We start from the raw sequence: 72089 nt of genomic DNA, 5'->3' as shown, positions 1-72089 counted from the left end.
AAATGAGTGTGGACTATTTTTTCATGAAATATTGCAATGCCATAAAAGCCACAGGAATACAGGTTCTACAACAGAAATAAAAAAAGTTGAAGAGGAAAAATCTGAATTTGACAAAACTTAACTTTAAAATATACTATATTCTCAGTGAATGACTTTGGAAGTAAAATTTCTGGGGATTTAAAAGTTCCCTTCTGTCAAGCAAAATGGGAGCTCAATATAAAGATCAAGCTTGGCTTTCAGAAAAATTTAAAGAGAAATATTTTCTGCATTACTAAGTTTTTGAGCTGTAAAATTATTAAAATACTTTTAAATGTTGTATTTTTATTTAACAAAGTTCTGGGAAGATATATAACCATTAAAAATATGTATTTAGTGTGATACACACTTAGCATATTGACCAGTGACTAGTGATATGAAAAATAATAAACATTTATTACTTTCTAGTTCTTGATTTCTATAATGTTATTCACAGAGTCAATACTATTAAATATAATTGGAGGAGAATATTACAGTCAACCCAACTCCTGTCTTTTAATTTATCATCCCGGTAGTTTTAATGTCTCTCATCTTCTCTACTTGTAGTATGAAGAGAAGGAAATAAAAAAAGTGTAAAGGAAAGAAATTTAAATAAAATGGAAGCTCCAATCACAGGTGAATAAAAGAGGTTAGAGAAATTAAAGGGCTTTAATCATAAGATAAAAAGGGTTGTATGTTTCACTACAAGTATAAGAAGACCTGAATCAAAACATTTTAAAGCAATAATGTAATTATTATTTAATATAACATTAAGCACTAAGGGAGAACAGTTCAAGGGATGTGGCAATTGCATCATCAAGGATGCTAGTTATTTCTCTCTGTTACCCTCAACATTTTGGCTTAGTTTATCTCAGAACTGGAAAATGGCCATTGCAGTCCAGAGCATTACCTACAGAAATGATCATGTCCTGTGGAAGTAAAACCATTAAACCATTTTCTCTCTCCCTTTCCTTTCACCCATGGCAATTCTTCAGTAGACTGTCATATGCTTCTGCCTAACCCTCCCAAAAAAAAGAATGAAAAGAAATGAATGAACTCCCTACCACTATCCTACAATTGGTCGAAAAATGTTGAGATGAGGAGGCACAAGAGTGAACAATGGTTAGCAATAGGAAACTAAGAGTGTTCCTTTCTTGGAACTTGAGAGGAATAAAGGCTGATTTAAGTACATTTTACATTCTCTCTGGTAAATGTAACAAAAGCAACTATTTCATCTGGTTCTCGGAAAATGGAGGGCAGAGTGATTTTCAACTGCTACTCTTATAACAATTCAACAAAATTGGAGTTACAAGAAAAAGTTAACTATCAACCTGTCATATAAAAGATAAAAACAGATAGAGGTTAACATATTGCTGTGAACTTGTCAACATACTTTTTAAAGTGGATGATTAGAACTCACTAAATCATAAAGTAACAAACAAAACAAAACTCACTAAAAGACTCATGAACTTACTAAAATTTTAGTTTATATCCATTGTGCATTATGAAAAGAAACAATAATTTTGCATTAATTCTCTTAGTTTAAGGCAAGGTAAATCAAGTACTTTGAATATTAAAGCATTTAAAGATCATATCTATAGATGAGAAGCTAATAAACAAATAAGTGATATGTTAAATATTATCTTAGAAGTAACCGCATTCTAAAAATGATATCTCTAGGCTTTTCATTGGTTATACCACATGTCAAGAAAAAGTGGTGAGGAAAAACAAAAAGAATTAGGTTATCAAAATAAAAAGCCAGTTATCATTCTAGTAAGATGTCTCCTACATATTATTAGAGGAGTAGGAGACATCACCCCAAAAACAATATATTTGATAAAAAAAAAAGAAAACTTAGAAAACTCTGCTGCACCATGGAAATAACATACTGCATATATAACTTAAAAAACTCTTTATTTACTTGATTTTTAAATTTTTATTATTATTTATTTATTCAGACGGAGTCTCGCTCTGTCGCCCAGGCTGGAGTGCAGTGGCGCGATCTCGTCTCACTGCAAGCTCCGCCTCCTGAGTTCATGCCATTCTCCTGCCTCAGCCTCCCCCGAGTAGCTGGGACTACAGGCGCCCGCCACCACGCCCGGCTATTTTTTTTATTATTTTTTTTTTTGTATTTTTTTAGTAGAGACAGGGTTTCACCCTGTTAGCTAGGATGGTCTCCATCTCCTGACTTTGTGATCTGCCCACCTCAGCCTCCCAAAGTGCTGGGATTACAGGCATGAGCCACCGTACCCGGCCTTTATTTGATATTTTTACCATGATTTTTGGGTAGAAAATAATTGCATTCAAAGCTTATTAGCAAAGGTTATTTTACATCTTGCAATGTAGCATTCCTGAGTAACCAGCCATGAGATACAATTTCAGTGGCTCTTTAAAAGGCAGGAAAATAAATTAAGTACAGTGTGTTGGAGAATCAAAGCTAAATTGGGTCATAATTATAAAATACATGTTACAATATTTTTATTTTCCTACAAGTAGGCAAAATGTTTTCGTTGGAAATTGTTGTTTAGGCTAGTAAATTCTGTATGAACACAGAAGCAAATCCCTTTATATGAGGGGCAACAGGAGCAGCCATGTAAGCAGATAAATGTTACACGCCTCAACTGTCGGAAGACACATTCCTTTAAAAAGTTCCTAAGTCTGCTTCCATTGTAGGTGACTAAAAGAAAAACAAAAATAATGAATTCTAAATACAAAATGACCATTTACACCAAGAAGAAATAAAAAGAAGTGGAAACTGTAGAAATATATATAGTAGATAGCGCTGCCCAGAGATTTCCAGGAGACACTGATTTAAAAAAAAAAAAAAAAAAGACAAATTTTAAAAATACATGCATGTAATCAGGGACCACTAAAAAAGAGTAGCATGGATTTACAAAAATGATAAGTATTAAGACATCTAAACATTAAAGCTTTGTGAACAAAACAACAAAAATACCAGAAAGAAAAATTGATTTTTATTACATGATTATCAAAAGAGCAAGGATGTTAGGGCTACTTTTTGGGAGATGATAATATCACACTACTAAAAGGAAAAGGCACAACTCTTCACTGTAGTTAGAGAGAAAATGCCAATAGCTGAGAGTGTAAGGTCCAACAACTAGAGACATGTAAAAACAGAATTGGAGGTCCTAAAGATTAATGAGTTTGCTGTCAACAAAAGTACTCAATAATAGATAGTATCAAGCAAAATACGGATTTTTAAGCTACTTGAATTTCTTATGTTCTTCTGATATTGAGAATCTATTACTCTAGCATGATTGTTGATTTGGTTTTCCGAATTAATAGGAGTGCTGTAATCAGCAAAAACAAAACAAAACAAAACAAAACAAAAAACCATGTTTTACAGACTTCACAGGTAAACATGCATAATTGAAAAAAAAAGTCTCCTATTTTTAAGTTCAGCAGCTACTTAGAGAATCTGTAGATTACACTTGGTTATACTCTTCTTTTTTGTTGTTTTCAGCTTCATAATGCCAATTGTGTTCTCTTAAATTATAGAATTATCAAAATTAAAGATGCTTCCTATATAATTTGAGGTTTTTTAAACCTTGCTTACTAAACAATAGCCAGATATATACCTATCACTAAGAATCACATTTCACAGGAATAACAGATACTATAAAACAAAAATATCCCTGAAAATGCAAGATAGAGAATCTAAAGTTGCATATTCCTTCTGAAAAATTAGAAACACACAAATTCATATTGTTTTATAACCTGAACATGTTAATCCAGGAATGCCGTTCACCGTAAGTAGAAGAAGAATTATTCATGAAATTTTCAAGAGCTTGTCATGTAACACCATCAGTCTATATTGAAAGAGTAGTGTGATAATACCACCAACCGTGGTATGGACATGGTTATTAGACATTCTGTTCTTATTACCAGGTGTATGGATAGGCTTTTAAAAACAGATAGACTTAAAAACTGATATAGGAATAAGTGTACATTGGATTGACAAAATGTTTCTGAAATAATAAAGTTTTCCCAGTAGTTCACAGCAGGTTTATCAAATAAGTAAACCAAGAGCGCCTACATCCTGCAGAGCACAAAATCACACCAGTCTCTTTTTCTACAGACTTCTAGGACTCCAGATCCTAAAAAAAGCACTGGCATATCAGATCTACTTTAACCTATATTCAAAAACAGAACACTATTGGATTTTTGAGACACATAACTACTGCCAGCTGTTATTTACACTTTTCTCCATTTACACTTTTCCCTACACAGAGTAGCTGTTCTATTTAAATTACAATCCTCTGCAAACTTTCCATTTCTGTTCTATAGATAATTCTGCCAAGCACTATCAGCAGGGCCACACCTGGCTAATTATTGCAAACACACAGCATCTTTGCAGTCATAATTTTATTTCACATGTTCATGCTTTTCAGAAGCACATCATTTTCTGGCCGGCCATCATCTGCACTTCCTCATCTAATCTCATTCTCCATACTCAAATAGTTTCTTCAGGATATTCATGGTTTCCAGCAGTGTAATTGAAAAAAAAAAATCTGTCTCCTATTTTCAAGTTTGGTAGCAAGTTAGAGAATCTACAGCTTGCACTTGGTCATACTCATTTTCTTTGTTTGTGGTTGTTTTCAGCTTAACTGTAATGTTGATGAGAGCAAGAATTAAGTTTTGAGTATCATTGCATCCCAGAAATGATCACAGTGGCTAGAATAATGGATCATCAATACATATATGCTGATTGAAAGGAAAAATATGTGGATGACCACATGAATGAATGAAATACTAGCTAATGTATAAATTGCAGAAAATGGAAGTGAATAACTTCTAATACTTTTTAAAGTTTCTCATTTGTTAAATGATGTGAGTTTAATACTGTATAAAACTGACTGCATCATAAAAAACTGTACATATATATACACGTATATATACAAGATGAAATATGTATATAATGCCCAATGTGTGTGTGTGTATATATATATAAAAATATATATATAGCCCAGTATTCTCAAGAAATAACAAAATTGCAGTGTCTAAACTTTTTCTTTTTTTAAAAAAATCAAATGTTATCAAAACATTTATACAGAAGTATCTATACTCAACACAGTTTTCTCTTTTTTATATGTTTACACTATATCACTTAAAAATTATAAGAACAGGAGATGGCCAGATAGGAACAGCTCTGGTCTGCAGCTCCCAGCGAGACCAATGCAGAAGGCGGGTGATTTCTGCATTTCCAACTGAGGTACCCAGTTCATCTCATTGGGACTGGTTAGCCAGGGGGTGCAGACTACGGAGGGCAAGCAGAAGCAGGGTGGGGCATTGCCTTACTCTGGAAATGCAAGGAGCGGACCTCCCTCCAGAAGCCAAGGGAAGCCGTAAGGGACTGTGCTATCTGGCCCAGACACTATGCTCTTCCCATGGTTTTTGCAATCTGCAGACCAGGGATTCCCTCGTGTGCCTACACCACCAGGGCCCCTGGGTTTCAAGCACAAATTGGGTGGCGGGTTGGGCAGACACCGAGCTAGTTGCAGGAGTATTTTTTCATACCCCAGTGGTGCCTGGAACCCCAGCAAGACAGAATTGTTTGCTCCCCTGGAAAGGGGGATGAAGCCAGGGAGCCAAGTGGTCTCCTTCAGCGGGTCCCAATTCCACGGAGCTCAGCAAGCCAAAAACCACTCACTTGAAATTCCTGCTGCCAGCACAGCAGTCTGAAGTCGACCTGGGATGATCAAGCTTGGTGCAAGAAAGGGTGTCCACTATTACTGAGGCTTGCGTAGGCGGTTTTCCCCTGATAGTGCTAAGGAGACCAAAGTTTGGACTGGGCGGAACTCACCACAGCGCGGCAAAGTGGCTGTGGCCAGAGTGCCTCTCTAGATTCCTCTTCACTGGGCAGGGCACCTCTTAAAGAAAGGCAGCAGCCCTAGTCAGGGGCTTATAGATAAAACTCTCATCTTCCTGGGACAGAGCCCCTGGGGGAAGGGGCGGCTGTGGGTATAGCTTCAGCAGACTTAAACTTTCCTGCCTGCTGACTCTGAAGAGAGCAGTGAATCCTGACAAGGAAGATTCTCCCAGCAGAGTGCTCAAGCTCTGCTAAGGGACAGACTGCCTCCTCAAGTGGGTCCCTGACTCCTGCACCTCCTGCCTGGGAGACACCTCCCGGCAAGGGTCAACAGACACCTCATACAGGAGAGCTCCAGTAGGCATCAGGTTGGTGCCCCTCTGGGACGAAGCTTCCAGAGGAAGAGGCAGGCAGCAATCTTTGATATTCTGCAGCCTCAGCTGGTAATACCCAGACAAACAGGGTCTAGAGTGAACTTCCAGCAAAGCGCAGCAGACCTGCAGAAGAGGGGCCTGACTGTTAGAAGAAACACTAACAAACAGAAAGCAATAACATCAACATCAACAACACCCACACAAAATCTCCATCCAAAGGTCACCAGTCTCAAAGATCAAAGGTAGATAAATCCATGAGGATGAGAAAAAAACAGCGCAAAAATGCTGAAAATTCAAAAAACCAGAATACCTCCCCTGCTGCAAATGATCACAACTCCTCCCCAGCAAGAGCACATAACTGGACCAAGAATGAGTTTGATGCATTGACAGAAGTAGACTTCAAAAGGTGGGTAATAACAAACTCCTCTGAGCTAAAGGGGCATGTTCTAACGCAGTGCAAGGAAGCTAAGAACTTTGAGAAGATGTTACAGGAACTGCTAACTAGAATAATCAGTTTAGGGAAGAACATAAATGACCTGATGGAGCTGAAAAACACAGCACAAGAACTTTGTGAAGCATACACAAGTATCAATAGCTGAATCGATCAAGTGGAAGAAAGGATACCAGAGACTGAAGATCAACTTACTGAAATCAAGCTTGGTGCTGAAATAAGGCATGAAGATAGGATAGAGAAAAAATAATGAAAAGTTATGAACAAAGCCTCCAAGAAATATGGGACTATGTGAAAAGACCAAACCTAAAATGGATTGGGGACCCTGAACGTGACAGGGAGAATGGAATCAAGTTGGAAAACACACATCAGGATATTATCCAGGAGAGCTTACCCAACCTAATAAGACAGGCCAACGTTCAAATTCAGGAAATACAGAGGGCACCACTAAGATATTTCTCGAGAAGAGCAACCCCAAAACACAATCATCAGATTCTCTAAGGTTGAAATGAAGGAAAAAATGTTAAGGGCACCCAGAGAGAAAGGTCAGGTTACCTACAAAGGGAAACCTATCAGACTATAGTGAATCTCTCTGCAGAAACCCTTCAAGCCAGAAGAGAGTGGGGGCCAATATTCAACATTCTTAAAGAAAAGAATTTTCAACCAAGAATTTCATATCCAGCCAAACTAAGCTTCATAAGCGAAGGAGAAATAAAATCCTTTCCAGACAAGCAAATACTGAGGGATTTGTCACCACCAGGGCTGCCTTACAAGAGCTCCTGAAGGAAGCACTAAACATGGAAAGGAAAAAGCAGTAGCCACCACTGCAAAAACACACCAAAATATAAAGACCAACGACACTATGAAGAAACTGCATCAACTAATTTGAAAAATAACCAGGTAGCATCATGATGATAGGATCCAATTCACACATAACAATATTAACCTTAAATGCAAATGGGCTAAATGCCCCAATTAAAAGGCACAGACTGGCAAATTGGATAGAGTCAAGACCTATCAGTGTGCTATATTAAGGAGACTCATCTCATGTGCAAAGACACACATAGGCTCAAAATAAAGGGATGGAGGGAAATTTACCAAGCAAATGGAAAGTAAAACAAACAAACAAACAAAAAAAAAAACCAGGGGTTTCAATCCTAGTCTCTGATAAAACAGACTTTAAACCAACAAAGATCAAAAAAGACAAAGAAGGGCATTACATAATGGTAAAGGGATCAATGCAACAAGAAGAACTAACTATCCTAAATATATATGCACCCAGTACAGGAGCACCCAGATTCATAAAGCAAATTAATAGAGACCAACAGAGAGACTTAGACTCCCACACAATAATAGTGGGAGATTTTAACACCCCACTGTCAATATTAGACAGATCAAGGAGACAGAAATGTAAAAATGATACTCCAGACTTGAACCCAGCTCTGGACCAAGTGGACCTAATAGACATCTATAGAACTCTCCACCCCAAAACAACAGAATATACATTATTCTCAGCACCACATAGCACTTATTCTAAAACACTCCTCAGCAAATGCAAAAGAATGAAAATCATAACAAACAGTGTCTCAGACCACAGTGTGATCAAATTAGAACTCAGGATTAAGAAACTCACTCAAAACTGCACAACTACATGGAAACTGAACAACCTGCTCCTGAATGACTACTCGGTAAATAACAAAATTAAGGCAAAATAAAGAAGTTCTTTGAAACCAATGAGAACAAAGACACAACGCACCAGAATTTCTAGGACACAGCTAAAGCAGTGTTTAGAGGAAATTTAATGGCACTAAATGCCCACATCAGCCAGTGGGAAAGATCTAAAATTAACACCTTAACATCATAATTAAAAGAACTAGAGAAGCAAGAGCAAAATCCAAAAGCTAGCAGAGGACAAGAAATAACTAATATCAGAGCAGAACCGAAGGAGACAGAGACACAAAAAAACCCTTCAAAAAATCAGTGAATCCAGGAACAAGTGTTTTGAACAGATTAACCAAATAGATTGACCTCTAGCCAGACTAATAAAGAAGAAAAGAAAGAATTATCAAATAGACACAACAAAAAATGATAAAGGGGATATCACCACTGATCCCACAGTAATACAAGCTACCATCAGAGAATACTATAAACAACTCTATGAAAATAAAATTTAAAAATCTAGAAGAAATGGACAAATTCCTAGACACATACACCATCCTAAGACTAAACCAGGAAGTCAAATCCTTGAATAGACAAATAACAAGTTCTAAGATTGAGGCACTTATTAATAGCCTATCAAACAAAAACAGTCCAGCACAAGATGGATTCACAGCCGAATTCTTCTAGAGGTACAAAGAGGAGCTGGTACCATTTCTTCTGAAACTATCACACACAATAGAAAAAGAGGGACTCCTTCCTAACTCATTTTATGAGGCCAGCATCGTCCTGATTCCAAAACCTGGCAGAGACACAACAAAAAAAGAAAATTTCAGGCCAATATCCCTGGTGAATGCTGTAGCAAAAATCTTCAATAAAATACTGGCAAACTGAATCCAGCAGCACATCAAAAAGCTTATCCACCATGACCAAGTTGGCTTTTTTCCTGGGATGCAAGGCTTGTTCAACATACACAAATCAATAAATGTAATCCATCACATAAACAGAACCAATGACCAAAAACACACGATTTTCTCAATAGATGCAGAAAATGTCTTTGATAAAATTCAACACCCCTTCATGCTAAAAATTCTCAGTAAACTAGGTGTTGATGCAACATATCTCAAAATAATAAGAGCTGTCTATGAAAAACCCACAGCCAATATCATACCGAATGGGCAAAAGTTGGAAGCATTCCCTTTGAAAACTGGCACAAGACAAGGATGACGTCTCTCACCACTCCTATTCAACATAGTATTGTAAGTTCTGGCCAGGGAAATCAGGCAAGAGAGAAATAAAGAGTATTCAAATAGGAAGAGAGAAAGTCAAATTGTCCCAATTTGCAGGTGACATGATTGTATATTTAGAAAACCCCATTGCCTCAGCCCAAAAACTTCTTAAGCTGATAAGCAACTTCAGCGAAGTCTCAGGATACAAAATCAATGTGCAAAAATCACAAACTTTCCTGTACACCCATAATAGACAAGCAGAGAGCCAAATCATGAGTGAACTCCCATTCACAATTGTTACAAAGAGAATAAAATACCTAGGACTACAACTTACAAGGGATGTGAAGGACCTCTTCAAAGAGAACTACAAACCACTGCTCAAGGAAAGAAGAGAGGACACAAACAAATCGAAAAAAATTTAATGCTCGTGGGTAGGAAGAATCAATATCATGAAAATGGCCATACTGACCAAAGAAATTTATAAATTCAATGCTATTCCTATCAAGGTACTATTGACTTTCTTCACAGAATTAGAAAAAACTACTTTAAATTTCATTTCGAACCAAACAAAAGCCCGTATAGCCAAGACAATCCTAACCAAAAAGAACAAAGCTGGAGGTATCATGCTACCTGACTTCGAACTGTACTACAAGCCTACAGTAACCAAAACAGCATAGTACTGGTACTCAAACAGATATATAAGCCAATAGAAAAGAACAGAGGCCTCACAAATAACACCACACATCTACAACCGTCTGATTGGCAAACCTGATAAAAACAAGCAATGGAGGAAGGATCCTCTATTTAATTAATGGTGCTGGGAAAACTGGCTAGCCATATGCAGAAAACAGAAACTGGGCCTCTTCCTGACACCTTATACAAAAATGAACTCAAGATGGATTAAAGACTTAAATGTAAAACCAAAAATGATTAAAACCCTAGAAGAAACCCTAGGCAATACCATTCAGGACATAGGCATGGGCAAAGACTTCATGACTAAAACACCAAAAGCAATGGCAACAAAAGCCAAAATTGACAAATGGGATCTAATTAAACTAAAGGGCTTCTGCACAGCAAAATAAACTATCATCAGAGTGAACAGGCAAATTACAGAATGGAAGAAAATTTTTGCAATCTATCCATCTGACAAAGGTGTAATATCAAGAATCTACAAGGAACTTAAACAAATTTACGAGAAAAAAACAACCCCATCAAAAAGTACGTGAAGAATATGAACAGACACTTCTCAAAAGAAGACATTTATGCAGCCAAGAAACATGCAAATAAAAGCTCATTATCACTGGTCATTAGAGAAATGCAAATCAAAACCACAATGAGATACCATCTCACTCCAGTTAGAATGGCAATCATTAAAAAGTCAGGAAACAATAGATGCTGGTGAGGATGTGGAGAAATATGAATGCTTTACCCTGTTGGTGGGGTTGTAAATTAGTTCAAGCATTGTGGAAGACAGTGTGGTGATTCCTTAAGGATCTAGAACCAGAAATGCCACTTGACCCAGCAATCCCATTACTGGGTATATACCCAAAGGATTATAAATCATTCTACTATAAAGACACATGCACACGTATGTTTATTGCAGCACTATTTACAATAGCAAAGACTTGGAACCATCCCAAATGCTCATCAATGATAGACTGGATAAAGAAAATGTGCCACATATACAGCATGGAATACTATGCTGCCATCAAAAAGGATGAGTTCATGTCCTTTGCAGGGATATGGATGAAGCTGGAAACCATCATTCTCAGCAAACTAACACAGGAACAGAAAACCAAGCACTGCATGTTCACACTAGTAAGTGGGAGCTGAACAATAAGAACACATGGACACAGGGAGGGGAACATCACACACCAGGGCCTGTCAGTGGGTGGGAGGCAAGGGGAGAGAGAGCATTAGGACAAATACCTAATTTATGCAGGGCTTAAAACCTAGATGACTGATAGGTGCAGCAAACTACTATGGCACATATATGCTTATGTAGCAGACCTGCACGTTCAGCACATGTATCTCAGAACTTAAAAGTAAAATTAAAAAATTATAAGAACAGGAAATGCAGCAATAATAACATTATTTTGTTCAATCCAGCAATCCTCTTATGGATATATACCCTAGAGAAAATAAATAATTCTACCAAAAATACGCATGCACGTGTATGTTCATCACAGCACTATTCACAATAGCAAAGACATGGAATTAATCCAGGTGCCCATCAACGGTGGACTGCATAAAGAAAATATGGTACATACATATGATGGCATACTATGCATCCATAAAAAAGAATTAAATCATGTCCTTTGCAGTAACATGGATGCAGCTGGAGGCCATTATCCTAAGCAAACAAGCAGGAAAGGAAAACCAAATACCACATGTTCTCACTTATAAGTAGGAGCTAAACATTTGGTACTAATGGACATAAAGATGGCAATGATAGTCCCCAGTGTCTATACTCAACACTATGCTCACTGCCTGGGTGATGGGATTCTTCATATCCCAAATCTCAGTATCACTCAATATACCCAGGTAACAAACCTGGACTTGTACCCACTGATTCTAAAGTAAAAGTTGAAATCATAAAATAAATAAATAATAAAAAGAACAGAAGCTAAACATACAGTTATGTCTCATCTTACCAGAGTCAATGTAATTCTTTACATGTCTATTGAATACCTATTTTGTACAGCATTATTCTAGGAGACATCTCATTTAATCCTTAGAACAAACAGCAGTTCTCAAAACCCCTCAAACAGCGTCTCAAGATCTTTGCACTCTTAGTAATTATTGGAAACCATAAAGAACTTTTGTTTATGACAATTATATCCATCAGTATTTGCCATATTAGAAATTAAAACAGAGAAATGCCTTAAATATCTATTAATTCATTCAAAATAACAATACTAATTTTATTGCAGTTTAACGTCATATAGTTTAATAAAAATAACTATATTTTTTAGAAGTAGAACAATGACAATGCTTTACCTTTTTTGAAATATCTTTAATTTCTGGCTAAATAGAAGACAGATGGGCTCTTGGAGCTGTTTCTACATTCAGTCTGTTGTGATATTATGTGTCAGATAGCCACTGAAAAAATTTACAGCACATTTGCGAAATAATAGGAGTGAAAGGGGCAAATAATGTCTTAGTATTAATATGAAAATAGTTTTGACCTCATAGACCCCTTGAAAGTGTCTCTGAGATCTGCAAGAGATTCCCAGACTATGCTTTAAGGATCTTTGTCCTAGAATAACCTTTTGAGTAGATGTTATTATCATATTTAATCTATGAGGAACCTGAACCTCAGTGAGATTAAATGACTTACCAAAGGATACAGACAGAGGAAATTAAGGGACAGCCACAGAATTAAACCCCAATCTCTTGATTCCAGGGTCACAGTTAATCCCAGTTACCACACACAGCCTCCTGATACTTTTAACCACAACTTTCATCTCTAGTTGTGATAGAGTATCCATTGGCCACAAAGTAGAATTCCAATCATTAAATCTCAAACAACTCTAGTTAACACTTTAGTACCGACAAAATTATACATATAGAGAAAACTGAAAACTCACAAGCAAGTTCTGTCCGAGGTGCCACAGGAAAAGGATCCTAACATAGAGCTAAGCTCTTCAGGTGGGATGATGAGAGTGATGATGACAGTAAAGGGATAGAGCCCAGGAATAAACAGGAAAACATGGCCAATCTTTGAAAAAAAAATTGTTCCTTTTCCAGGGGAAAATGAAAACATTTTATTCACCTGAATCTTGGACTTCAGAATAGCAAGCTAAGGCTACTTTGAAGTCAAAGATTGATTCCAGGAGGGTAAGAAAGACTTGCACTATGTTTAGTCATTGATAAGAAATAGAGACCCCAGGAGATGAGAAACTTGATAGCAGGTAAAACTGAGGGTTCTCAGTGTCATTAGGCAAGCACTAAATATTCTATGTTAATTAATGTGTTAATATAAATCTGTGATAAGAGAAACTGTCTCTGAGCTATATTTAATTATTCTCAAAAGTGCTGTAAAGGACGATGATCTGCAAACTCAGCAATATTCCTTGAAACTAATTACCCAGGGAAATTTTTGTGAGACTGTAGTAACAGATATTATATAGTTGCATGTGCCAAAATTGCCTTTAAATTTTTGTAGCAGAACTATTCAAATTAATGACAGATTATCTTTTTTTTTTTTAGATGGAGTCTCGCTCTGTTGCCAGGTTGGAGCACAGTGGGGCGATCTCTGCTCACTGCCAACCTCCGCCTCCCAGGTTCAAGTGATTCTCCTGCCTCAGCCTCCTGAGTAGCTGGGACTACAGGTACGCGCCACCATGCCCAGCTAATTTTTGTATTCTTAGTAGAGAAGGCGTTTCATCATGTTGGCCAGGATGGTCTCGATCCCTTGACCTTGTGATCTGCCCACCTAGGCCTCCCAAAGTGCTGGGATTACAGGTGTGAGCCACCGTGCCCAGCCCAGATTATCTTTTTTTAAAAAATATGTTTTCCTATAAGTAATAATATCTAAAATACTAATCATTTTATACCTGTTTATGATAATGATAAATACTGAGAAATTATCCTATGCTAGAAATTGTACTACATCCTTTACTCAATTTTCACAACATATCTATGAGAATGGTACTCTGTCTATACCTATTTTCATTATAGATGGGGAAACAAAAGCTCAGAAAGCTCAAGTAACTTGACTGATATCCCTCAGATAATAAATGATAAGGCTAAGATATGAACCCACAAAACTTCATGTTTTTAACTACTATGTTTTACTACATTTGATGCCATTTAAGCAAAAGAATTAACTACAATCTCATGAAACAGACATCACCTATTTAGCTTGGATCTCAGGGCCTGTGGTGCTCCCAGACCTCATGCTTGGAGCCCTCATTCTTTCTTGGTAGAAACTATTTTCTGACTTTTATTTTCAGATTGTAATACAATATATTACTTCTTCCAGGGATTTAGATTTTTTGGAAAACCTGAAGAACAAGGTTTGTTCAGAACTCTAGGCAAGAATCTATTGATTTGTTTTTCCTTTTAAAAGCAAAAAAATGGGACAAGGACCAATAGAGACACTGAATAATGCTTTGTTTTGTAGCCTCAAATAATAATAATAATAACAAGTTTGAATATTGTCCTTCAGGAGGCTAGTTTCTCCTCCTCCTCTTTTTCTTAACTGAAATCTAGTTCCCTAATCTAGATGGTTGACCATTAGCAAGTCACATTCTTGGCTTCATTTGTAAAATAAATGGATTAAACAAGGAAATAATAATAGTAGTAGTAATATTAATATTAGTAATAGATAACTAAATAAAATAAAATGTATAGAAAAAATAGTGAGCTAGATAACAATAGTATTAAATTATGATAATGATAATAAAGCTGACAGTTTTATAGTGTGTTATAACTGCCAGTTATAAATATTTTCTAAGTGTTCAAATATAATAACACATAATTTTTATATTAATTCTATGAAACAGGTACCATTATAATACACAAATTACAGATGAAAATCTAAGGCACAAACAGGTTAAGAAAATTATCTAAGGCCAAACAGTAAGTGGCAGAGCCAGAGTTGGAATCAGACATGTTGCTTCTAGGAGCTATGATTTTAACCACTATGCAATATTGATTAAATGAACTATCTGATCTAGATATAAAATAAAACTTTAGGCTACACTTCGTAAGCATATATTTTTACCTTCTTAAATGTTCTCCAAGTCTTCCTTTTAATAAGTAAAAAAATAAAAAGTTGTTTTTCTTTCTTTCTTTCTTTCTTTCTTTCTTTTTTTGGTGAGACAGAGTCTCACTCTGTTGCCCAGGCTGGAGTTCAGTGGCGCAATCTGCCTCATTGCAATCTCCACCTCCCTGGTTCAAACAATTCTTCTGCCTCAGCCTCCCATATGGCTGGGACTACAGTCACACACCACCACGCCCAGCTAATTTTTGTATTTTTAGTAGAGACAGGGTTTCACCACTTTGGCCAGGCTGGTCTCAAACTCCTGACCTCAAGTGATCTGCCCACCTGGCCTCCCACAGTTCTGGGATAACAGGCATGAGCCACCACACCTGGCCTGAAAGTATTTCAATAACAATTGAAATTACAGCATACTGTAATAATCACAGGCATATTTTTATTGTACTGAGATAGCTAACATTTTGCATTTGGAAAAGAAGAAGTGGCTGGGTGTGGTGGCTCATGCTTGTAATCCCCAAACTTTGGGAGACCGAGGAGTGCAGATCATCTGAGGTCAGGAGTTCGAGACCAGCCTGGCCAACATGGTAAAACCCCTTCTCTAATTTTCGTAAAAACACAGAAATTAGCCTGGCGTAGTGGTGCGTGTCTGTAGTTCCAGCTACTCCGGAGGCTGAGGCAGGAGAATCTCTTGAACCCGGGAGACAGAGGTTGCAGTGAGCCAAGATCACACCACTGCACTCCAGCCTGGGGGACAGGTGAGACTCTGTCTCAAAAAAACAAAAAACAAACAAATGAACAAAAAAAGGAAACAAAAAGAAAAGAAGTGATTGCATGGAGAAAACACAATATAATAAGAATATTCATATATTTATAAATAGTTAAGAGGGAACAAATCACATACAAATGCCAATGTATAGCAAACCAGCATTTTTATTGCAAATTTTGAATTTCTGATGAAAATATCAGCTTTGGGCCAGGCGCAGTGGCTCATGCCTGTAATCCCAGCACTTTGGGAGGCCAAGGCAGGCGGATCTCAAGGTCAGAAGATCGAGACCATCCTGGCTAACACAGTGAAACCCTGTCTCTACTAAAAATACAAAAAATTAACTGGGTGTGGTGGCGGGCACTTGTAGTCCCAGCTACTCGGGAGGCTGAGGCAGGAGAATGGCGTGAACCTGGGAGGTGGAGCTTGCAGTGAGCCAAGACTATGCCACTGCACTCCAGCCTGGGTGACAGAGTGAGACTCCGTCTCAAAAAAACAAACAAACAAAAAAGAAAATATCAGCTTTGGTTTAATAACAGGAATCAATACTAATGCTTTATCTCTGCTCCTTAGACACACTAGAGATTGATCCTAGAAGGCTGGTATTTATTCTCATTGATCCTTAGAACAGAGCAGCACTGTTCACAGTAGCAAAGACTTGGAACCAACCCAAATGCCCATCAATGATAGACTGGACAAAAACATGTGGCACATATACACCATGGAATACTATGCAGCCATAAAAAAGGATGAGTTCATGTCCTTTGCAGTGACATGGATGAAGCTGGAAACAATCATTCTCAGCAAACTAACACAGGAAGAGAAAACCAAACACCACATGTTCTCACTCAAAAGTCGGAGTTGAACAATGAGAACACATGGACACAGGGAGGGGAACATCACACAGTGGGGCCTGTCAGGGGTGGCAGGCTAGGGGAGGGATAGCATTAGGAGAAATACCTAATATAGATGACGGGTTGATGGGTGCAGCAAACCACCATGGCACGTGTGTACCTATGTAACAAACCTGCACGTCCTGCATGTGTATCCCAGAATTTAAAGTAAAAAAAAAAAAAAAAAAAAAAAAAAGAATGGGGAATAGTAAAACATAATAATAATAAAGCATTCATCCTGTACAAAAATGCCAGTAGCTAAACAATAGTACACCATTTTTTTATGTGGGAGGTTTAACTATTCAGAAAAATAAATGTTATAGACAGGCCAGAGCCCAGAAAGAGAAATAAAAAAGGGCACTTGATTTAGTTTATTTTACTATATTTTTGGTATTAAAATTATATAACAATTCCACTAGGTGGTGCAATAAAAATAGAACCCTATTTTTCTATTCGCACTTTTTGACTATTATAACATTTAAACTTTCAGACATACATACATTTGCAAAATCTAGATCTGAATGGTCAATGACCAGTTTCAATTTGATTTTTTATTTTGTGTACTTGTTTGCTTTTAATTTGTTTAGCTGTCCTGAGTCATACTTCCATGCCCAGCAGTTTTCCCTCTGAAACATTCATGAAGTAGCCATAGATTACGCTTAAGGATCCAGAGCCTGCTTCAAATAAAAGCACGAATTTAAATTTTGATACGGGGTTTTATTTTGCTTTATATTTTTAAACATAAAATAGGCTTAATATATTCAAAACCTTCATGGACCCACTTAATTTATCTTTCTTATAGCTTTGTTAAAGTAAGCCCTGGCCGACGACCAAAATAGACTCCTCATGGTTAACTGAGGTATTCAAATTTACAACAGAACCAGGAAGCTACAGCTGGGTGAGGGATGTCTGTGTTCTCAGAAAGACATTGTAAAGGTGTCACAGGACCTCTTTCTATAATCAAGCCAAACCATTTCCTGTTGTCGGTGCCAAGATAAACTTTGGCCAGAAACTACTACTCCCATTGACTGTTTGAAATAAACATCTGACAGAGACTTCTGGGCTTGAAAACAAACAAATCAGAATTCAGCTATACAGACCAATCAGAACTATGTGAATTTCAGTCCTTTATTTGCATAAATAGACCTGATTAGGAATCTGGAAAGACACTTTTACTATAAAATCAAAACCCTTTCTTTGTTCTCTATAGTGCACCTTCATTTTACACCAGAGGCTGTCTCTCACCAGTTTGCAAACTGTTCACTGGAATAAAGTCTCTTTTCTCCAAATTCCTTTTCAGAGAACTTTTGTTTACATCTTTGATATTAATTTACAAATATATTTATTTTGTAACACAGTATATTGACAAAATATACCATTTATATTTTGTCAGAACCAAGGTTTCTTATAGACCATTACATACAGTATTCTCCTTTATGTCTAATGTATTAAAACCTATACATTAATTAGGAAATGACTACTCTATAGCAACATCATTTGCTTTGTAGAAAGTTTTACAACTGCATATAGCTGGTCTTAATTGCAATTTTAAAACAAATTGTATTTAACTATAATATTTCAGCACATTTACTTGTTAAAATGAGAAGTACCTGGTTTTGGTTTGTTTGCAATTTTAAAATATTAATATCTCGTACTTTCTTTTCTTTCTTTTTTTTTTTTTCTTTTTTTGAGACGGAGTTTCACTGTGTTGCCCAGGCTGGAGTGCAGTGGTGTGATCTTGGCTCACTGCAACCTCTGCCTCCTGGGTTCAAGCAATTCTCCTGCCTCAGACTCTCGAGTAGCTGGGATTACAGATGTATGCTACCACGCCCAGCTAATATTTGTATTTTAATAGAGACAGGGTTTTACCATGTTGGCCAGGCTGGTCTGGAACTCCTGACCTTAACTGATTCGCCCGCCTAGGCCTCCCAAAGTGCTGGGATTACAGGCATGGGCCACCGCGCCCGGCCTATCTTGTACTTTTTTGTAAAGAAAATAAATGCATTTTTCAGAGTAGAAAAATGGAGAAAAGAACAAAAATTATACTAAATGTTTTATGCCTACAGATAGTCATTCTTACTGCTAATTTCTGATTCATACTGAAAATACTGGTTTTCCTCAACATGACTATATTCATATTTTTAAGCAATGTTTTGCCTTATATTTATTTAGTAAAAATTTAATGTGACCAATTTTTTTGACTCTTTTAGATTTTAAGTTACAAAGATCAGTGAATTCTACTTTGGTTTATATTATATTTTGATTGCTTATAAAAGCAGGAAACAATGGTCAAAGAATAGTCTTTTCAGACATTAAAAGAGGCCCAGAACACTTAAAATTTATCAACTTTTGTGATATCAGACAAATGAAGAGCCATATTTGTGATTAATATCTAAAGCACAAATTTAGTTTCCTTCATAAATACTGGATCAATTTGTAGCATTCCACTCAAAAATAGAACAAATGTGACCATTACCATATTAGAACCATTTGCCTTTGAAGTTCAGTTTGAGTGCATGTACTGCATATTCAGTGTGATTTCACTGACCGCTGTTAGGAACATGTTTAGTGGCTATGCAACAAAATGTATCTTAATTAACCTTATGGTCTTAATTCTATCATCTCAACCACTTTAAGTAACTGAGCAAAACATGCCTGGAAATAGAGTGGACTTTTATAGTTTAAAACAATTTAAAAGATTCACATAGGCAAGCATGTACCCAATACTATACATATAGTAACAAGAATATAAATTATCATGTATAATTTCTAGAGAAAATACAAACAGATCCTTTGAAAGGTAAAAAACATGATTCTTCTCTACTGCAAATTTTTGTTCATATCACTTTTAAGACATCTAAAGCCCTGTCTAGGGGTGTGTGTGTGTGTGTGTGTATTTAGGTGTACACAGATTAGTGTGTGTGTACTCTCCTGTGTATGTTGTTAGGTACTTATAAAAATATCTGAAAGATACCATACTAGACAGTTGTTAAAGGATACAATCCAAAACATATTAAAATGATATCAGTTCTATGTATTTTTTTAGAATTTTATGTTGTCTTCCAGAAGGCCACACTCTATGAGGGCAATTTTCCCACATGCAGCCTATGAGGTGTAAGCCTATGGCGTAAGCCACAGATCAAGTATGAGCCCCTTTTCCTGGCAGTGCTTGTGTAAGTCCCTGTTTCTTTATAGCAGGCTTATTATGTCTGTGGAATGATATATATATTTAAATGTGACATTTCTATCATAGCCACGATTACTAATTCGATTTGTCCAGTTATATATTTTTGGGAAAGAAGACAAATTCTTATGAAATATACATAAATTACTACATTTCCATGAAAAGTAAAGTGACTCAGCAGAGGCATTTTGTATATTTGTCTTAGCTTGGCTTCTCCCAAAAAAGTAGGGTCTGACACATAGACTTGCATGTCTCTATGACCAAGCTTTGTACAATAATGCTATGGTTTTATTAAGAACAGATTGTATACTTAAATTCCATTTTTTCTTATTTTTCTCTTCATTATTTATGTTTTCTTTATAATTTAATATTCTATATATGTATATATGTGTACCTAGATGCATTCATATAATTAAACAACTTCAACTGTTTAAGATATAGTCACCTTAACATACAAGACAATAGAGAATTTATCACATTAATAAATTTCTAATGTTTCCCTTAATAAGCAGGCAAAACCATGTCCATTATTTTGCTACTACTGAACCTAGCCTAGCTAGGTTCCTGAACCTAGCATATGCTCAGCCCTAGTTATGCTATCACCCTCAGACCTCTGCCCTGGGCTCGAGGCCTCAGTATACTCATAGCGTCCCCTGATTTAGAAATGCTTCCCTTCCTCTGCCTGGGATCAGCAGAGATTAACAGTGCTCTTCAGGCAAAGAAATCCAAGGTCATATCTGCTCCTAAATTAGCCCCAGATCCAACATGGGAACCCATCTCAGTTTTTCAAAAACTGTTTTCTGTTACCTGACAAAGACCGGTTAATCCGATATTATAATCAAAGCTAGGCTCCTAATGTTCTACCACTAATAGAAGCCATGTATTGGCAAACTTGTACAAAAGAGAACCAGACTTCACCAAGAACTAGAATCTGCAATAGTAACATGAGTCAGCAAGAGACAAACTTTCTTATCTGGGAATTACAAGATTTATCCTTAGAGCTGGAAAAGGCTGACCTGAGTATGAGGAGCTCATCAGTTACATCTCTTGGACAAAACCATCTACTTGGCACCAGTAGTTAAACCTGAGCAATTTGGTGGGACCTCCATCTTTGGAAAGAAAAGCCACAGATAAAAGCATTAAGAAAATAAAAAGTATATTTTTACCTGCAAATGGTTTGAAAGAGAGTTCAGACTTCATAAGAAGTTTCATATTTATATTTATATTTATAAAACTTCATAAGAAGTTTTATACTTCATAAGAACTATTATATGTCTAATATACAGTATGTCTGATATACAATATAAAACCATGATTATTGCCATTCACTTCATAATGGGAGGATGCAACAGTTTTTTTACAGCATTATCGTATCTGTAAGAATATCCACATATCTGCAGATGCCAGTATTGCAAAAGTCAGAGATAAAATTGTTTATGTTAGGAAGTTAGCAACTTACAAGAAAGGGCTCAAGTCTGCTATTTATTTGAAGGATAGCGCTAGGCAAGATGTTATATATGTATTTAGTTTATCTCAGGATGTGAAATTCTTTTGTGTTGTTGTTCCCTACTGTGGAACCTCATGTGCTTAGTTGTAATGGTGTCAAGGCAAGATTCAGGTATACTATCTCAAATCAAATGCATACATTTAGTAATAAGCCATAGTGGCTACTTGAGAAGGAAATGTTACAGGATAGTAACAAATCTCAGGAGTCTGTTTGGGAATGATGGGATGTCACTTCTGAGATTAGAATATTTAAATCTTTATTTTGACCCAACCACAGGATCTTGGATTTATAAGAGAGAGGTACAACTTACTCATGCAGGCTGCCTCTCCTGATTTTCCCACCAAAGCTAATAATTAGAGTAGAGGTTTATAGACAATATTGGCCAACAAATATTATGGTAAACTGTGGTATCACAGCCACACTTTATTTCCTGAAAAAACAATAACACTATTAAAGCTTACAATAAAGGACAAGTAAGCACTTAGATTTGTAAACCAGATATATCTTACAGAGTCAGAGTAGGAATTACCAGCTTGAATAATACCTGTTTTTTTGTTTTTTGTTTTTACTTTAGAATTTTTTTGCCATGAAGATATCTTTAAAGTCTCTGCAGTTAATCTTAACAGAATTAAGGCTTTTTGTCTTTTCTGCAACACTAAATTCTCTGAACTATCTTCTGAATCAACATTATAATTAAGTCATATATATTCAGACAGGGTGAAGGCTGTTTTATTTTTATTATAGATTCTTTGTTAGCCTGAGAAATTACTGTTTGATACTACCAAGTTTGATATATTATTTAAGTCAAAATCATCCCTAATATTATATCTTAAATGAAGACAAGATGTCCCCGTAATATTTGGAATGCTGTCATATAATCAATAAGAATTTGCTGAGTTCCTTCTAGGAAATATTAGTAATGTATGGCAAACAGACAACCAAAGAGTAATTCTTTGTTTGGAAAAAACACTAATGGATTTGACGTCTTTTTATGTCTATTTCTAAAAAATACATTTATAAATATAGTTATTTTCCCCAATTATTTTAATGCTGTATAATTAAAGCTGTACTTTTTTCTTGAGCTTATGAAAAGTTAAATATGTTGAACAAGGTTGAGAAAAATACAAAAGCAGTTGGGATTTGTTCTTTACAAGCAAAAAGAACCCTATTGTTATCAAATATTATTAATAGAGGAAATGCTTTTTAATAACTGTCTCAGCCAACTTGAAAAACTAATTTTTGAAACAAGATTCCAAAACCATTATTTTGGATGCAAGGAAAAGTTTGTTGAATGAGTACATGCAAACTTTTTATAACGCAATATGCTATGAACCAATATATATGTCCACAAACAGAAAAACATTGAACGTCTCAAAAATAGGACAGTTTTTTTCCTGTATAACTGTTATTACCAGCTTCATAATGTGAAAAAGTTACAAACAAGACTAGCATCCTTTTTGACCAAGATGCAGTATTAGCTCTATAATCCTTTTCTGTTAGACACATACATCCAATCTCATCTTCTCAGAAAAAGAACACTTTATTTGTGATTATCAGCACTAGGCTAAAATATATATTTTCCCACTGCAGCCAGATCTTGCTGTTCAACACTTCTACTCATTCAATTCCATCAGATATCTCTATTCTACTTCTCAGCATGATTAGCTACTCATTTCTGCAATAGGACCTTATAGCCAGTGACTCAGAAACTGTAGGAAAGGAGGAAGAATTATCCCATCAGATATTATCAAAAATCACCTCAGAATTGTGCTCTAACCATACTAGGTGTTGGCTTAATAGTTAACCTAATGGGACTACCATACATTAATTAATAGAGTTTTACACGGAGAAACAAAGCAGGAAAACTAGAATAGAATTAAAGTTTAAAAGTGGTTGATATGGTTTGGCTGTGTCCCCACCCAAATTTCATCTTGAATTCCCACATGTCATGGGAGGGACCCAGTGGGAGGTAATTGAATCATGGGGGACGTCTTTCTCATTCTGTTCTCATTATAGTAAATAAGTTTCACGAAATCTGATGGTTTTATAAAGAGGAATTCCCCTGCACAAGCTTTTTTATTTTTTGGCCTGCCGCCATCCACATAAGATGTGACTTGCTCCTCCTTGCCTTCCACCATGATGGTGAGGCCTCCCCAGCCACGTGGAACTGTAAATCCAATTAAACCTCTTTCTTTTGTAAATTGTCCAGTCTTTATCAGGAGCGTGAAGACGAACTAATACAATGGTGAATAACAAGCAATTCACTAACAGGGAACCCCTTGTTAGAAGTAAAGTACAAATTAAGAGTGGAACAAAGGAAAAATGAATTATACTGAAATGGCTGAGCTAGTTTTCTAGATCTTGCTGGTTCTCATAGCAATAGAATCTACCTGGACTGGAGCTTGTTAGAGGTGCAGAACTTCCAGCCCCTCCATGCCAGCCCTCCACTGGCATAATGAATCCAAATCTGCATCTTAACAAATTCATCAGGCTCTTTGTAGCTGTAGTACAGGATGGGAGGCACAAAGCAGACTAGAAGTTTCTGTGTGTTCTTCCTTTCTTGGGTCATGTGGCTTTCAAGAGTTTTAAAACCCCTTCAGATAATCTCTATCCATATATTCAACTTTGTTTTAAAATACAGATGAAAAATAAAGGTGTCATAATATTTTACTTGTTTTGATTAGGCAGTATAGTGTGTTTTGTTATCTGATGCATTTGACAGTAAGTTTATTGGCTAAGTGAAAAATGTTTAACCCATATTTACAACTGAAATATTTTATTATAATATAAAATTAGGTTGGGCATGGTGGCTCATGCCTGTAATTCCAGCTCTTCAGAAGACCAAGTTAGGTGAAATGCTTGAGCTCAAGAGTTGGAGACAAGCCTGGGAAACATGGCAAAACCCAATCTCTACAAAAAATACAAAAATTAGCTGGGCATGGTGGTGCACGCCTGCAGTCCCAGCTATAGGAGGCTGAGGTGGGAAGATCGCTAGTGCCCAGGAGGTGGCTCTGGCAGTGAACCAGGATGATGCCACTGCATTCTAGCCTGGGTAATAGAGCAAGACTCTGTCTCAAATTATAATATAAAATAAAAATAAGTAAATACAATTATATACATGTATGTTTTTAATGATATTTTAATTAAAGATTTGTCTTTGAATATAGGTCTGTTGAGAAGAGTTTTTCACTGTTTTTCTGATTTAAAACACACCCATTACACATCTTCTATAACTTTTGCTTTTATTTCTTATAAGTGAAAAGAGAAAAAATTTATTCTACTTAATCAATCTGTTCATAAAATTTTATAGATTTTTGCAATTTAAAATACCTCAAATTGCAGATCAACTGAGGTTAGGATTTCGAGACCAGCCTAGCCAACATGGTGAAACCCTGCCTCTACTAAAAATACAAAAATTAGCCGGGTGTGGTGGCAGATACCTGTAATTCCAGCTACTCAGGAGGCTGAGGCAGTAGAATCTCTTGAATTCAGGAGGTGGAAGTGACAGGGAGCCAAGATTGCGCCACTGCACTCCAGCCTGGGTGACAGGGCAAGACTCTGTCTCAAAAAAAACACAAAACAAACAAACAAACAACAAAAAAACCCTTAAATTGCAATTGTTTTTGCCCACACCTAATTCCATTGCAAATATTTTTAATGGAAAACAATAATCAGAAGAAAAAAATTCACATTTTTCCCTTGTTTATATAGTCTTCAGTTAAATCATGTAATTACAAAAATAACTACAATAGATAAATTAGGGAAAATACACCTAACTCTTTATAATAACACAGGACAGGGTAAGCTTGCAGTAATCAATTGTATGGGCATACTTGAGAGCAGCCTGGAAACCATGGGGTTTCGGTGTGTGTTGCAGGTTGCATCCTTAAAAGCAAACTCTGAAATGGAGGTTAGCATAAAGAGGGATTATTAGGGACTGTTCTTGAGATCAATAAGTGTGAAAAGAAAAGACAAGGAAGAAAGTGGGATTGGGCAGATGGAGAGTTTGGGTTGTGATTCATTCTCAAGAAAAGCCTCAGCCAACCCCTCAGGGAACTCTGGAGCTGGAATGACCCTTCAGAATTGCACTGAGTTGGGAGATAAGAGACTTAACCTTTATCATCCACATTAACCCATCACTGGATGCAAGCTGAGCCAGGAACATGGCATTCTTCAGTTAAAGGACTTTGTATTAGTCCATTCACATGCTGCTATGAAGGAAAACCTGAGACTGGGTAATTTATAAAGAAAAGAGGCTTAACTGATTCAGAGTTCAACATGGCTGGGGAGGCCTCAGAAACCTCACAATCATGGCAGAAGGCACCTCTTCAGAGGGCTGCAGGAGCGATAATGAGAGCTGAGCAAAGGGGGAAGCCTCCTATAAAATAATGAGATTTCATGAGAACACACTCACTATCACGAGAACAATATGGGGGAAACTGCCCCCATGATTCAATTATCTCTTCCTGGTCCTCCCCTTGACACAGGAATTATTACAATTCAAGGTAAGATTTGGGTGGGGACACAGAGCCAAACTATATCAGACTTCCTGAAGGGGGTATGTGCTAACAGCACACAGAGCAGTTAGGAGATAGTCATTTCTGGGAAGGGGATCTGAGTATAATATCACAGTATTGACTATAATAGGAATCATCAATAGTTAATCTGTTAACTAAATACATGGTTAATTTTCCCCATAAAGAAAATAACTATTCACATCATCCAGGAAAACCATTAGGTAGAATTGGTTAGGAGATACTTTACTGTGATTGTAGTAAAAAATAATACTTAAACATAAGTCCAACTATAGTGTATTTTGGCACTTAAAATGAATTGAAAGAGCCATTTACAAGACATAACTACAATAAGATTTGCTTTTCTAAGCTGCAAATGTCTATTGATTTTTTTTCAAAGAACACTATTTCACTGTGGCAGAGTTTCGTCACTGCAATATAACCCAATTTTTAAATTTGCTCTTCATTTGTTTTTCATGGGCTGAGATCAAAGCACTACTTCATTAAATCTTAAGATAGCATATTTAGTGTAGAGGCATGCATATATTAATCAAAACCTTCAGTTTAAAACAGATTTTTAATTATTATGAATTTAAAACTTGAGCTAAAATGTTAAAATGGTGTAATTATGTAAATACAGTCATGTGTGACTTAACGACAGGGATATGCTCTGAAGAATGCATTGTTAGGTGATTTCATCATTGTCTGAACATCATAGAGTGTGGTTACACTAATCTAGATGTTATAGCCTGCTACGCACATATGATACAGCCTATTGCTCCTGGGCTACAAACTACACAGCATGCTACTGTACAGCGTACTGTAGGCAATTGTAACACAATGGTATTTGTATGCCTAAATACAGAAAATGTACAGTAAAAATATGGCATAAAAGACCAGAAATGTTGTATTTCCATTATAATCCTATACGTTCACCATAGTATAAGCAGTCTGTCATTGACCAAAATGTCATTATGTGGCACAAGACTGTATATGTTATGAGTATCAATGTACAAGATGCTGCAGACGTTTTCTTGAAAACTTATTTACAATAGATTTTTAAAGATACTATGAAAAACTAGAAAAGTGTGTGTAAAAATGTATTTTTTTGTTATTATTATTTTTTTGAGACAGAGTCTCACTCTGTCGCCCACGCTGTAGTTCAGTGGCGCGATCTTGGCTCACTGCAACCTCCGCCTCCCGGGTTCAAGCTTTTCTCCTGCCTCAGCCTCCTGAGTAGCTGGGATTACAGACGAGTGCCACCACACCCAGCTAATTTTTGTGTTTTTAGTAGAGATGGGGTTTCACCACGTTGGCCAGGCTGGTCTTGAACTCCTGACTTCAGATGATCTGCCCGCCTCAGCCTCCCAAAGTGATGAGATTACAGGCATGAGTCACCATGCCCAGTCTAAAAATGCCTTTTATTATAATAAATAGCTCCATGTCAAGGTTTAATCTCTTTAAAATATCCCTGGAATGTTCTCACACTGTTTTACTATCAACATTGCTTTAACAGTGCAAGCACATTAGGAAAGAGCATTTTTATATCATTATAAATATAATAAGTCTCCATAGATTCCTCAAAGCTAACATAAATAAGAGGTAAATAAACATCCCCAGTGTGTGTGCAAGTATGTGTGTGCATCTGTGTATGTGTCTGTGTGTGTTTTTCAGAGAGAAACTCTAGTGACTGTTTACCTAAAAATTACTGTGTTTTTTCTCATGGTAAATAATTTGGAGGATTTAACGCCCCACAAAAAATCAATCTCTCTCCCTTTTTTCCTCAGCTATTTAAACAAATGCTTAATCAATACCAAGTAATATAAGCACTTATCACAATGTAAGGAAAAGACAATTTAGAAAGGATCTTTTCCTGGAGCTCCTAACCATTTTTAATCTGTGTGAAAATTATAACCCAATAAACTCTTCCCTCTGAAACTCAGGCAGAAGATCTTCAGCAGTTGAGGTTGAGTATACAGTACTTAAAATTTAACAGCTTTAGGAGTAACACTTTCTGCTTTTTCCAGCAGCTTTCTTCAGCTTTATTGAGATATGATCGACAAATAAAATTGTACATATTTAAGATGCACAATGTGGTGACGTATACATATACATTGTGAAATAATTGCCACAATCAAGATAATTAACATATCTATCACCTCACATAGTTACTCTTTTTTAATGTGGTAAGAATACTTAAGATCTACTGTCTTAGAAAATTTCATGTATACAGTATATAGTTAGTTATGATTAACTATACTCACCATGTCATACATCAGATCGCCAGAACTTTTTCAGTTTATGACAGTTTGTACCCTTTAACCCACATCTCTGCATTACTGCCCTTTGTAACCACTGTTAACCACCATCCTATTTTCTCTTTCTGTAAGTTTGACTATTTTAAATTTCACATATAAGTGAGGTTATGTGGTATTTGTCTGTCTGTGCCTGGCTTATTTCATGTGGTATAAAGGCCTCCCATTCATCCATGCTGTCACAAATAGCAGGATTTCCTTCTCTTTAAGGCTAAATAATATTCTATTATATACAATGCATTTTTTTTTTACATTTTCTTTATCAGTACATCTGTTGATAAACACTTAGGTTGTTTCCATCCTTGACTGTTGTGAATCATGCTGCAAGGAACATGGGAATGCAGATATTTCTTCAAAATAGTGATTTTATTTCCTTTGGATATACCCAAAAGTGAGATTGATGGATCATATGGTAGTCCTATTTTTACTTTTTTGAGAGGCCTCCATACTGTTTCCCTCCAAATTTTAAACTCCACAGTCCAGATACAAATCAGGATTCTGGAGAAGTTGGGTACTTCTAGTATCTGGGAATAACGCTTATTTATATTAGGAAAACATCATTGCCCCTAAATATCCCTTGCTCCCAAATAAGTTAATGGTATGGGAACACTACACATTATAATCCTAAATTAACTCAGATATACTCTGCAATCGCAATTAACTATTTTTAAAACTAGAATTACTCAAACCATAAATATATAAATGAGACACACAGATAAGCTAATTGTATTAAAGCAATATGAAATCTGGGGCCTAGTAAGGATAAGAGAAGAATGGTAACTACAGTAATTAAATTATTGATTTAAGCTCCTAAAACAGAACAAAGGATCTCTGTTCTTGGTGAGTTCTAAAAGATAATGTCTGGCTTTTTAAAATATATCAAACTATATATGAAATATGGAACCTTATATCGAATCTATGTATTTGAAATAATTTATAACACTGAGTTTTCATTTATCTTTTATGGTTTTGACTGCAGGACCACAATCACGGACATTTGGTTATATTATTTACTATTCTTTAAAGTTAAAGTTATGTGGCCCAAGCAAGAACTTATTTTCATCATCCTCATTTGTATTGCTGTAAGCTCCTCAAATATTAGGGATTGAGCCTAGTTATTTATCAGAGCAAGAAATACAAAATTTCAAGTTCCAGTGGTGAAAAGATCAATGATTTTGGATGAGAGAATTCAATGAAATAATTTGGGATTAGAAATCAGGAAAATAATCTATATTACAAAACCAACTACATTTCCCTATTAATTATTCCAGTAAATAAAATTACAAATCTCAAATTCCACAAAACCAAAAACTAAGACTCATCTCTAACTCCTGCTTCTTATGCAGCTCCCGTTATGTTCCATCTGTGATTCCCGCTTAATGTTCTTAAATACTTTCTGGATAATCCATTTTCTCCTTCTACACCACTGACATAGCATCAGAAGTTTGAACTATTCTAGTCCTACAAATTTCCCACGTTTATTCATCTCCACAAATTTCCCACGTTTATTCATCTCCACAAAAAAAACACAAATATGAACATATAAATACATACATACATACACTTAAAAATGACAATAAAATATTATAATTACATTTACTTCTCCTGACACATCATGCTGTCTCTCACTTTTCTCTTTTCAGTCAGATGTTAGTCTCACATCCACTGAGCTACCTCCACCCACAGAGTGGAGGTAGAAACAACTCCCCTTTGATGGCAGCCTTTGCAGCACAATACCTTGATGACTTCCCTAAAATCCACCTCTAGTTTGGTAAAGAGCTTCTTAAATTACCCAGTTTGAGTGTTCCATCTGATCCTTGCCAAGACCCTACTGACACACCCACCACTGGGTCACTAAGCACCTAGGATATTGCCTGCCTCTAATTGGCATTCATTAGATCCACACTTGCTTACATTTAATAATAATAAGTAATAAAGAAATGTCTCCCAAACTGAGTCACAAATCCCTCTATAACAAGAACTCAAACCTTGCAATTTATATGTCTTTTTTTTTAATTTTCTTAACTTTCACAATACCTAACATTGAAACATACTGGTTTGATTGGTGGATAATGTTTTCAAAAAGTTTCACACAAAAAAATAGCACGACCAGAATGAAAATAAGTATGTATGAAAAAAATTTCAGAACTTTAAATGCTTTAAAATATTGATGCAAGATAACTTCACTAAAACAACAGAACTTTTTTATTTTGAACAATTGTCAAGACTGAGATAAAGAAACAGAAAGCATTTTTAATAGCTGTGACAGTTTTTTTCCCTTTTGACTTTAGATAAATTATCATAAATTTTAATTTTAAATACTTAAATTATATTTATCTTATTTTAATCATTAAAATATTTTTAAAGATTAAATATTGTTCCCTACAATGAACAATATTCTCAAGTTACAGTTTGTATACATTTTGCATTTTATTCCTTAAATTATATAATTTTGTTTTTCTCTTTCATAAAAACTAGGACTTAAATTTAAAAATAGTCTTTTAGAAACCTAAAGTATGGACCCAAATTAACTATGAGCACATTCCTTTTCAAGAGTTTATTTGTCCTTGTATATCTTCTTAAAGGTGTTGGAGAGCCATAATATCCTTAGCATACAGCTTGCTTCTTTTTATTTCTCCATATCCTTGATAGAAAATAAGTAAGTACTTTATGATTGTATGGATGATTTTATGCATATAATAGGGGATTTTTGAGCAGACCAGTTAGAGTTATATTTTTATTTCTCTAATTTGTACATTGCCAAAACTCTGGGAGAAATCATGGGACATGGAATGAGGGGGCTGACTGCAGCTGCCTGTGCACTTTCTCGTAATTTCCATGTTTCTAGTAGCTTGGCAGGTACATGTAAGACGAGCATGCTCTTCGACCAAGGCTCTCCATCACTTCCCAGAGGATGAGATAATGGCAAGAGAGACTTGCAATTCAGATAGGTCATGAGAGGTAATGTGATCAATGTAGACACAGACAAGAGCAGCTCTTTAGTCCTGAAGAATTTCAATAACATTAATTGCTTTGTGGAACATGTTACTATTCTCTACTCAATTTAGAGAGAGTTGAGACTACATTTCACTTCATCACAGTGTTTCTGAGGACACATTTCTTGCAAATCCCAGTGGCATAAAGATTTAACTTTTTCTAGGCAATTGATTTGATTTTTCTTAAATACTGCAAGCTTTGAACCTGATTGCATGTTTCTCACTGCTACTTGCATGCCTAGAGGTAAATTTGCTGTCCATCCCTAGAAAAGCAAAGGATAGCATGCCACATATTTTATGAGTTAATCTTTCACATTATTTACTCAACTTGAACCCTTTATCCCTATAAATTGTAGTACTATTTCTCCCTGATGTATCAGATGTATCTTTTTTCATATATATTTAACCATGTGTCTCAGCCCAATCAGACCATTAACACCAGGGACAAACCTAATTTACTGACCAATTGCAATGAAGGAAACTACATTCTAGCAGAAATCTGGGGCATCTCATTAAATGAAAGAAAGATGGAGTTTTATAAGATTGAGAAGGGTAGAGCATAAGAGAAATTTAAATGAAGCCGGGTATTAATAGGTGTAAAGCAGAACTGTGTAAAAAAGAATATGGCCTGCAAAGTGGATTCTGGATCTTGCTTTCTTAGAAACCAAAAAGTCAAGATAAAGGTAGAAGGTTGTGTTTAGAAACCCCATATTTGAAGCTCTAGGACTAGGCTGGAAACTGAGTTACCTCTTTGTGTCGAAGTGACTTTGGTACTCCAGGCAAGAATGCAGTGTTTAATTCTTACTGATGTAATTTCAAAGAGCAAATTTTCGGATAGTCTATGATTTGAGAGAACAAAGTTTCTCAGTGTGTAAAAACACAGTCTCCAATTGAGTGAAGGAGGTCATTATGACACTTTCCACCTGCAGTGTGTCCTTGGAAAAAATATTGTTTCCCAATAAATTAACTGTTAACTTCATCTATGTCTGTTATTTCAGCCTGATGGATGGCTAGGTAGACCTTTACTTTCTTAGTCCAAGTTAATTTTTACTTTCTCACATGTTTAAATGTAGCAATGTATAAATTAAGAATAACCAATGAATAGGATACCGAATTTCATGAAAAGTCAAAATACAAAGCTAAAGAAGTTAACATTTCAGAACAGAATTCTGATTTTACCACAGGCATTTTTTTTAAGTAGCGATTATTTATCCAACAATCTTTCAATTAACCCATACTTACTAATGTCATTGTTTTTGGTCTCTCTCCTTCTTGTACTATATCATGTATCATTGATCTAATATGATAGAATTTGGAGGGTTTTCCCATTTGTGGCATTCATTTGTGTGAGGAAAATGACTATCAGTTCATTGGAGTTAGGCTAATCCTGAAAGCCCAAAATAATGAAGTACCTCAGTCGAATGTTTATTCATCATGCAGTTAACAATATGTAGACCAGAAAGAATTGTTAAGAATGTTGAGAGATAAACGAATGTTAAAAATGTATTTTTTTTCTGCAATTACTAGAGGAACTTCAACCAGATTACACACGTTCACACATACAATTACCTATTAGGTGGGGACTGGGGTATTTAAGCTGTGATATAGGCAGAGGGGCAATGGCAAAGCTAACTTTAGTGGTTGGAGAGAATGTAATTAAAATATTTATACCTCACAGGCAATCTGAGTATGAGAACATATGATTTGGGTCTCTGCAGCTCTAAAATAAAGGAAACATATATTCCTGACCACTAGAGAGAGGCCCAAAATCTAGAAATGCATTGGTTGTATACTGTTTGGCTATTATGATACCACCAGGTCATTCTTCAGTGGTTTCCAGGTGATGATAGGTATTCAGAGATCCACTGTCTTCTGAGGGATTTTGGCATGAAAGAAATGAAAATCAGGAGCTTCTCCTTAAAAGTAATGTTTAAGGAATCAAGCAATGCTAGTATATTAGTCCATTTTCACGTTGCTGATAAAGACATATCTGAGACTGAGTATTATGCAGAAAAAAGCGTTTAATGGACTTACACTTCCATGTGGCTGGGGAAGCCTCACAATCATGGCAGAAGGTGAAAGGTGCATCTTACATGGATGGCAGCAGGCAAAGAGTTTGTGCAGCAAAATTCCCACTTTTAAATCCATCAGATCTCATGAGTTTTATTCACTACCATGAGAAAAGCAGGGAAAAGACCTACCCCCATGATTCAATTACTTCCCACCAGGTTCCTCGTGGAATTGTGGGAGTTATAATTCAAGGTGAGATTTGGGTGGGAACACAGCCAAACCATATGAGCTAGTGACCTCTCTCTCTTTTTTGCCTCTAATTTTACACATTCATATCAGTAATCTTAGGATAATGAGCCTCAACAAGGTCAGGAGAGAGGCAGAATACCATAGCTGTTACCCTTAGGCCGTAGATTCAGATTACTTGTGTTTAGAGTCTGGCTCTAACCACGTCTGTGGCTTTGGGCAAGAGTCTTAATATCTCCAATTTAAGACATTAAACACTATGATTCTCCTATATATGAAATAGAGATAATGATCATATTGTTGTAAGGAATTAAATGAGAGAGCATGTGTGCCAAAATTTTAGTATCGTGCCTATAGCTGTAGGATGTGCTCAATAATGATACCTGTTTGTAGTTACATTTTTAAAACAAGCATAAATAAAAGTTTTCCTCTAGAAGCCATACAATATCTTTCTGAATATGGCAGTCATTTTAAAAATATTAAAAATTATGCAATTCCATGAGAAACCCTTGCCTCTAGGAATAATGTATGAGTAAAACCTTTTTTTACTCTCGCAAAGAAATACTGAATGAACATTTAGTTCAAATGATGAACTCTATTTAATAGCTTACTTAAATAAAAAATGACACTGTAGATGAAACAAATACAACCTGTCTCCACTTTCAAAAACGTATTAGGTATGTGATCATTCATTCCACAGTGATTCATAACATATATAAGGTATGCAAGCATACTGTTATGTTCTAGATATCAAAGGTTGAATTTTCAAAGTATCTGCCTTCAAGCAGATCATGACATCATGGGAAGGCAAGTAGGCTGTAACATGTACAATACATCCTTACTTCACATCCTTAATAGGTTCTTGAAAACTGCTACCTTAAGCAAATTGACTAAAATGAAACAGATTTTTTTCTTATATTACAATTAAACCACATTATTTGAGGGCCTACTGTATGTCATTTCATTTAAAGTCACAGATTCCAAGGACCCATCAACAATTTGAAGTGAGGACTGATGCCTCTCTAATGGAGGTAGGACAAAGAAGGCAGATTGCCACTCATGGCCGTGAGGATTAAGTTCTGCCCCATCACAATGGCAATGGTGTCCCTGGAATGATGTAGAGTGCAGCACACAGTGCAGCACACAGGACCCAAGCATGGCATTTGATGTGGGGCTGTTATTTGACCTTAGTGTTACAGAATTAAGAATATCTTGTAAAGTCGAATAATGTATGCAATTCAACTCAATAAACATACATTTAGCATCTTCTACATGCCAGTAGGTGCTTTGAATAATAGTGAGGTAATATAAATGCCAATAGACTGAATACAGAGTACAAATAAAAATTACTTTTGATTAAAAAATTAAGTGAAAAAAAGGAAATCATAGAAGTATTTAAAGGAAAAATAAGAGAATTATTTTATCTCCTCAGAATAGGAAAAGCCTTTCTAACACAGATCCAAAATTCACATAAGAGAAAATACATTCAAACACATAAAGATGTTTTATGATGCCTGTATAGGGAAAAATTAGTATAAAAATAATTGTTGAGTTAGGAAAAACAGTTGCTAATCTTATTACAGATGAAGAGCTCATTCCCTAAATGTTCATAGTTCCTAAGAAATCAAGACAAACCTGTAAAGAAGGTTCATAGAAAATAAATACAAATTACCCTTAAACAATGGGAAAATGCTTATTCACTATGGTAATAGGAAAAATATAAATAAAAAATTCACTGAGGTGTATTTTTCATGTATTCAGACAGTCAAAATTCAAAAGTTATACAATACCTAATGCTTAGGTAAATCTGTACAATTCTCCTAGAGGACAATTTGACAATTAAATGTATATACGCTTCACCCAGCAATTTCACTTCTGGGAATTTTTCTCACAGATGGCCTTCCATAAGTGCAAAGTAATCTATGTACAAAGTTACTCATTGCAGCAGTGCTTTTAATAGCAAAATGTTGGAAACAACCCAAAAGGCCATCAGCAGGGCACTGATTAATAAAATCATAGTACATTCCTGCAATGGGCTATTATGCAGCTGTAAATTTATAAAAGGAAATGGCTCTCCATACTACCACTATGCCAAACTCTCCAAAATATATTAAGTGAAAAAAGAAAGATGCATAACAGTTTGTGTAATGTGCTTCATATGTGAAAGGAAGAGGAAAAAATAAAACTGTGTATTTATATTTGCATGAAACAACTTTAGAAGGACATATATACAACTAGTAAAAATTATTAACCATGATAGTGGCTAATGGAAACTGAATAAATGGGAAAAAGTTAGATGCTGAACTTCCTACTGTAGAGATTTGAAAATTTTTAATTTCTAACCCATGTAAAAGTGTGTTGCCCGTTCAAAAATATAAACAAATTAATATATATTTTTAAAGGAAATATCAGTGTATCCTCTTAGTGAAAGTGAACCAACAGATATTGATTACCTGTTTTTTGTCAATTATTTTGCTGGGCTGTGTGCATGTGTTATATAATTATATATATTTCATTTATGTTATGTATTATTTAAATATTAATAAAAACTTTACAAGATAAGTAACACCCACAGTTTACAGATCAAATAATTGAGTCTCAGAGAGATTAAGATGTCTAGGTTTGTCCAACTAATAATGGTAATAGCTAACCCTTATACAAACTTAACCATGTGCCAGGTACTGCTAAAAGTACTTAATATAGATTAATTAAATCCTTAAACAATTCAATGGGACAGCTACTAATATTTGCCCCCCATTTCACACAGAGGAAACAAACATACATATAAGGGTGAGTCATGTGTCCCTGATCCCACACTGAAAAAGTGGCAAATTAAGTGTTCAAGCCTTAGGAATCTAGCTCTCTACAGTCCATATTCTTAACCACTTTGTTATTATCTCGGTAATTCTACCAGTAAATCCCACTATTTTCCTTTGTACCATGTTTTATTTATGTGTCAAAATGCGAGCATTGAAAAATTACCATCATTAGTATACAATAAATTTTTTTTAAAAACTGAAATCATGAAGAGCCACATGGACACAGAAATAGTAAGTTGTTCCCAGTCAGCGGGGAGAAAAATTCCTTTAAAATTTCATAGTGATTCTTTTTGAATGCAGTGTGCTATGAGTTGGTGAGGAACTGGACTAGGGATTAAAGGGCCTGGGTTCCTAAAGCAATTTTGTCACTATGTGGCAGGCTGGTTCTTTTCTTTGTTCCTGCTTCCTCAAATGGAAATGATCGTTTTTGTCTGCCACTACCTGACATGCCACAATTTCAAGTTCTGTAAGAACAGCAACTATGCCCAAAATCTGACACCACAGAAACTTTTCCAGTGAATTTTTCTAGCCTGTCACCAAAAGGGCCTACCAAGTCTGTAGCACCTTTAGGAAATCAAGTATAAAGGCATGCGGTCAGGAACTACCTGGTTCCTTAAACTGCTAAACAGTGAATTTTTACTCCATTCTCACTAGAATTATTTCTAAGAGATTAGAACAGGGTAAAAGGTCACAGCTGAGCCAGCCATCAGCAAAGGACTGAGCTGTAACTCTATGTCCAGATGGGAGAAAAAGCTGCGAATTCATTCTCCTGAGCTCTGCATTTTTGTTCTCTGCCAATTGACCTTACTGAAGAAAGACGGACACCACTTAAGAGCTCAGGCTTAGAATATTATATCCCATGTAACTTCTGTTGCGTTCTTACAATATTAAAACGCACTCTAATTTTAAATTTAGAACAGCAAAGGAAACATACCAACATACATTTTAGATGTTTGGAATTATTTAACTATATATTTACAAACCATGGAATTCATGGTTTCATTTTATTATACAGTACTTTAATTAAATCCTCAGATCTAAAGATTTGAATGATTGTTCCAGCCAGCTGCCAAATTGTAACTGACACATATAGAGACAAGAGTTTAAAATGGGATTTCATGGTCACAGCCAAAGCTTAATGTCTGCTGCAGAGCAGGATGTAGGGTGTTGAATACTGCCGTCTCAGCAGACTATAGCTTAACTGCCAAGGCCTGACAGAAAGACTGATTTTCTTTAAAGGCAGCTGAATGTTTTAGGAAATCGTATTGAATTTGTAAAATATCTACAACATCTTTTCATTTGAGTTATGAATCTTTATTTGAGAACTTTATTTTGAATACATTCAAAAAGAGGACCCAATATATAGGTATAAAACACTTTAGAATGCATTCTAAAGCACTGTTGCAAGGACTTTTTGGAAGCCTGTGAATCTATACCCACCATTTAAAAACACAGAATTGTCATTTACCCTGAAAGTGTTCTCTAAATCAAATAAATAGGTGACTTTATTTCATAAAGTTTCAAGCATCAAATAACAGACATTGAAAGTGCAAAAAGATGTCTTTGCAGCATTTTATAATTTTAAGAGATAAATTGTGCCTTTATGGTCATAATTACAATGTAGTTACAATGTGCATAGAAACACCAACCAGGACAATCATGTCAGTCCTTAGAGAGAACAGGATACTAGCTGTTAGAACTTTTATAAACAGGAAGGGAAGAGAGAGGAGTGAATATAAGAAAACATGCCCAATATAATCTGTTCAAATCTTGATTTTAATATTTATGTGACTTTAACAAAAATATTTAGCTCTTATCTGAAGTATTTTTTAAATCATCTCTACGTCCCGAGCTATGCTAGCTAAATTAAATGTGTAAGCAATACACATGGCGTCTGGCACTCAGATGACAATCAACAGACAGTGGCTGAATCCTGAAACTTGGCACATTTATCTTGTATTTACCATACACCCTTTCTACAGCACGAGTGTAAAATAAGTTTCCTTTTTTTAAGCGATCAAAACTAATTTTCCAATTTTGTTTTGTTTTGTTTTGTTGAGACAGAGTTTCACTCTTGTCGCCCAGGATGGAGTGCAGCAGCTCAATCTTGGCTCACTGCAACCTCTGCCTCCCGGGTTCAAGCGATTCTCCTGCCTCAGCTTCCCAAGTAGCTGGGATTACAGGTACCTGCCACCATGCCCAGCTAATTTTTTGTATTTTTAGTAGAGATGGGGTTTCGCCATGTAGGGCAGACTGGTCTTGAACTAATTTTCCAAGTTTTAAATGAAATAACTTTTCGCACAAGTCCACAGGAATAATAACATTTGTTATTATTCTTAAAATAAGATGTCCAATATAGTACCACCTGGACATTGGGTGACAACAGAAATCCCACTATTTGTATTTCCATAGAGCAGTAAGTCTGGTGTTTTGTCTGAACCCTTTCTTGCTTGTTCTAACAGACTAATTTGTCCACATTTCTCCATGGTGTACTAATTTTATTTGTTTTCAGTCTATAAGTATTTATAGATTTTTTTGTCTTTGCTTCGCTTTCTGTCTGTTGCATTAATGTGATGCGGTAATCCCAGGCCCAAACTTTCATTTTAGATGGGCAGTCACATGATTTAAACTGGCAAGGAGAGTATGTTAGTTATGTACATAAAACCATATATTCCCCCAACCCTGGAAGTCAGCTTTACTAGCAATAAAGCTGACATGTTGATGGCCATCTGACTGACTCTCATATGGTTCTGAATTCAACAGAGAAGATGGATGCTATTTACAGCCGTTGCCCTACTGAAAAGCATTTGTCCTACATGTAGGGGGATGCATGATGTCATCCATCAGTGTGTGAAAGAAGTGAGGAAGAGGTCTCCCTACTTTTCTCATAAGATAGAAATTATTGCTATATATTCATCAACCTGTTCCATTATGTCATAATTACTTAGAGGAACAGGGCAGAGTATAAGCATAGTTCTTGGGTCACAGTTTTGGCTATGGTAAAAAAAAAAAAAAAAAAGCCATATACAGAAGGGTTTCAAGTAAAGATGGAAAACCTCACTAGACTCAGAGGCACCCAGAAATTCGATAGCTTATTACACAACAAGTAGAGAGTTTCCTGTCATGGAAGAGAACGGAATATCCACTAACTGATAAAAATGAGATTTTTAAAAATCGGCTGCCAGATGGGTGGCTAGTTTTTAAGCTTCCTTCCAACAATGTAATCTTAAGATTATAATTTTTAAATAATCACTTTTTTCTTTTTCTAGACTAATGTCTATCTTAACTCCTTCATATCTCTTTAAATTAGTCATTCAAAACTAATATTTCAGAAAAAATATAGATGTTCTTGTTAATAAAACAGCACATAACACAAAACTCAAATACCAGCAAGTACAATGCACAAATTTGAAATTAATTTCCTTAAGAAAGCTGATGATGACAGTGATTAAACCAATTGCATTACGATTTTTCAGAAAAAAATATAAAAAGTAGACCTCAAAATAACAAGGCCTCTTTGAGCTGTACTCAAAATAATTGGCTAAATGTCTTTTTTCAATGGTTCAGAGTTTTACTTATTAACACATACATTCCACAGTAAAGGCACAAATGCACATATATTCAGGTTTCTTTCTTTCTGAAAGTAACTAATTGGAACAAAGCTGATCAGTTCATCTGACAGTAATAGTTATCTTACAGAAAGATGGAGAAACTGGTACACTTTCCTACAGAAAGATGAAGATACAGGAGATACTGGTATACCTCCAGAACACCATATATATTGCCATCTCTTTAAAAATTTACCAAGTAAAATTATTGTTTTATATTGCTGATGACTTAGAATCTCACCAGATATCTGACTCAATGTTAATAAGGCAATGTAGCCCATTTAGGACTCATATTTGAATTTACAATTGCATATTCTTCCTGCTTTCTTTCCCCACTTTTTATCTCTCTGGCAGGATAGTTTTCTGATTTTTCCCAATAAACTATAAAGAAAATCACGTAGAAAAATGAAAATATAATATTTTACATTAAATGATCTTAGCACAGTTAAAATATCTCATATTTTTTGTCATTTGGAAAGAGATTTAATTGATTACCATGAGTATTCAAGCTCATGTTATAGCTTGATTAGTACCTCTCCACAGTGCTAAGATTGATAAAAATCTAAAGTCTTACAAATTTTTTGAAACTGTTTTTGTTTCATAAATACTGGAAAAGGAAAGAATGAAGAAGTGATATTGGGTCAACATGGATAGAGTTGAGAGAAATATTAGATCAATATTCTTATAACACACCAAAATATGTGCCAGAAATCTTTACAATATAAATTTTTACAACCAATTTTAAAAGTAAAAACTATTTAAAAATTAAAATGTTTACATATCAAAACGATATAAAATGTGGAGATAAAGAGCAAAATGTTAAATAAACATGACAATGTTAATATATAAAGAATTCGATAAGTCAATAAGACAAAGACAAAATGGCAAAAGAAATAAACATATGTAAACAAATAGCCAATAAATAAATGTTCACCATTACTAATAATCAAAGAAATAAAATTAAAATATCTACAATATAGCAATTGTTTTTAATGAAATTACTAAAGATGTTTAGAAAAAGTCATAGAAAATACCAAAATATTTATTCAGTGCACTGGAAGAAACTTTGTTGAATTATTTGAATTATATATAATTCAAATAATAACAATCATGTTTACTCTTTTATTCTATAATTGTGTTACTAGGAAAATATTGTGTAAATAATTGGGCAATGAGAAGGTATAAAAGTGCTCATCAAAATACAAATTAACATTTATTTTTAAAACAAGTAATATATTCCAGTCACTAGGGGTAAACATTATTACTCTGAGACTATCACAATTATGGATCTTATAGCTTAGCTTAGCTGGGAGTAAATGTCATAATTACAGAAATCATACAGGTGCAATGAGATCTTAAAACCTAGATTTCTGACCTAGATAAAGTGAACAAAAGAAGAATTTCTTGAGAAGGTGGCATAGAAGCTGAATCCTGGAAGATGAATGGTAAATTGGTAAATGAAGAAAGGATAGCGAGGAAAAAGAATAAGCCAGTCAATAAAATTTGCATTTGCAAGGGAATTGCAGCAGGGAAAAAGCATAATACATTGAAAAAAGTATAATGTGATTTTAAGCTAAGATCATATAAAGATTGGGTAAACCAAGTTGACTTGTTCATATTTAAATACAATGGAGAGTAACAGAAATCCTTTGAGTAGAAGCACCGCAAACGAATTTATTCTTGCAACAATGTTTTATTCAGCATCTACTGTATGTAAGGCCCTGTAAACTAAAGATTCATGGTCTCCACTTTTAGGAAATTTATCTTGCAATGGTCAGATGATTGTTTTCAAAAATAATTCTCATTTCAGGATAGAGAACGGACTGAATAAAAGTGAGAATTAATGTAGAGAGAAATTTTAAGTACCTTTGTAATATCCCAACTGTTAAAAGAAAAACTTTAGACAAATTAAACTTAACATAGTTTATTTGAGCAAAGAATGATTCATGAATCAGGCGACACTCAAAACTAGTAGAGGTTCAAAGAGCTCCACCTTAGCAACATGAACAGTGGGCTTTTATAGGCTAAACAAGGAATCAAAGTAAGAAATTATTTAATTGGCTACGTCTTGGCATTAACCTTATTTGCATATGAACATGGTCTGGTAAAAAGTCCCAAGTTAGAGATTTGTTGGCTGTTGCTTAGTAGTAGAAAGTTTAACTTTGTTTTATTGTTTACATTGAATTAGGTTTTGGTTTGCTTATCTAATGCACTGGAGCCATCTCAGCCTAATGGCCTCCTCAACAATTCTTTTTTTTTTTTTTTTTGAAACAGAGTCTCGCTGTGTCACCCAGGCTGGATTGCAGTGGCATGATCTCAGTTCTGCAGCCTCAGGTTCCTGAATAGCTGGGATTACAGGCATGTACCACTACGCCCAGCTAATTTTTGTATTTTTGGTAGAAATGGGGTATTGCCATCTTGGCCAGGCTGGTCTCAAACTCCTGACCTCAAGTGATCCGCCAGCCTCAGCCTCCCAAAAATTTTTTTTTACCACATCTGAGAGATGATGGTTTCCTGACCCTGAAAAAAGTGGCAGTGAAAGAAATTAAAACACCCAAATTTCCAATAAGTATGTTGGGAAAATATATTTATTCAGCTATTATAAGGTATATTTTAGATGAATACCTATTGACATGGAAAGATATTTATAATATATCATGGATCTAAAAAGAAGTTATAAATCATATGTATATTATAATCTCGTTTTAAAAATATTTTAATTCTTTTAATTATCTACTGCTGTATAAAAAATAATCCGAAAATGGCTACTTTAAAAAATCTCCGTTTTATTATATTTAATAATGTTGTGGGTCAAGAAATAGGGCAGTGCTAAACTAGGCAACTCTTTTGCTCCATGTAGTGTTAACTTAGGTCACTTGGTGGTATTTAGTTGGAAGATAGGCTGGTCTGAAGTATTCAGAGGGGCGTAACTGAAATATTGGCACCTTGATAGGGATAGCCAGGAAAGCTAGTTTCATCTGTGACTGCTGAACTGGGCAACTAGACAAATCCTTTCTAGCCTGGCAGTCTCAAAGTAGTTTGACTTCTCACAAAGCCACTTAGAGATTCCAGAAAAGGTGTTCTAAGTAAGACACAGAATGTGGAAGCTGCCACTCTCATAAGACACAGTATTACCATCTGTCCCAAATGTTCTGGGTCAACGCAGTCACCAAACCCGCCCAGGTTGAAGGAGAGGAATTGTAGACACCCGTTGCCCTGTACACATGCACATACACCTCTATGGAAGGAATGTTCTTAAAATACTGTGACTATCTTTAATTAGCCATAGGCTTCTCTCTGACTGCAAATTATTTTTTCCTCCATATCAAATACACTCATCTCTTCCTGTGACCCACAATGTCTCCTCCCATTATAGTATTTGTTCAAATTCCTCGATCTTGTCACCTAAATCACATCCAGAAGGAGATAAGCCTTCTCAGGTTTGCTTCCTCAGGTAAAGCATCTCTCATTCTGAATATATGTGAAGCAAATAATTTGTCCTCCACACACATAACATTCAATGCTGAGACTTAGACACAGCAGTAACAAGTCCATGACATTTCTGAAATCTAATCAGGCACATGACTCCTACTCTTTGATTAAGGCCCAGTGCTAATCTCCAGGATAATTCTTGACAGTACCCTCTGAGCCCTTGTTTCTGCCCTCTAGTTCATGTATCACATGCATTTGAAATGCTATATTCATAACTGTGTAGCTTCTCAGCCTGCCTTGTCTTTACCGAAATTTGGAGGTCCCAAGACCCCTTTTCATTTTGCACTGTCTCTGTCACATTCAATCTAAGCTGATTTAATTCTTTTAGAACCGCGAGGGTTCCCTGTGTGTCAAATTACAATTCACTCTACTAAACAAATTCTGAGACAGGCCCTTCTCTACCTTGAGCTAATAGTCAGAATCCTACAGGAAAATGTTCTTAAGATTCTTCTAAGTCATTGGCATATTGAGACATTCTGGTAGCCTTATCTAAGACTTGTAGACTCTTTCTCATCCTATCAGAGATGATGTCTAAGAGGAGGTACTAAGAATTTTTGAAGTCCTACTGTGCTGGCCCTTAAATTTTTCTGATATATCAAAAAAGTTCCCACAGTACAACGTGTGATTTTTAACCTTAAGCCATGCTTATTGGTAGCTGTTCTACATTTCAGTTTTGCCCTGACAGCATTCAAAATTGAGATTCTCTTGGTGGGAGAGACCAAGGATGAGAAACAGTTTTATTTTCAGAACTGGCACCCATATATTTTCTCTAAATTCTACTTAAAAATCCAACAGCTCCTCCTTTCATTTATTGCATTCTTCTCTTTTATCATAGGCAACCGGAAGTCAAATCCCTGCCTTGGCCAGATCATTAAGTGACCTTTTTATTTCCCATTTTACTGCTGGAGACATCTGGTACCCTTTGTCTAGCCTCCAGCAGATGCCCTTCCAGCTCCTATCTGCCACTCCATCACAAAAATAAAGTCACAAGTTTTAGGCAGCACCCTACTTCTAGATGCTAAATTTTATTTTGGCCTTTTATTGCTACATACACAGTTCCTTAACATTAATGGATTAAACCAAATATCTTATCATCTCATGATTTTATGGTTCATCTCATGATTTTGTGGTTCAGAATTTTAGACAGAGAAATTAATTTATTCTTTGTGGCACTGAATTGGTCACTCATTAGTGTTCAACTGTAGATAGGCAAATTTGGAGAATCCAAGAAGGTACCCCTTACATATCTGGCATTTTTTCAAGAATGGCTGAATGACTGAGCTCACTTCTCCAGTCAACCAGAGTGGCTACATTTGGCCTTTCTAGTGCTGTTGTCTGAGAGTAATCAGACTTCTTTCATGGTATCACAAGCATTAAAAGTATTAAGTACCAATCTCTCAAGGTTTGAGGCCAGAAACTGTATGTAACCATGTTTACTTATTCTTCTGGCCAAAGTACTCAAAAGCCTGCCCAGCTGCAAGGAGAGGAGATATATGTTACTACTATCAAATAAGAAATTGGAAAAGCCTACTCAATTCTTGCCACTTAACCCAAAATGTAGGGTAAACCTGCAGGCTCCACTTTCTCTTCTCCTGACCAGCCCAATTATTTGTTTAAGCACTGAAATTATATACTTGCTCAGAACCAGTAGATGCCTGAAACTTCCATTTAACATTGTTCTAAGATAAACAAGAAGACGACTGATTTTATCCCAAGTCTCTTATTTTTATCATATCTAATTATCCCATTCCTCTTGAAAATGAATGACCTCAATAGAGCCCCAATTTTTGTTGTTGTTGTTGTTGTTGTTGTTAATTAGGTGAAAAAACCATATAAGAAAGTAAAGCCCATTTATTTTCATTTCCTCTTTCAGCCTTACAGGGAATTGTTTTCACATGTTCAGTCATTTGTCCTCTACTTTTCTAGTTCCTTACATCATGCCAGAAACTCTTTCTTGCTAAACTTTTTAAGCTTCACATTCATCAGTCTGTAAGATCCATTACAAATATTTATTTTAAAAATACTCTTTTAGTCACAAATTTGAATTATTAAAGACAAACAATCATTATCTCCTGAGCCTCCTTTTTTGTTCATTTAATCAATGATTCATATAACAGGTATTTAGCGAGCCTATACCATGTTCTTGGTATTGGGGAAACAATAATGTGTAAAACAGATATATTTCCTCTATTTCTACAAAAGTGGTTAGAGACAAGAGTTTAAACATGCAATTATAATCAATTGAGACTTAACAATGGTGAAGAAGACTCAATGCAGAGCATGATAAGGTCACCCAATTGAGTCTAGGGAATAAAAGAAGATTTAACAGCAGAACAAACATCCCAGCTGAGACTAGGGAAGTAAACCAGACAAGATTCAGCGAGAAAAAAGAGGAACCATTTCAGGCAATGGTGATACCATCTTTCAGGTTCCAAAGGTGTGTGACAGCACAGAATACCTGAGAAACTTGAAAAGGAAAGTTTTGAGAGGGGAGAGAAGAGAGTAAAGGGACAGGGGAGGATTAGATCAGAAATCGTTCTATAAAATATGGCAATGAATTTAGACTTTATAATAAGAATTACAATATAATTCATGAAGATATTTAAACCAGGCTAATTGTCATTATCAGAATTGTGCTAAGAAAATTATCCTGGTTGCAACGTGATGAATTATTTGGAAAGGAAAAATATTGGATATAGGTATTCTGCTTCTGAAGCTATTGTGATACTTGATTAGAGGCAAACATTGACAATGAGAACAATGAATGGATTATGGAGCTGTTTAGGAAGCGTTATTGAGGGTTGATTGAGTTAGCAGCAAAATTGCAATAAAAGTACTAATAGTTAATAAGAGTAGAACAATGATAATGTGTCACACACTGTTCTAGGCCTTTTACCCATATTATTTTATTTAATAATGAAAATAACTGAATGGGATAGGTAATAATATCTTTTCTATTTTACATATAGGGAAACTGATTCATAGAAAGATTATAGAAACATTACAGAAAGAGCATGACTAACAAGTAAATGGACTAGAAATAGACATTACGTGGTCTAAATCCAGGGTTTGAACCACACTATTAAGATGGCTAAAATAATACTATAATTGCACACTGGGGTGTAGGGAGTTTTATCTAATTTAATTTAAAAATATTTAGAGAAAAAACAGCCAGATACAAGGTCTGTCCCTGATATAATGATATCAACAATATAGGACATTTTGACAACTGGGGAAGTGTGAATATAGACTTGGTATTCTAAGAAAATGTATTGAAATATAATGGAATCATTATCTAAAAGAGGATAGATTACAAAAGAGTAGGTACACTATGATCTTTGTGATAAAAATACATATACATTTATGTAGATACATAGATAACTATGTGGAAGAATATAATTTTAGGTGTTAACAATAGTAACCTATAGATTGTGGAAATCTGATATTTTTATTTCACTTTAGTATTTTTTCTGTATTTTATAACTGTTTAGAGTAAATCTAAATTGCTTTGTAATCTTAAAAATTAAAAATAAACATAATAAAAGGCAAAATTATAATTTCAAAAGACAACATGTGAGATCAAACCAATTATTATGTTAATTCAACTTTATATCAGTTGTTCCACAGAGTACCAAAAGAGAGAGATGTGCCCAGGTAAATAATCAGTATAGCACTATGTCACTTTATATTGACCAGTGGCTCTGCCTTAATGGCTCTAAAGCAGAACTCTAATACAGAGTTGCAGGTTTGAATTTCTAATAACAAGACACAGAGATTACATTTCAGAGATTTATTAAAGAGTGCTCTCAGAATTAAAACCAGGGGAAGGAAAGGAAAGTTAGGAAAATGAAAGGAAAGGGGTAGGAAGCAAGTAGGAATGAGCAGAAAAAAAAGTTGCACTGTGATGTATTCTCAGGGTAAGACATCCAACTATATGGAGAATTTTAAAATTTAGTGACCTCTCAGGAATGTCGTGAGTTTAGATGAGAATCAGGTCATTATAACCTCCCATTGATTATTCACTGGCTATGGGCCATCCTAAGAAGTGGGCATGATACTGAGTGAGTATCTTGAGCAGAGGCAGTTATCCAAGGGAACCAATAGCTGAAGGTCAGCAACGCTCCTAAGAGATGAAGTAATAAATTCTTGATTCCTAGAGAAGGATATGGGCAGTATTACAGTGCCTACAACAAGAGTATACTCAAAACACTACCTTTATCTAAGTGGCTTCTTTGATCTAATTTCAACCCTGAACATGAGAATATATGACTGTACAAATTGAGGGCCATATGAAGAGTGACAAAGGACAGAATGATGAGGAAGAGAGAGAGAGAGAGAGAGCATTCACCCTAATGCCTATTCCATGACACATGAGTAAAGTGCAGCTTGGCCCAAAAAAGAAGACATAGAATCAACTTAAATGGACAACAGAAATGAGTCCAGGCCCAAAGCACATTAAAGTTTAACCCTTGGAAAGCTCTATATCTGAAATAATCAAGCTCAATTTGTCATTAGCTACCCTTGGCCATAACTCATGCATGGAACTGTAAGAAAACTCTGTGTGGGGTTGGGAAGGGGGCATGAGGAGGATAAGAGGAAGAGGCCTTCTTTACCTTTCCAAATTAATGGTTAAATTCTACAAGACTCTGTGATCTACTGGATGAAGGAGTGAAGGAAAGAGGTATCTTAAGGATAATGTCAATATTTTTCCTGAATGGTTGCAAATCAAAGAGGACATGACAGCTTATTCAATTAATTGTATGAAGATGACAGACTATCTATTTTGAAAAAATAGTAAAATGAGATTCATATCTCATATCACATATAGAAAATGAATTCTACACAGAGTAAATAACTAAACACTTCAAATCAATATGCAATTAAAAACTTTAATCACATGAAACACACACACCCTTTTTGCCACACTCTACAGATGCCTAGCAATGACAGAAAAAAAGTAAAACTAAATAGATGCATGAATATGCCAAGAATAAGAAGACAGCTGCATAGCTAAACAAAAAATATGAGTACGGTTGCCAGATAAAGTACAGGATGCCCAGTTAAATTTGAATTTCCGATAAAAAAACAAATGTCTTTTTGGTATAAGTAGGCTCTATGCAATATTTAGGATATGCTTATAACCAAAACATTATTTTTAGCATTTAATATTTAGTGTATTTAGCACATTTAGTAAGTTTGTAATGTTTAGACTATTTTATTTACTAAATCTGGCAATAAAAATAAATGATTCTTCAAAGAAAAGAGAAAATAAGATTGGAAAAATTATGAAAGGAACTATTTACAAAACTTCATAGAGGGCAGGGAGAAAGGACTAATATTAAAGGTGGTATTCAACTAAAGTGTTTTACTCTAGAGATGGCATATACCAAGCACAGGAAAGTAATCCAGGAGTATCCTCCATATGACTATTGAGGTACAGGGATGAGTAGACAGGTGGTTGTCTTTTATCATATCCCCTCTCTCTTTGGGCCAATTTGCCAAGTAATTGATTGTCTGCCTTAAAGCAACAGCAGTGGAGACAGGAGCTTGGGTAACAGAAGCAAAGCTACACAAATCGTCTATAGACCTTTCACTCTCATTTAAGAAATGCAGCATTAAAAGCCACTGTAGTCTACTGTATTTATCCTCACAAACAACAGTGGCAAAGATACAAGGTAAAATCAAATAAGAAATCTTAAATATAAGTGTGTATTAGTTCATTCTCACACTGCTATACTACCTGAGACTGGATAATACATAAACAAAAGAGGTTTAACTTACAGTTCTACATGGCTGGGGAGGCCTCAGGAAACTTACAATCATGGCAGAAGGTGAATGGGAAGCAAGGTATGTCTTACCTGGCAGCAGGAGACAGAACATGCACAGGGAAAATTGCCAGTTTGAAAACCATCAGATCTTGTGAGAACTCCCTCACTATCATGATCCCTCATTATCCAATCATTTCTCACTAGGTCCCTCCCTCAACACACGGGGATTACAATTTAAGATGAGAATCGGGTGGGGACACAGAGCCAAATCATATAATTCTTCCCTGGCCCTTCCCAAATCTCATGTCCTTTTCAAATTTCAAAACCAACCAAGCCTTCCCAAACAGTCCCCTAAACTCATTCCAGCATTAACCCAAAAGTCCAAGTCCAAAGTCCCATCTGAGACAAGGCAAGTCCCTTCCACCTATAAGCCTGTAAAATCACAAACAAGTTAGTTACTTCCAAGATACAATGGGGTTACAGGCATTGGGCAAAAGTTCCTATTCCAAATGGGATAAATTGGCTAAAACAAAGGAGCCACAGGCCCCACTCAAGTCCAAAACCCAGTCAGGCAGTCATTAAATCTTAAAGCTCCAAAATCTCCTTCAACTCTATGTCTCACATCCAGGGCATGTTGATGCAAGAGGTTGGCTCTCAAGACCTTGGGCAGCTTCACCACTGTGGCTCTGCAGGGTACAGCCCCTTTGGCTGCTTTCACGGGCTGTCTTTGAGTGCCTGTGGCTTTTCCAGGCAGCTGGTGCAAGCTGTCAGTGGATCTACCATTCTAGGATCTGGAGGACAGTGGCCCTCTTCTCACAGCTCCACTAGGCAGTGTGCCCCAGTGGGGGTTCTGTGTGGGGACTCCAACTCCAACCCCACATTTCCCTTCCACACTGCCCTAGCAGAGATTCTCCATGAGGGCTCTGACTCTGTAGCAGACTTCTGCCTGAACATCCAGGCATTTCCATACAACCTCTGAAATCTAGTCAGAGGCTCCCAACCTGCAGGCACAACAGTATGTAGAAGCTGCCAAGACTTGAGGCTTGCACTGTTTGAGCTCACAGCCTGAGCTGCACCTTGGCCCCTTTTAGTCATGGCTGGAGCTGGAGTGGCTGGGATACAGGGCATCAAGTTCTGAGGCTGCACGGAAGAGTGGGGCCCTGGTCCCAGCACACGAAACCATTGTTTCCCTTCTAGGCTTCTGGGCCTGTTGATGGGAGGGGCTGCCACGAAGATCTCTGACATGTGATGGTTACATTTTCTCCATTGTCTTGGCTGTTGACATTCATCTCCTCACTACTTATGAAAATTTCTGCAGTGGGCTTGTATTTTTCCCCAGAAAATGAGGTTTTCTTTTCTACCAAATGGTCAGGCTGCAAATTTTTTAAACTTTTATGCTCTGCTTCCCTGTTAAACATAAGTTCCAATTTCAAATCATCTTTTCGTGAACACATGTAACTATATTCTTTCAGGAAAAGCCAGGTCACATCTTGAGTGTTTTGCCGCTTACAAATTTCTTTTAGATACTCTAAATCATCTCTCTCAAGTTCAAAGTTCCAAAGATCTCTCAGGCAGGGCCACAATGCTGCCAATCTTTTGCTAAAGTATAGCAGGAGTGACTTTTGTTCCAGCTCTCAATAAGTTCCTCATCTCCATTTGAGACCACCTCAGCCTGGACTTCATTGTCCATATTACAATCAGCATTTTGGTCAAAACCATTCAACAGTCTCTAGGAAGTTACAAACTTTCCCTCATCTTCCCTCATCTTCCTTTCTTCTTCTGAGCCCTTCAAACTGTTCCAAACTCTTCCTGTTAATCCAGTTCTAAAGTCACTTCTGCATTTTCAGATTATCTATATAGCAGTGCCCTACTCTATCAGTACCAATTCTCTGTATTAATTAACTCTCACATTCCTATAAAGATTATACCTGAGACTGATAATTCATAAACGTAAGAGATTTAATTACCTCACAGTTCTGCAAGGCTGGGAGGCCTCAGGAAACTTATGATCATGGCAGAAGGTGAAGGTGAAGCAAGGCATGTCTTACATGGCAGCAGGAGACAGAGACATGGCATAAATGGAAAACTGCCCCTTTGAAAACCATCGGTTCTTGTGGGAGGTCCCTCACTATCATGAAAACAGTGTGAGGAAAACCGCCTCCATGATCCAATCACCTCCCACCATATCCCTCCCTCGACACATGGGGATTACAATTTGAGATGTAATTTGGATGCGGATGCAGTACCAAACCATATCAAAGTGTGAGCTCTAAATAAAAAAATCAGCAAATATATGCAGAAACTTAGGGCCATTAAGGAGAAACAAGCAGATTCAAGAAGCAGAACTAGTACCTGTGGAGGAAAAAAAAATTAATATAGGAGATGGAACAAAAAAATTCATAGTTATGTAGTGATGCACCACATGAGGATGTTTCCATCCATGACAGACAGCTTATATATGGTGGTTCCATAAGATTATAATGGAGCTGAAAAATTCCTATCACCTACTGAAGTCACAGCCATTGTAACCTCATAACACAATGCATTACTCACATTTGTGGTGATGCTGGTGTAAACAAACCTACTGCACTGCCTGTTTTATAAAAGTATAGCATATATAATTATGAATAGTACATAATACTTAGCCAAAAAGACATTCCAGGGATATAGCAAATTAAGATATTTTAGGTATGTAAACATTTACAATTCATACATAGCCCATCAAGTGAAAAAAATGAATGCAAGAGAAAGTGTCAAATGCACAGGTGACCAAATAAATTAGTAAAATATTATCACATATTTTGATTACTAATTCTTAACATCAATTTGTAAATAAAATTTCACATGAACATAGAGTACCTATTTGCAGAAGAGAGTGAATATAAATACTAGATTATTCAAAATATTGTTGAGGAATAAAGGCTAATTAAGTTAACCATTTAAGTTCAAGCACTAAAAAACTAGATGAGAAATATAACTTGAAAGCATCTAGAGAAAAAGAGAGATTGCATAACTTCTAACTCTGGGAAGAAATGAGTATAAAAATCAATCTGAAGCAAACAGGATACATATGGGTATACTTAAAAAGCAAAAAAAAAAAAATCATCTATTTGCTATATACTAGAAGTATATTAAAAACTCAGTGACATACTGGAGCAGACACTTGATGCTTCCATTTCCTGCCATTTTAATCTGTGTCTAAGTTTGCCTGAAGCTGAAGTGGACAGTTCCCAACACTATTTCTTACCATATCAAGTGCCTGAGCTTTCTCCTTTTGTTCCTAAAGGTTTTCTCCAGCACCACTGGAGTGTGCTCAGTTTATATCCAGGAATGCCCCAAAGATCTGAGAATTCCATGTTCCCAGGTGCAACCCTTAAACAATGAGGAACTGAATTTGATGGATAAATATCCCCAACTTCCCATTTCTTTGGTGGGATGCTTGTGAAGTACCTCATAGGTTTCCTGGTGAGATTGAGCCCCAGTTGCACAAAGTGGTAACCTGCTTGTTAACACATCCTTTAATTGGCTTCTTCTCTTGCCCTGTTGACTTTCCCCACATGCTGTGTGGTTCCTGGGATCACACCCCAGATAAAATACCAGCACCTAAGTCCTTTTCTTAGGGTCTGCTTTTAGGGGAACCCAAACCAAGACAGTTGTTATGAGAATTGGTATACTAATAACCCCTGGTGTGCTGTGACATCATAATTACTAAGACTTTCAGTGGTTGTGGATTGGAGTGAAGTACAGGTGGCTTAAAAATATGGAAGCAAAAGTCATTAAAAGGATTGTGGAATTAGCTGTTTTAGGTAGCTACCTTAGAATCCTTGAATAAGAGAATAATAGGCTCATGCTAGCCAACTCCAGACCTAGGGCTTGTTGCTGAAAACCAGAAAACCTCAATGCCAATATTTAAAGAGCCCTAATTTCCTGTAATAATAAGGCAGTTTTACTAAGCAGGTATAGGATTTGATTCCTAGAGTGGTAAAACTACAAAAGAGATTGAGTACACACCCCAGAAACTCTCCTACGCTACAATCAGGGCCCTGCTTGGGAAAGAGTTGGAATCCAAAATCTAGAATGATGATATTTGGGTGCACATGCCTGAGAAACTGAAATCTTCAGATTCCTCTGAAAACCCTAGGCCAGCAGAAGCAGCCACCTTTCTACAGTACTGTGTCTACTGTTGCAAAGATATCACAAAAGCCACACTTCAGGCAAATGCATCATAAAATGATGCTTATCCTCCTTAATATACTCCCCTTCCTTCTCTTATGGTCTGGATCAATAATCAGAGACATGGCTCAGCATAGCTCACTCAGTTAACATAGCTCGGCATAGCAAAGCCCTGATATGAAAAAGAAAATAGATTATTTACCAAAACAAAGATCTACAATATCTTACTAATATATTTCAGTGGGGCCTAGAGTAACACATACACGTATAGGTCTTCAGGGTTACAACAGAGGCACAGATTAAATACTCAGTAGGAAACATTCTGTTGATATGAGGGCTCACCCCTGTAACTCAGGATACAATAGCTTGATGAAGTTGTATGCACTCAGTCCTAGTATACTTTCAGGATAGCTGTTTCAAACTCAGACACAAATATGTCCCTCATCAAATCAGGTTTTGGCAGAGCAATGAGAAAGGCATCAGAAGACCCAGGAAGGTGGTCATGTTAAAATGGATTTACTATGTGAGACTAGCAAACCCACTGTGAAAAAAGGAAGCGGAAAGACAGGAAAGTAAATAAGCAAATAAGGAAGGAGGAGAGCAAGGCAGAACAGTACCCAGAACACAGTAGATGCTCAATAAATATTTGGTGGCAAATTGATTAAATACATAAATTAAAACCCAAAATAGTAGTACAAAAATGTGATAGGTTTTGATTATCATAATTAATAAGCTTGATCTTTAATGTGTGAAATGATGTCCTTTGTTTTCTTCCTAACATTTTCTCTTATAATATATATAGCATAACAACAATATTGATCAAGCATTAGAAGACAGAATAAATCTCAACAAATTCTAAGTAGCTCCTATCATACTGGCCACGTTCACTGAATGCAATGCAGTAAAATTAGCATAGAAAAATCAAAAGGAAGCCCCCTTGACTCTAGAATTTTGTATTTAGAAATCAGCTAAATATTCAAATAAATTTGATGATAATGAAGAAATAGAAATATAATGACAATTAATTTAGTACTGAATTAACTATGTATGAAAATCTATCTAAAGCATTCAGAATACATTTTATAGTCTTCAATATATTTATTAGAGAATTTTAATAAAATTATGCTGTTAAATAAAAATCTTAAAAAAAGAAAAATTGCCTCAAAGGAAGTGAAAGAAAAAATAGTAATAAACATAAATAAATAAATAAAATTGAAGAAAAGATAAATTAATAAAACCAAATGCTACCCCTTTTTGGAGAGGGTGCAGGATACCTATATAAGAGCTAAATTTTTGATAGGTACTATCAGAGAGGAAAAAATGAGAGAATACACAATTACAAATATTGTTGAAGATGTAAATTAGGTGTGGTCAAAAATAATATCTGGGAAGATTCAGAATGTATTATTTTTAATTCTAGAAGTCTTTTAAATAATTCCTATTCAGGACTCTCTCAACCTCCTTCTTCTTTCCTATAGGTCCCTTTACTCACTTGAGACAAGAGGCACTTAGTTACTTCCTGCATATGGGCTCCTCTTTCAAGTAGTAAAGACTATTGGGTAAAACAGAGAAAAACAGTTGCTCCTCCATTCCCTTCCCACATCCAGGGGCTGATGTGCAATTCTGAGAGCATCCAGATTTACTGATAACTGTCTCCATGGAACCTTGTTCTTGTCTGACATAGCAATGGTCTCCTTTAAAATTTTTCTTCAAACTGCAATAAAACCAACACTACACTTTTAGCATACTTCCCATGACAACAGAGTCTGAAACTGATGGCAAGGAACTCAGATGCATAACATACAAGCAAAGATTATGTTGCCACTTGGATTTTCTTATTTCCACACTGTTTGCTCATGATTAATAATAATAGCCACTTAAAAGTATCTTTGGTCTAAGCAAGATGAATATTTTTCGCACATGTGGTCTAAAACTAATACATCTGAAAACTGATCAAGAAATTCTGCTAACTTTGCTTATTAGCAACCTTAAAATTCTCCTAGAGCCTATTATTCTTTCAGTCTGAGTTTTTTTCAAGAACTTCTTTTGTTGAGTGTGTAACATAATCTAGGTTATAAATGTGCACCTTCCTTAAAAGTATGCAGGAAAATAGGTCCAGGATCCCCGGGCATCAAGAAGTCCACTTAATTCCGAGAACACTATTGTTTGAGGATATTACCTTACCTCTCCTCTCCATCGCTTTCATTCTGTTTTGTTTATAAATGAATGTAATGGCTAATAACATTCTATATTACTCTCCCCTGATGTAATTATTGTGGCTATTTGAGGTATCTGCTGACTCTGGTTTATTTTTTACAACATCATTTGTATTACTTTCTAGGACGTAGTCACTGAATTTTTAAATTCATAGAACTTTCTCAAGGCCTTGATTCAAATATAAGGACAACATTTTGGCTAAAATACCTGACATATAAACTAAAGTCATAAAATGCAGCATACCCAGGTCTAAAAATAATATTTATTACATAGGTATACTATAGTTTTTCAGTGCTTCTGTAGGTGTGGATGGCTTATGGGAGAATCTGAATTTTGTCTTTATATGTTAATATATTATCAAAGTTTTCTACATGAACATGTATTATTTATATTTTGAGGTTAATATTATTTAGAAAAATAAATTAGGACATTTAAAGCTTAAGTGTTTCTTCTTCTATACTTTTAAGAATGTTATTCTGAAATCACAGGTATGTACAATTATTGTTCATGTCAGAAAACATGAAGAAATAATAATTACAACAAAAGTGTACAATTTGCAGAGACAAAAGGAACCATGGAAGTAATATTTTTTATCTTTCAGATGAGGAAACTCAGAAAAAGAGTTTATTGACTTGTTTCATGTTACATCTCTAGTTAATAGGATGGCTGAGGATGTAACCTCCTGAGTGTCATATGTTTCTGTCCATTATCCTTACAAATGGTTTATGTTTCCCAGTTGTTTTGGCCCCATCATCCCTACCATATAATGAGATTTTTAAAGAACCAAGTATCCTAGTTTTATTACAATTCCCTATGAAGCAGTAGCCTGAACACTAAGAATTCAATGCATGTCAACTTATTGAATATCTGTAATCCTGCAGAAAATAAAATGCTTTCTTAAGAGGTAAAAACATAAATACAAGAGTGCCGATAGTAGGATGGTTCAGAATTAACTACAAGGAATTCAGTGTAAGACAATTTCACAGTAGTAATTCTTAGGTATTAAAGGCAATTACTTAAAAGTAAAGCCATTTCATAAACCACTAAGCATGGGGATAGAAAAAGATAGGATGATTTAATACAAGTCAAAAATGGTCTTGATGTGAATTTTGGTGGGCATTAGAGATTTCTTGTTTTCCAAATCAGCTGTTTTTATGTAACTCAGATTTCTTGTGAGGTTAGTTTGCTCTATAAGATCTACATGAGATTCCTTTGCATCCCCACCTCATTCCTGTGGATGTTCAATGTCCTGCCCAAAGTATAGGTAAATTCCCCCAAGCTTATATTACCAATGAATTAAACACAGCCAGAAATAAAAGCCATTAGTGATGTAAATTGATGTGAGGCTTTGAAAAATACCTCTAATAGTGTAAAGATTTTCCCCTTAGCTATATGATACTACATAGAATAAGTAACTATTTGCCACACATTTTTTTTCTGTCTCAAGCATCAAATCTGAGAGCTGTGAATGAATAGATTATATCCAACTTGGTCAGCAATAAGTTATAAACTATGGCTATATAATTTTAGAATATTGCTTATTTATAGAATGGAAATTTTAAATAAAAACATGAAGAGTTTAATTTTTTACAATTCATTTTCTTTTACATAAAGCATTCTCATATTCCTTGTAAGTTAGAAGCCTAGGATGTGTAATAAATTTTGCTAAGTGAGTAAACAGCCTTGGGCCAAGAGGAATCCAGTATGGTAAGAAGCCTCTCAATTTCCACCCCACATTTAAGTATCCAAAGATTTCCTCCTAAAGACTTGCAGACAATCCAAATGTATAACTAAAATCACTGAAAGATCTTATGTTAAGTTTTGTTACACCTACCTCTCCCTCAAAAATAGTAAGTACCGATTATAATCAGACAGATTGACCGATTAGATGATGAGCTTTCTGAGAAAAATACACCTGCTGCTTCATTTCATGCTTAAAAAACAACAAAAAAGAAGAAGAAATAAATTTCAAAGATTGTGATTAGTCAAACTCAGAAAAATAAATACAAAAAAAAACAAACTTTCACCTCATGTAGATTGTTTTAACAACTTAGCTAGATTTTAATTACACAAAATTAAAATGCAAACTTCATATTTATTGGTCAGTATAATCATGTTAAATTCTTTTATAGAACTGCCATGACTTGGTTAAGAATACTTGTTGATTGTTCATGTTTCATCCCCCTTGTGATGTCAAAATAGAAACAGATAGTTGGGGTGGGCACCATCTTGCAACACCATCCTCAGAACTAATGGAGTAAAATTATTATCTCTACTTAGGTTATTTCAGGGTTTTAGCAAGGGTTCTCAAGAGAAACAGAACCTACAGGATATACAGATAAAAAGAAGTTTAGTAGGGGAATTGGCTAATGTGATCATGGAGGCTGAGAAGTCTTATGATAGGCTGTTTGCAAGCTGGAGAACGAGGAAAGCTGGTAGCTGGCTCAGGCCAAGTCCCAAAGGCTCAGAACCAAGGAAACTGATGGAATAATTCTCAGTCTGAAGCCAAAGTCCCAAGAGCCCCAGGGATTGCTGATGCCAAGTTCTGAGTCCAAAGGCCAGAAAGTCTGGAATTCTGATGTCCAAGGGCAGAGGAAGGACTTCTCATCTCTGGGAGAGAAAAAATTAAAATTCTCCCTCCTTTGCCTTTTTGTTTTGTCTGGGCTATTGCCCACTCACTTGAAGGCATATCTTCTCCCTCAACCCACCCACTCACATGGAAATCTCTGGAAGTATCCCCACAGACACCTGGGTCAGCCCAATCTTTAATCAAAATCAAAGCCACCTGGGTTTCTCTTTCAGCAGAGGGACAAGCTCAGTGCCTACTGAAGCATTGAGAATGAATCGTGCTTTACCAGCTATCCCTTTATCCAGTCAAGTTGACATCCCCAAATAAACCACCACAAGGAAGCTAGAATGTGCCAAAATAGAAATAGAGTTTGAAAGATAGGGTTTCCAAAGGTGAAGGGGGTCGTGGGAAAGAAACGTTTTCAATTCTACCCATTTTCCAGGGTTCTACTTCTCATCAGTTTAACACTGCTCACCAACCAATCATGAATTCCTTCTACTCTGACATAGTATAAAAGATTCAAAAAGAGATTAATGAACAGTAGTAAGACTTGTAGTGCACTTATCTCATATGAGAAATGGAAATGCTTTCTTTTACTTCTTTACTATAAAAATCACAGGCTTTCCCTGAGGTAAAGATATTCTAATTCTATATCATTCTAGCTAAAATTTCCAGAAACAACCATAAGTTTATTAATGACATCACTAAAACTGATCATGTTATTAAAATTTTTCAGGTTGGGCAATTTGAAGTCACAGTCATTATTAGTGTTCCTAACTGTGAAATTAATATATGTTAATTATAAAAAACTTTTTAAAATAGAGATCATATAGAAAGAAACACAACTAGAGACAACCAACCACCCAAAAATATTCAAAATTGCCAAACCCAAATCAAGATTGCCACTGCAAATATTGTCAGCTCACTTTTTTAACCCCTTCTAAGCTTTCAATTCCATTGAGATGAACTCATAGACCAGCCATCATATTTCATCACTTCTGATATTTTCTGCTTTTCACCTATGTGAAGCTTATAAGCAATACTGTATTCCTCCCTCACGGTATACTTGGATTAATTTACATTTTTAGAAAAAACTTCATGTCTCCATTTTTATTTAAATTGAACTTTCAAAGAGATTGATGGTTATTAGATTGCATGTGTATATGTGTGTGTGTATGATTTAAGTCACAGTTAATAAAGCTAATGCAGCTCTTATGAGCAGAGCACTATGGAGTAAAGTATCTTCTAGATTGTTTTGTAGACTACCTGTTTATCTACTTCTAAAGAGGGCTACTGATGGGTAGGGGGCACAAAATGGCCCATCAGCCTGTATCAGTAATCCTGAGTGCTTTCTGCACAATAGTAGAACTTGACCTCATGAGACAAGCAGCCAGGAGTTTTCATCGTTACAACCAACTACCTAACAGATAATTGGCATGCTTTGTGTTTTATGAAATTAAATGTATACCAGATAGCACCCAGCTCACTCTGGTACAAATGAAAGTTTATGCACTATAACTAAAAATGTAGACTGTCATTTAGCTTATTGTCTATAACATGAAATATATATCATTCTCCAAAAATATCACCATAATAATAGTTAATGTATGGTGTTTAATAGCTTGATGATGTATCAATACAAATGAGCTACACTATATTGGCTTCACAGGATTACTCTTACTGAACTCCACTTTATACCATCAATCAACTCAAAGATATATTATTTTTAGAAGTTTTATCAAATGTATTGTGGCTTAATTATGATGCTTCAAATGAAGGATGTTGTCTCTAATATCAAAGTGTCTTTTAATATCATGTATTGCCCATAAGATTTCATAGGAGAACTATTATTCAAGTCTCAGTTCCAGAAACACCTGTCTTCTGAGTAACAGTAGGTTTATATTTATCTTACCAACATGATGAATCTTCTACTGGATCATGATCCTCACTTTTTTCTGGCTTTGAGTGAATTAGAGCTGAATGTGGCATATTTCTAGTAACTAGTAGGGCCTCTGATGTGCATTTCTGCCTGTGTTCTATGAATCCCTGCTTTTGTTATCTTCCTATTCTTATTTTTCCTTTACTTAATTTCTCAGCTATTTGCTTTAGCCATTTTCCCTACACATATTGTAAGCCACTTCAACTCCTTTTTGAAACAAATAAATATAAATTAATCATGTTTATTTCATCAGGCTTCATGTTTATAAGGATAATTTGCTCCCATATTTATCTAAATCTTTTAACAATTTGTGTATATTTTAATACTCATTGAGTTTGTACAAGAATAAAAACACTCTTAAAACTATGTTAATAGCATTTTCTTATCTCCAATTTTTATTGAATTAGGCAACAAAGAAACCTTGAAAAATCCTCTTATTTTTCTTTTAGCTCAAAGATTCATGAGGATTTTTCAAGCAAAGGTAAGTAATAAGATAAATAAAAAGATTTCTAAAGGGGATACAAATTAATAAACCACAAGAAACTTCACTAATCCAGTATAGAAAATTAGTTCTCAAGAAATTTCTTGGTAATCCACTTTTCAAAGTTCTCCAGTTTGTTCAATAACAATACAAATTTGTATTGGTCCCAGAGGAAGTCACCTCTCTATAGCAAGGTTTCAGTGTTTAGCTTATAATTAAGTACTTGAAATACTTGAGAATATGATTATTGGGGCATCAACCCATTGCATAATATTTTTTTTCTTCTTCCCTCAGATAAATACTATGAGTGTGTCAGCATGAGCCACAGAGTTGAGATACATTATGCATAGTGAATTGGTCAGTATTATCTCCACTCTCTTATACTTAGGAGACAAAGTTGAGATTATACAAATTAAGCCACTTTGTCATTCTTTGATTTCCTTACTTGGTTCCACATGCTTAAGAATGGAATTATGTCTCCAAAGGTAAAATCAAGGACACATTTTACTCTATAGACACTACAGACATACATAAGTATATAAAGGTAATATTCCATTTACTTAGGAAAACATGCCATTTAAAGTGAAACTAGGGTGGGTGCAGTGGCTCATGCCTATAATCCCAGTGAGTTGGGGGACAGAGGCAGGAAAACTGCTTGAGATCAGGAGTTTGAGGTCAGCCTGGGCAATATAGCAACACCCTATATCTGCTAAAATAAAAAACATAAAAATTAGCCAGGCATGGTGACATATGCCTGTAATCCTAGTTACTTGGGATATTGACACAGGTGGAGCACTTGAGCCCAGAAGTTCAAGGTTACAGTGAGCTATAATCACAACACTGCACTGCAGCCTGGGCAACAGAGTGAGTCCTGTCTCTAAAAACAATAAAAAATAATAAAGCGAAACTAATGTGAGCAATGTGGGAGAGCATATAGCATTTTAAAGAGACAGGCAGTTTTAGAAGTGGTTTAATTCAGGTCCCTTATTTTGTAGATGATACTGTTGGCCAGAAAGCTGAGTGATTTTCCTCAAAGTCATGAAGCAGGACAAAACTCAGGCCCTCTGATGGCCCAAATCTGCACATAAGTATCAATACCTCTTTGAGAGAAAATGCTTTTGTCACCTTCCATAATATGTTTTGATCATAGGGAGTATTTGTTATATAATTACCTTTATATTAGGTTGGTTCAAAAACTGCAGTTTTTGCAATTAAAATGCCAAAAGAGCAATTATTTTGCATCAACCTATTATGTTCTTTTAAAAAATTATTCTAAATGCAACTTTTTGGGACAGTGGTTTGTATTTGAATCATTTCGCCATGTCTAATTAGTGGCATTAATGAACTTTCTATTCACATAAGAATATTCAACAAACACATTTCACTGGGCATAGACAAGGGTAGGAATGAATTATAGAAAAAAACACTAAAAATAAAATCATGAATTTGTAGGAAATTTTCTTCTCAGTTGTGTGTGCCTTCATATTTATTTTAGGCATCTTCTATACAAAATTTGTCCAGATACCAACATTAACTAGATAAAATGTAGATACTAACATTAACTATTCAGGAAGTAATTTGGTAGCAAATGACAGAAAAAAAACAAGCAAAATTAATTGATTAAAACTATGCATTTATTGACTCATATAACTTGAATGTCTAGGAGTATTTTTAGGACTGGCTAGCTACAGAAAATAAAACAATGTCAAAAAAAACTTTCTTGCTTGTGCCATTACATTTTCTACATTGCTATGGCTTGGTTAAATTCTTAGCTCCCCCACAAGGTAGAAAGATAGCTGCCTACACTATACAGCTTATAAATCATCCTAAGAGCAACTCCAGTGGGGCAGGTAGAAGGATATTATCTTCAGCAGTTCCAAGAAAAATCCTAGAATCTAACCCTCAGAACTCTGATTGGATCATCTACTCACCCCTAAATTAATCCTTGGAATCTGTTTGCTTAAGCCTGGTCAAAAGGCTACTCACAGAGCAGGGTTCAACTCCATCTCATTCAAAACACATAGAGTGTAAATGGAAAAAAGCAAGAATGCTTTTGCCAGAAGTAAAAATGAAAGTTGAGCAGGCCAAAAATGATAGATGTCTTCTGCAGTGTATTTGTTAGGCAGGGAAGAAAGTTTGGAGCTTCTTTCCCTACCTTATCTCCCTATTTTTCCCCCATAAGAAGTCGCTATGGATTATTTTCTACTACACTGACTGGAGCACATACAAATAATAGGTGGAGTCACAGTGTGGCACCAGATTTCACATGGACACAGCCCTCAGCCTAACTCCCTCTGTCCATGGGACAGAAATGCTAAGTAGTAGATCTGTTTTAAAAGTAGAAGACTTGGCTTATCATGTTTTTGCCCATTTCTCTCTATTCCATTTCTCTATTACCATCACAGTGGTAAAACTCAAGCAAAGATTTGATGTTGTAGAAGGGGAGTTTGAAAACAAGATAGAGAGCAGTCTTTATTTAGAGTTAGGACTGAAACTTTTTAGGCCTACCTAGTTTAAGAAAGTGCTCCCTGTGATCTAGCACCAATGCAGATTACTATTATCAGCTATCCACTCACTCCCTGTGATCCAACCCCAGCATGGATCACTATTATCAGCTGACCACTCTCTCCTTATAATAGAATTATTCATTCACGCCCTTTTCCAAGCAGCTTTTTAATGCCTTTCTGTTGAAGTGAACTCCTGTGTCTCTCCAAATATGGGTTTAGCTATATGATTTGTTTTGGCCAATCATATGTGAGTGAATATAATCTGTGATGCATCAAATCAGAGGCTTTAAATTAGCTCAAATGGTTTGCCTTGTGCTTTTGTGCTTCTGCCATCTGTCATCAGATTTTGCCTGGGTCCTAGAATGAGAGACATGTGGAGCAGACATGAATCTGAGTTGCAGACTAAAGAAAGCCACTCCAGCCAACTGCCAGACCTGTGAGTGAGACAGTGTCTCTTGTTGTAAATTACTGGCATTGCTGGGTTGTTTGTTAAGCAGACTTATCATGCAAAACTGACTAAAACTACATCTTATATAAGTTGTCTGCAATGCAACAACTTGGTCAATTTGAGCCAAAGACAAATCTAAGAAAAACATTATTTTAAGATATTAGAGGCATAACTCACATGCTCTCTTTTCAGAGCACTGTTGGGGTATTGCATTTGTTTTAAGACTAATAACCAAAGTAGAATCAAATTACCTCAGTGTTATCACTTGCTTCTCTCCAACAGTTTGAAGTTGATATATTAGTCATTGAGGTATTTTTAACATGCCCTCTCTTCTGTCTTCTTTCCTCCTATTATACAGCTGGCCTCAGACTTCTCATACCAAATGTTCTTTCCTTCAAACCCACACACCTCACCCTAATGTAAATCTTTCAATCCTTGTGCTACACTCTGTTTCCTTTCTAATTCAATTGACAAAGCAGCAAAGAACATTTCTGGCAAACAAAGATTTCCCTGGAAAACTGGACAGGACAGATTAGGGCAAACCAGAATTCTCTTTCCCTGGCAGGCAGAGAAAACAGCCACACTTGTCCACAGGCTTTCCCTACAAACTGCATGGGGAGAAGAAATTAGTCATGGCCAGTACGGGGGCATTTCCATTCCCCTCATCCTGTTCATGTCGGTCAACCAATGTCACCTTAATAAGAAAAATTACAAGTCATTCTCTTTTTCTATGTGCCTGTACTTTATTGAATTTTTAATTATAAAAAGAAATGTTTTATTGTAAAAAATTAAACAATGCAGTTATTTCAAAAAGTTAACCAACTATTAATTCCTTTTCTCCAACATCTCTGAAGTAATCAGTGTCAAACGTTAATTGCACAATTTTTGAAATATTAATGTTTGTACTAACATATGATTTTCTACTTTTTTCTATAAAATGACCTCTGTTATACACTTTTATCTAAGATGTGTTTTTTTCTGTCTATATATGATAACATATGACGGACATCTCTTCAAGTAAATACATGTTGAAATCTAACTCATTTTTTATCAAAAATAGCTACATAAGTCTTTAGTCCATTTTAATTTGATTTCTGTATATGGTGAGAAGTAGAGGTCTAGTTTCATTCTTCTGTATATGGATATCCATCACCATTTGTTAAAAAGACTGTCTTTTCCCTATGTATGTTCTTGGCACCTGTGTCAAAAATGAATTGGCTATCAATGCATAGATTTATTTCTGGGTTATCTATTCTGTTCCCTTGGTTATATGTCTATTTTTACGTCAGTACCATGCTTCTTTGGTTAGTATAGCCTTGTAGTATAGTTTGAAGTCTGGTAGTGTGATGCCACCAGCTTTGTTCTTTTGGCTCAGGATTGCTTTGGCTACTTGGGTTTTTTGTGGTTCCATATAAATTTTAGAATTGCTTTTCTATTTGTGTGAATAATGTCATTAGTATTTTGAAATTAATTGTATTGAATCTGCAGATAACTTTGGATAGCATGGACATTTTAACCATATTTTTTTCAATCCATGAGCATGGCATATATTTTCATTTTGTGTGTGTGTGTCCTCTTCAATTTTTTTCATCAGGATTTTATAGTTTTTATTATAGAGATCTTTCACTTCTTTGATTCAATTTATTCCTAGGTGTTTTTAATAGCTATTGTAAATAGGATTGGTTTCTGAATTTCTTTTTCAAATTGTTCACTATTAGAATATAGAAATGCTACTGATTTTTATATGTTGATTTTGTATCCTGAAATTTTACCGAATTAGTTTATTATTTCTAACAGTTTTTTGGTGGAATCTTTAGGTTTTTCTAAATATAAGATCATGTTGTCTGTGAACAAGGCTGATTGGACTTCTTCCTTTCCAATTTGGATGCCCTTTCTTTCTCTTGCCTGATTGCCCTGGCCAGGACTTCTGGTATTATGTTGAATAAAACTGGTGAAAGGAGACATCCTTGCCTTGTTCCAGGTCTTAGAGGAAAGGTTTTTAGTTTTTCCCTGTTCAGTATGGGTTTGCAATATATGGCCCTTATAATTTTGGGGTATGTTCCTTCTATACCCAGTTTATTGAGTTTTTATTATGAAGATATGTTGAATTTTATTGAATTCTTTTTCTGCATCTTTTTAAATGATCATGCATTTTTACTTCTTGATTCTGTAAATGTGATGTATCACATTGATATGATTTAGATTTGTGTCCCCACCCAAACCTCATGTCAAATCCCCAGTGTTGGAGGTGGGGCCTGGTGCGAGGTGATTGGATCATGGAGGTGGTCCTTCATGAATGGTTTAGCACCATCTCCTTGGTGCTGATATTGTGATAGTGAGTGAGTTCTCATAGATCTGGTTGTTTAAAAGAATGTGGCACCTCCCTCAGTCTCTCAGTCCTGCACCTGCCATGTCAGATGCCTGCTCCTGCTTTGCCCACCACCATGAGTAAAAACTTCCTGGGGCCTCCCCAGAAGCAGATGCCACCATCCTTCCTGTACAGCCTGCAGAACTGTGAGCCAATTAAACCTCTTTTCTTGTACGTTACCCAGTCTCAGGTATTACTGTATAGCAGTTTTATCACTTCTGAACTCCCAGATTCCCCCAACCAACTACTGGGGCAAAGTGAATGCACAGTGTCCATAGGCCAGGCATATTGAGCAGAAAAAGCAATCACTCTATAGTATGAATTGAGGAAATTAAAAAAAAAAAAAGCACTCTATAATTACCTCAAAAATTCTTAAATTATTTGTGGATATCTGAAATTTATTTATCTTAAGAGTAATTGCAAATATCACTGAGAGAGCTAACATACTAAGTCTCATTATACTTTTACATATTTTAATACGTTTGTAAAATTCTGCTTGAGAGTAAGTTTTATGTAGAAACAGCCAATGAATTAAATAGCAATATTCAAAAAGCATTAACTAGTTAGAGTAAAAAATACATAGAGCAAGATTGAATAAATCAAAGAAAACTTCATCTAAATTGTAACTTTATGGAAGGAATTCCAGACCCAAACAGATGACTTTGTAGTGAAGGTATTCTGGAGAGCAAATACATTTCAACTGTTATGTCAGCCAAGGGCCTAAGGTAATTGAAATATTCGAATTGAGTTTTATCCTTCAGCCTGATATTAGATGGCAGAATTTCTAAAGCAAAATAAAGTGTACTTTAATCTTTATAGATGCACTCACATTTCACAGTTGAGAGAACAGAATTTGTGGTGTTTTCCCAGATGCAGGACTTGGGATAACCACTTACCTTTCCATCAAAATAGTAAAGTGTACCAAAAAGCAGAAGACCTGTGCTCCTGTTAGTCCTCAGGTAAATTACAAAACAACCATTCTCTATCTGGATGTTATGAAACAAATCCCAGTAATGGATGTAAAATTGTTCTTTGCTTTACAAAATACTTGACAAATATAAGAGGATATCATTAACCATATTAAGAACATTTCTAGTTTTCTTAACAAACAAAAACAGTTTAAATGTGAAGCGTCCCTGATTCTATGTTAAAGAATGGCTTGCAAAGCTATTAGTTTCTCTTGAACAAAAATATTAACTTTCTGAATTTTTATATCATCTATGACTGGTTTCCCTGGGGCCTAGAAGTGCCATTGCAGAAATACCAGGGTGGAACTGGCTGGATAACATATTTCATCCACATTGTATTTGTCTGTTCTCACATTGCTTATAAAGATGTACAAGATACTGGGTAATTTATAAAGGGAAAAGCTTTAATTGACTCACAGTTCAGCATGTCTGGGGAGGCCTCAAGAAACTTACAATCATGACAGAAGGCACCTCTTCACAGGGTGGCAGGAGAGAAAATGAGAGCTGGGTGAAGGGGAAAGCCCCATATAAAACCGTCAGATCTTGTGAGAACTCACTTACTATCAGGAGAACAGTTTGAGGGAAACCGCCCTCATGATTCAATTATCTCCACCTGGTCCCATCCTTGATACACAGGTATTATTACAATTCAAGATGAGATTTTGGGTGGGGACACAGACAAACTGTGTCCGGAATTGGTGGGTTCTTGGTCTCGCTGACTTCAAGAATGAATCCACAGACCCTGGTGGTGAGTGTTACAGTTCTTAAAGATGGTGTGTCTGGAGTTTCTTCCTTCTGCTGGGTTCGTGGTTTCGCTGACTTCAGGAGTGAAGCCGCAGACCTTCGCAGTGAGTGTTACAGCTCTTAAAGGCAGCGCGTCTGGAGTTGTTTGTTCCTCCCGTTGGGTTCATGGTCTCGCTGGCTTCAGGAGTGAAGTTGCAGACCTTTGCGGTGAGTGTTACAGTTCATAAAGGTGGCGCGTCTGGAGTTGTTCGTCCCTCCTGGTGGGTTCGTGGTCTCGCTGGCTTCAGGAGTGAAGTTGCAGACCTTTGCGGTGAGTGTTACAGTTCATAAAGGTGGCGCGTCTGGAGTTGTTCGTCCCTCCTGGTGGGTTCGTGGTCTCGCTGGCTTCAGGAGTGAAGCTGCAGACTTTCGCGGTGAGTGTTACAACTCATAAAGGCTGCGAGGACTCAAAAGAGTGAGCAGCAGCAAAATCATATCACACATTCAACCAGAAGCTTTTATAATTGAACATTTGTATCTCTAAAATTAAGTTTGTTTTTTTCAGAGACATTTTCTTAATCTTCAAAAATAGTCCCTTATAAGCATAGGGCACTATTGTGGCAATTGATACTGTAAAATAAATCTGCTTAAAGTGTTAAGTTTAGCCTACAGTTGCCTCCTTACATATTTTAAGTTGAGTCTAAAGGTTTCTCCATACATAGTGAACTATAACCTAACTGGATGTGTAATTACAGTGGCCAAGTTTGGGACAATCACAAGCATACAACTGTTCAAATCATATTCAAATAAGGCAAACACCAAACTGTAAGGCAATCCAGCTGTTACTGTACTTCATTTCCATTTTTTTGTATGTCACATTCCTTTTTCTCTGAATAAATGTTATCCAATCACATGGCTGCCCCGGAATTGCTCTGACCCTATCTATTCTGGTTCTAGGGGCTGCCTAACTTGCTAATCATTCTTTGCCTATTTAAACACAGTTAAATTTAATTTGTCTAAAGTTTTTATTTTAACAGGGGGAAAGTCTAACATTCGACCTGCCCTAGGATTTTAAATAACCTGATTAGGAGTTAACTCTCCAAAGGTAACAAATAAAACAAAATTTATGATAAAATAATTTAAAAGATACTTTCTAATGCCTCACATAAGATTATTAAACACCAGGCAAAATTAAGAAAAATACAGCCCTATAATTATACAAGATATTCACTAAAGAGGGATGTATTTAATGTTAAAATAAGGTCTATAAAATCAAGGTTCATTGATCTTTGAACTTGCAAAGACCAGTTAGGAAGTCATCATTAAACAGAATTAGGCACATATAAAAATACTTTTAAGCAATAATAGCATAACCGTATTGAGTTTGATTAAATAGGATTTAAGCTTGATTCTTTTTCATCACCATCCTTTAAACCAGCACCATCAAACTATTTTTTTCTTGTGGTAAAAACTCCAATACAACCAAATACCAAGGCTTTAGTTTTTCATCTACTTCTAAGCTTTCTTGCACTCTATGCCTTAAGATCCGTAATCTTTAGTAGAAGAGAGGCCAGGATTGAGTTTGTCAATTTCTCCACTTGGGTCTTCTGTCCCTTCTCCTTGACTCATTTTGTTTACACTTGGGTTAGAGTGAAGGGAAGAAGGACAACAGGAAAGTTACTTAATATTTTTATTTCCTTTATTTTTGTCGTGTAAGAGAAATCAAATATGATATCTATGTTTGTTCACCTGAATAATTATAATTCTACCCTCTTTTATTCAAACAAACAAACAAAAAACCCAGCAAAGGAGCTGAAAAACCAAATGCAAACTTTACTTACACCTATTGTTTCTAGGGCTCTTGTGAAGGCAGTGGGCCTCAGACCACTGAATACCAAATATGTACCATGTTTTCTGGCTTTAGGTCCAGTCTCTAGTGTAGCACATTTATTTTCATGAAGATTTATAGACTAGGACTTCACAGGTAAGCTGAGGTAATTAGGAAAAAAGTCATGAATATGTGAAAGTTGATCATATGAATTGCATCATTCTTGTCACACACAACCAAAACAGTCAAGAAGCCAGCAGGAGGCGGGTCGGGGAGCACTCAGGGCACATAACATTCCTCCACAAATGTAATTTTCTGCAAGCTTGGAAGCTGAAACTGCCTAAGGTAACCTAAAACCAGTTTTATCTAATGACCACTGAAACAATCTGCTGCAACTCTCAGACTAGTTTTGCCCAAGGTTCTGGTTGTCACTTACCAATCAAAGCTTGCCAATTTCTCAAAACCTTACTAGTGCCAATGAAATTTCTCAAAGAGTAATACATAACATTTCTCCTTTTCATAAAACCTGTAACCTTCTCTATCTTCTTCAGAGAGAATAGTTTCAGTTAAAGCCAGAGACTATCTCTCCCCAGTTTGTAAACTGATATTTCCAGTAAAACTCTCTTTTCTATTCTCTACCTATACTGGTAGTCTTTTGGACAGGAAACGGATAGAAATTTTTTTTTTTGGTCCAATGCTTATCACCAAATAATGCTTACTATATATCAGCCACTATCCTAGTTCACTATTGTATGAATAGAAAGATCCCTGACTTCACAAAGCTCTCTCTTGAGTGTTCACAGACAATAAAAACTAAATGTAAATAGTCACATAGATTGCATAGTATGTTCAAAGTTGACAGAAAGAATGAAGAAAAGTGTGAATTAGGCCAAAGGAGATATGAAATCTGCAGGCAGTGGGGGAGAAGTTGGTTAATAGGTTGCAATTTTAAATAGGGTGGTTAAGGTAGGAGTCATTGAGAAAGTAACACCTGGGTGAAGACTTGAAGCAAGTGAGGGTGTTAGCCAGAGGAAAGAGGAAACAGTAAATGCAAAGTTCCTAATGTCAGGCCTCTGCGCCCAAGCTAAGCCATGGTATCCCCTGTGACCTGCGCGTTTATGTCCAGATGGCCCCAAGCAAGTGAAGAACCACAAAAAAAGTGAAAATGGCTGCCTGCCTTAACTGATGACATTCCACCACAAAAGAAGTAAAAATGGCCGGTCCCTGCCTTAACTGATGACATTACCTTGTGAAATTCCTTCTCCTGGCTCATCCTGGCTCAAAAGCTCCCCAAATGAGCACCTTGTGACCCCCACCCCTGCCAGCCAGAGAACAACCCCCCCTTTGACTGTAATTTTCCACAACCTACCCAAATCTTATAAAATGGTCCCACCCCTATCTCCCTTCACTGACTCTCTTTTCGGACTCAGCCCGCCCGCACCCAGGTGAAATAAACAGCCTTATTGCTTACACAAAGCGTGTTTGGTGGTCTCTTCACAGGGACGCGAGTGAAACCTAAGATACGAGTTAATTTAAGAAAGAACAAGAAGGCCTAAGTGCTTGATGCTCAGTAATTGAGTTGAGAGGGCTAAGGAGGGAGTGAGATGGCACATAGGCAGGGTCTCCTCAGCCACTGAAAGACTCTTTTACTCTTGTGGAATAGGGGAGCATTCAAAGTCCAAATAAGATAAATTGCATAATCTGGTTTACAATGTTAAAAGGCTTACTCTGGCTACTGTGTTGAGAAAATGCTGGGGGGTGGGGAGGGATAACGTATCAGTGTAGACTAAATTATACTGTGGTAGCACACAACACAAATTTCAGAGATTTAAAAGGTAAAGTAAAAAAAAAATTGTTTCCTTACCTTCATTACATAAGCTTATCTGTGGCGTATCTGTGGCTCTGCTTCATGTTGACTTCTCTCCAGGCCCCTGGCTGCTAGAACAGTTGCTATCTGGAACCTTGCCAGTCTCATAGCAAAGGGAAAAAGACAGAGTGAACCAGGTGCTGCCTCTTAAACCTTCTGCTCACAAGTGCCCTGAGTTACTTCTAATTACATTTCACTGACCAGAGGAAATCATGGGGTCAAGTCCGACATCAAAAGACAAGAGCACAATTCTCCCACAGGGAGGAGGGAAACCCTAACAAAGACATACAAAGATTTTGAATAATAATACAAAATAATAATATTGTTTCGTCTCCAAAGGGAGAGAAAGGAGCGGAGATTATTTAGGAGGTTATTACAATGGTCTGGGTGAGAGACGGTAATAACACATTCCACAGCAATCACATCTCAAACAGTAGGGTCTTGAGATTTCCAAGGGTGTTAAACAGAAAAGAGCAGAGGAGGTGGCAAAGAAGAATAGAGGCTCAAACAAGAATAAAAGAAAAGTGGCTTTATAAAGGCCAAAAATAGAAAAAAAGATTAAAGAAAGGGATATGAATACTTACAGCTGAAATTCTCCAGAAA

Source organism: Pan troglodytes, chromosome 13, assembly GCF_028858775.2.
Source record: "Pan troglodytes isolate AG18354 chromosome 13, NHGRI_mPanTro3-v2.0_pri, whole genome shotgun sequence".
Taxonomy (NCBI): domain Eukaryota; kingdom Metazoa; phylum Chordata; class Mammalia; order Primates; family Hominidae; genus Pan; species Pan troglodytes.
The sequence above is the reverse complement of the archived record's forward strand: the minus strand, read 5'-3'. Positions refer to the sequence as shown.